Genomic DNA, 65,084 nt, shown 5'->3' on the forward strand with positions numbered 1-65,084 from the left:
TTTTTCTAACCCTGATGATTTCTAACTGCTCCACAGAACGCTCTTTTTCTCAGCTGAAAAGAATAAAAAACCCTCAGAGAACAACAGTGTGTCAGGACAGACTTGATTCACTTTCCCTATTGTGTATGGAAGCAGACATCCTTCGTCGAGTCAGCTTCGATGAACTTATCCAGAATTTTGCAATCAGAAAATCTAGAAAGAAGCTATTTTAATTTCAGCATACATGTAAGTTTTGTGTCATTTCAAAAAATAAAATTGTATTTTACTGTATAGTATTGTTTTTATTTTGAATTACATATGGGGGGGCACCATAATCTTTTCAGTGCTTAGGGCCTCTAAAGGTCTTAATCAGGCCCTGGCTGGTGGACCCTAGCTCACCAAGAGAACCACTCCAAAACTCCTCTTTGGAGGAAACATCTGGTGCCACTGACTGTCCCAGACTCATTATTTAAGCCAGAAGGAGGCAGGAAGTTGTCCGAGCAACCAGGTGAGTCCCTGGGTGACTGCTACATTGGACCCTGCCATCTTGCCTGACTCTGATTCCTGCCTTGTTCCTGCCCTCCTGCCTTGTTCCAGATCCCTGCTTCTGTACCCCACCCCTGGCTTCTGATTCCAGCTCTGACTCTTGGCTTGATTCTGGCTCCAGCTCTGAGCCCTGCTTCAGTTCCTGCTCCAGACTCCTGCTCTGACCACTAGGTCTGAGTGTGTATGTCCCGGCCCAAGACAATTTGTTCAGATCACAACCCCTATGAGTAGGCCCAGCCTGGTATGGGCCCAGCCGACCTCTCCCTACCCCAAGGAGCACCAGCGCTGCATGAGTAGGTTTCCCACCTCCAAATGGACAACTAAGTTGTATGGCCTTGGATCACGTAGCTGATTGTGAGAATTAGGCACTGCAGAAGCAAATCCATCAACTTTGTGTGGAGAACAATGTGCTCTGAGCCTGACCTGCTCCATCACGTCCCTGAGCCAGGACCAGCTATTCCCCTTCCAGAGTACATCAATAGGGATCATTCCAAATTTTGAGGTTTTGTGAACCAGGGCCACCTATAGGTCTTGCTTCACCCTAAAAACTTACTTGTCCAACCAGGCCAAGGATGGGGAAGCTCTGGACTGGGACTCCTGCCTGCTGATGGCCAGCAGTCCAGTGCTGACTAACTGGGATGCTCTCTAGCAGGTAATATCAACCACAGGTGACCTCTGCTGAGGCTGCCTTGTGGAAACTCCAACAGGGTCAGGTGCAGCATGCTTCTTCCATCTCACGTCGGACATGGAGTAGAATGAGACAGCCCAACTGTTCCAGTTCCGATGGGATGGGATCAAACAGGATGAGATTAAGGATGAGTTGGCTAGAGTCGAGACCTGGATGGACCTGAGTGCCTTTATCTATCTTAGATAGCTAAGGTGGGTGAGGTAATATCTTTTATTGGCCTAGCTTCTGTTGGTGAGAGAGACAAGCTTTCGAGCTACACAGAGCTCTTCCTCAGGTCTGGGAAAGGTACTCAGAGTATTACAGCCAAATGCAAGGTCAAACAGATAGTTTAGCATAAGTAATTAGCATGTTCTAAAGGACCATTCAAGGTAAAGTGGCCCATTAACACTCCCATAGACATAGGACAAAAAGGGGGCTTATCAGGTTACAGATTGTTGTAATAAGCCATAAATCCAGTGTCTTTATTAAGACCATGATATTTAGTGTCTAGCAAAGTTATGAATTTAATTTATCTATCTTGTCATCCAGATCAACAATCAGCTGCGTTCGTGGCAGGAACAAAGAAGATGGGGGTGTTGCAGCCATAAACTCCTTTATCAGGTCTCAATCTACCAGTCGAGCCAATGCAGGTCAACGAGGCCCGCCAGCCCCTCACCCCCAAGGAAAGAAAGCACTGGCGACACTGTGCTTCTACTGCAGCAAACTGGATCATGCTACCGCTGGTTGCCCCACACGGAACCCAGCCCGAAGAGACATGAGACAACAAGCCAAACCAGGGCCAGTGAAGAGGACTGGCCTGAGCACCATCACAAGATGTTCCCCTGAGTCTCGAGCCATTGTCCTATCTGGAATGCATGCTGAAAGCCGTTGACCAACACTGCATTTGCAAGCACTGGTTGAGCTATGTGTGCCAGAGCACACTCTTCCAATCTGTTCACAGCAGGCTCGCACTGACTCGGGTGCAGTGATAACTTTATCAGCCTGGATGTGGTCCGGACCTTGCAGATTCCCCTGAGGCCTGAGCTCATTCTGGATCTAGTAGGAACCTCTTGGATGGTGGCCATGGAGACCGTGCCCTGGAGGTTACCACCCAAGGACACCAAGGGCTTGTCTACACCACAGGGGAAATTCAATCTAAGCTACGCAATTTGAGTTACATGAATAGCATAACTCAAATTGACGTAGCTTAGATCTGTCCACACTACACGATGTTGATGGGAGACGCTCTTCCATTGACTCCCCCTACTCTTCTGGATCCGGTGGAGTACAGGAGTCCATGGGAGAGCAATCTGCAGTCAATTTAGCGTGTTTTCACTAGACCCGCTAAATCGCGTGTTGATGCCTCACTCACCACTCATCGATCCCCCAGTAAGTATACACAAGCCCCAAGAGACACTACAATTCAGTGCCATTCACTCCCCACATTTTCTTCTGATCCTGTTTTTTCTTGGCTGACTGAAGTATCTCTAATGACTGGTGGTGGGACACTAGATAGGGAGGCCTCTGAGTTACTACAGAGAATTCTTTGGAAGGGCCTTACCCACATGCTCAGGATCTAACCGATCACCATATTTGGGGTTGAAAAAGAGTTTTGGCAGAGACCCTGGCTTTTTCTGCCTTCCTCTGCAGCATTGGGCGAGGGTCACTTGCTGGCTTGAACTAGAGTAAATGGTGGATTCTCTGTAACTTGCAATCTTTAAATCAAGATTTAAGGACTTCAGTAACTCAGCCAGGAGTGGGTGGGTGAGGTTCTATGGGCTGCAATGTGCAGGAGGTCAGACTAGATGATCATGATGGTTCCTTCTGACCTTAAATTCTATTAGTCTAATCTGGAATCTGTATCCTGAGCTGCCGCCAGTATATGGTCATGTGAGCCGTTTTTATCTGGATGGGTAGAATTGCTAGTATTGGGATTAAGGCACTGGAACAGGATTTAGGAGACTTAGTTTCAATTCCTAGCTTTGCCACTGACTTTCTGTTTGTCCTTGGGCAAACCATGTTAATCTCTCTGTGCCTCGGTTCCTCAGCAGCAAAAGGGAGCTGATAATACTTCTCTACCTCACAGGGGTGTTGTGAGAATACATTCAGCAATGTAAAGGGTGCTCTATAATATAGCAGTGGGGCCATCTGATTACCTAGGAAGATACCTACTCCCCACTAATTACCAGGTAACCCTTTTCTGAAAAAAAAAACACAAACATTTGTCTTTTGGACCCAAAAATTGATCAAGCCTTCCTGTTATCTAAAAACAAAAGAAAGAGAAAGAGACAAAGAGAGAGAGAGAATTCTCCTGCTGACTTGTTGCTAAGCAACCATAGTCTTTGCTTTAGCCATCTTTCACTGGCTCCATGCACAGACGCATGCTTTCTGTTGCTGCTGATTGTCACTCCATCTATAATATGTACCAGGATATTTAGCCTCTTGTAAGTATCCACTGTTTAAAAGTGATAACATACTCTGGCTAACATTATCCAGATGCTAAATGCTTCCTTCATCACCCATGGCATGATTGACAATCCCAGTCTCTAAGGCTCGTCTTATTACATCTTGTTCTGACATAGTGCTTTTGTGTTAAAAGAATCACAGAAGGAGCTTTTAAATACAGTATCCAGCTATTAGACCATAATTACAGTTGAGGCCTCTTCTGTTTACATTCACTTAGTTAATTTCTGGAGAAAGCTATATTGGGCTAGTATTTCTCATACTGTTGCTTTTGAAAGTTAATGCCTAGATATTTTATAGTTATCTGATATGAAGGTAGAAAGCATTTTATAGCTGTGAAGAAGGTACTGACAATCTGCCCAACAGGAATAATTCAACACCTTCCTGTTATATTTTCCTTGCCGTGAAGGCCAAGGGTCTTACTGGCAGGCTGCAGATCAAAGCTCCCCAGCACAATTAGAACCTCAGTGAATTAAATTGACTGAAACTCAACCTGAGAAGACACTGCATTTTCCCCTACCAGCATAGATCCACTGCCACCGACTAAGCAGTAAATTCTTCACAGTGAGCAGTAGTCAATTCTTCTTCCAGGCAAAGGCAGTGCAGATTCATTAGGCTTTGTACCACCTGGAACAGTTCCACTGACTGGTACTTCACAGGCAATGCCCCCTCCAAAGCACACCATTCTAAGCGGGGCAAATTGCAGCTTCCCCCTGAATGCTCAGGTGAGGGGGGATGTCAGCAGGAATTTTCCTCCCGCTTTGTATCCTTCTGACAGGAGCTGGCCACATTTGCACTCTCTGTGCTCTTCTGAGAGTGAGTCCTGCTCACAGCAGTTTCCATGCCAAAGGGGACAGGGAGAGCTGAGGAGGCGATAGCCCCATTTCATCCTTTCTACACCAGCCAGAGGCTACAAGATCTTTAAGGCATACAGCTGCAGACATGCTCCCCCTGCCAACGAGGAGGTCCAAAAAGAGGCACAAGGCCTCCCAAGTGCTGCTACTCAGGCTGTTTCATTCCCATCCACCCCTACTCGGGACTCTGGTCATAAGCCATAATAGAGCCCATTCTAACCAACCTTTTACATTTGTTTACAATATTGTCACTCCCATTTGATTCTCCATTCTTACAGTTTAAAGTCAAGAGTGAGCACAGCAATATTTCAGCCTCTTCAGTCCTTCATCAGTGACTCCTTAATGAGCAGTAAGACTTTGGCTGTGACATGCTGTTCAGACATGCCGTATGTGATTAATATTGCAAAACAGCCTTCTGAATCTTGAACTATGTATTTCTTCTTTTCAGCATCATATACTTTTACACACAGTTCATTATTTTCCATTTTTTCTGCCTTTGGCAATAGTCCTCTTAATTAATTGGGCTAAGATCTGCTCTTATTTACACTCAGGAAGCTAAAATGAAGTCGATAAGGTTGCATGGTATAAACAAAACAAGAATTTTATCCGCTCTGTGTAAAAATAAAATGTTCCACTGCCTTAATGATTAATGAATAAATTAAAACAAGATACAATATTAAACAATAAACTAAATGTCTCATTAACTGATTGGGAGATATTCATTTTAAGTAGCTTTTAGATGCACAGTTAAAATATGACTTGCTGGTATCAGTTTAATATCTGGTACAATACTACCTGGTAATGAATGTAATTCTGGAGGAAATAAGACCTTGGGTGAAATCCTGGTTCTACGGAATTCAATGGGAGTTTTGCCATTGACTTCAGTGAGTTCAGGATGTCACCTCTTGCTTTTTTTGGTTACAGAAAGAAGAGGTGTAAATTACCTGCTTAAATCAATTGCATCCTTTTCCCATGTTCTCACTCCCTTTTCGAAACTAATTTTCTCTCTTTTACTCACCCCTCCCCCAGCACAAATCAAGGTACTGTTGAGAATTAGGCCCAAATTCAGCAAGCAGATTAAGCACATACACTGCCAATGGGACTACTCAGATGCTTAATGTTGTGCTTAAGTACCTTGTTGAATCAGGGCCCTAACGATGAAAGAATAGTTTTGCTTGCATGCTGGTGGGATGGGGTACTGACACCTGTACTGGCATGCTGAATCTGTGGCTACGCATAGGATTTCAATCTCACCTGAAACCTTTCCCCAGGCCTAATTTATTAAATGTTTCCAAAAACAGAAATGGGGATCTTTGAGAGGGGAGGCAGCAGTGCCAGAATGCATTACAGCTGGCATATCTCTATCTGTCCATGTATCTATATTATGCCCATCACAATGGAGTCTGAGTGCCCAACTGTTCAAGATGCTTTGGATTCTCACCAAGCGCAGTGCTTCTTTCTCTCTCAAAAGTATCCTTGACAATAGGCTATGAGGAAAGAGCCATTTAGTTCAGTATTCTGCCATATCATATAGAAATGAAAAGGAGTACTTGTGGCACCTTAGAGACTAACAAATTGTTAGAGACTAACAAATTTATTTGAGCATTTCCACTGAATGCATCTGATGAAGTGAGCTGTAGCTCACGAAAGCTTATGCTCAAATAAATTTGTTAGTCTCTAAGGTGCCACAAGTCCTCCTTTTCTTTTTGCGGATACAGACTAACACAGCTGCTACTCTGAAACGTGTCGTATAGAAATGAGTTTCCTTTACTTTCTTTTTGGCAAGGCGATGTGTGGTTGCCTGGAGAATTTCTTTCTCTGCATTTTGATAACTGCTTAGCATATTTGTTTTCTTCGGCATCCCTGTTTTCCCTACTGTCACATTCTTGCTTTGGGATCATATTCTGAAAAGACCAGGGATGCAGCATTCTCAAACTTGTTTTTCTTTTCCCCTTCCAGAAGCTTCTCTGTCACACACAGCTGAAGCACTCAAATAAACTACATCAGCAGCACAAAGGAGTGAGGAGAGACAGAGATGAGCCTAATTCCTTAGTTTTGGAAGAGCTTGTTTACTAGCTATTTGAACCTCTCTGGCCAACAGCTTACTGCAGCTCTGCTTCCAAACTGATCTCATCCCCAGAGATTAATTTTTACACAATCATCGTAGAGTCTGTGATAATCACTCCATAAAAAAATGAGGAGATTTGTTTCTTGAATGCAAAGGATTAGGCTTAAATACAAGTAATCTGTGGGAAGCCCTGCTGCATACATGCTACTAATCTCTCCTTTACTGTTTCCTTCTTTAGCCCTTTCATCAATATTTGCCACAACAGAAATGTCTGTCCCCAGCAATGGGACAGTCTGAAACATGGAGATACATTTTCCAAGTGCTCAATTGGTGTGTTTGGATAAATGTGGCCTATTGAAAGATTTGCACTTGGAGGTCTAGGGAAGGTTGTCTGCTGTAGTGGCCTAGGTGAGTGGGAGCTTCTTCAATTAGTGCCCTAGGAGTTGGTATGTTAGGGCTCAACTGTGGCTTTTAGGCACAGGCCCATATCGAGGGTAGTGCTGCTCCACATGGCCCTGGGGGGATTCCCAGTGTGCAGGGGAAATGTACATGCTGCACCATCCTAAAGGAGTGGGTAGAGTACACCCATCTCTGTACCTAGCGAGGTCTGCTGACCAGTGCACGGTGTGAGCACTCTTCCCCCTACTCTCACCCTTTGGGATGGTTTATATTTCCAGGCTCACTAGGTGGGAGCAGTTCTGCTCTTGGACTTCTTGAATGCTCACTGTAAGTAGCCCCTGGGGTAAGGAACACACTCATTCTGGATATTCAGCTCATCCCATCATAAGTGGTCCTTTTACTTCCTTTTCAGATGTCTCTTCTTTATTAATCACTGGCAGTCCCACTGTTCCACACTTCTCCCTCCTTCTTTTAATGGGGTCACTTTGGCTTTATGGTATTAGAGTCCATTTTTATCACATGACGCAAGATGCTGTTTACCTTAGGGTTTTATACTGCTGCCCATCACCATAATATCTGAGAACCTTCCACATCAAATCCATAACAATAGCAAAGTCCCTAGTGGACTTCATAGAGCCTCTGGCTCTTCTCCCTTTTCAGAGTCAAAACTCTGCTTGGAGTAAGGTTTATGTTTTGGATTTTTAGACATTATTAATTTACTGGGGGGTTGGCTGGGGTTTTTTGGCTTGTAAAGGAATGGTAATGGCATCTTCCAATGTTGAGCACTGAAAGTTTCTCATACAATGCCCCACGTGCTTTGGTGGGATCTTTATTTAAAAATAAATAAATGTCAATAAAATAATTGACTTAAATCCTGAAATCTTTACTTAGATTTTTTTTAACTCGTCTTTACCCAGACTGAATAAAAGCGTAGGACACAACTAGTTCTCCAGACTAATGAGCAGATGGTCCTGTGCCTCTAGTGGATCACATGAGGTCCTCAGAGCTCTCAGTGGATCCATGGAGTTGGATTCCTAAGTCCGCTGTGAGGACAAACTAACCCCCTGGCAGAAGAATTCAGAGGAAACTTTATGAGAGGAACCTCATGGAACTAACCCACCCAGAAGTTGTCCTATGAGTTTTTCCATTGTAGGCAGCAATCCCCTGCCCCAAACTGAGGGCTTCAGGATTTGTGTGATGAGAAGCAGTGGAAGTAAACTACAACATATCCAACCCTTTGACACAGTTAGTTAACTTAGATAACAATGGGGGAAAATGATGTGACCTGATACTTATATGCATTATTATTATTTTATTACAGTAATGTCTGCAAGTTCCATCCAAGATTGGGACCCCATTATGCTAGTCACTGTAAAAACAGAATAACACAGAGTTCTGCTGCTAGACTGTCCATAATACATGACCAAGACCTCCCACTTTGGTGGATTTAGCTCAGCATTCATTTTACCATGAATTATACAGCAGTACTTGAGGAAACCCCTGTTTTTTTGTTGCTCAGGTTTCCCATTGCTACCTAGTATGGTGACACATGTCATTCAGTCCATATAAGGTAAGCAGGAAGGTTGGGCTCACTCAGAAATGAGTAGAAAGAGAATGTTAAAAAAAATGGGGAAAAGAAATTGCAAATAAAGAGGGATGCCAAGGCTCAGTCCAGTGTCTGGCAGAGAAGTGTCCATGTCACAGAAAACAACACAGGTAAGTCTCAGCAGATGGGCTCAGGATTGAAAGGTCATGAAGGCCGAGCTCCTCTCTCATCCCTTGAAAGCAAGCTGTCCAGAAAGGGACTGAGGTGAATTGCTGAGGCAAGGTGGGCTGCCTACAATGTACCTAAATAATGAGGAGTCCGGTGGCACCTTAAAGACTAACAGATTTATTTGGGCATAAGCTTTTGTGGGTAAAAAACTTGAAAGAGGGGTATTTTACCCATGAAAGCTTCTGCCCAAATAAATCTGTTAGTCTTTAAGGTGCCACCAGACTCCTTGTTGTTTTTCCAGATACAGACTAACATGGCTACCCCTCTGATACTTGGTACAATGCACCTGTCCATCAAGTGGGAAATGGATCTTCTTCTGATACCTCTTTAATAGCTGCAATAGAGAGAGCCCCAATATTTCCTTTAACTAATGTCAGGCCTATATCAAAACCATAGATCCAAATATTCACGCACTGGTGAAGTTCCCATCCGGATTTAGATGTGGATGCAAACTGCCTGGCTGGATTCTATCTCTAGAATGGGTTAAACCAAAATGCCATATGCAAACACTCGCAACTGTTGAAAGTGCTGGGCTTTACTACCTGTCCAGGGCCTAGGAGAGGCTTGCGCAGCTTGTCCCAAGGCCCACAGTTCAGTTTCCCTGTCTGTGATTAAATGACTAGAAAACCAGTACCACTGGGGTTCATTAATCTACCGGACCCAGAGGCTGTGGCTAAAAAGAGGAAGAGGAAAGGAGTGGTAAGAGGGGAAAAAAGAATGGGAAAGCTGGTCCCAGTCTCAGGGGACAGTGGTCACACTGCCTGAGCTGTAGAAGGGGAAGAGTTTTGATTTGGAAAAGTTTGTGGTTTGTGTGTGTTTGTCTGTCTTTCTATCTGTCTGTCTGTCTCCACTCTCACTGCTGGGTCTGTTCTGCCACAGACACACTAGGGTGTTAAAATATGTCCAGTGTGGACCCAGAGTAAATTACACAGGAAACTATCCTTAGTGCATTTGTTTGGTAGTTCTGAAATAGGCAGTGTACAAGGTAACAGCAGAACAGGATACACACACCTCGAATACAAGGCTGGAGCTCTAAAATCTCTGCTGTCCTGTAGGAAAAGAAAGATCTTTTACAAGGAGCTCAGTTTTCAGAGTAGCAGCTGTGTTAGTCTGTATCCGCAAAAAGAAAAGGAGGACTTGTGGCACCTTAGAGACTAACAAATTTATTTGAGCATAAGCTTTCGTGAGCTACAGCTCACTTCATCGGATGCATTCAGTGGAAAATACAGTGGGGAGATTTATATACATAGAGAACATGAAACAATCGGTGTTACCATACACACTGTAACCAGAGTGATCTCAGTACAATTCACCCTGCAGGAGAGATGTAATATTAAGGAACCAGGTCCATATGCAGAGCAAGGTAAAAGCCATAATATGGGCTAGGAGCACAACTGTCCTGGATATTCATCTACCATCTATGGCTGTGATTTTCATTTACTTGGACCAAAAGAGTCAGAGAAGCCTTCCTCTGCAGTAGGCTTCCCCATCCCAAGAGGACTCTGTCTGACAGCACTGCAGCTCCAGGGTTTTTGCTGCCCCAGGCAAACTAGGAAATGTCTGTCCTTCACACTATTCAGTCACTCACACAATAAACACCCACTAAACGTTTTGCTTCCGTAGGCAGTTGTCTACAGAGTAAAGCCATTCTTGCTGCCTGGTACCTAGCTGATCAATCCCACAGTAGTTCAAAATAAACATGAGAAGTTGGGTGTTAAGATACTGAGGTGGAGAGCACCAGCTTGGTGTTAATTTGTCTAAAAGTGCCACTAGCAATTTGGTAATGTCCCCTTGAGCATTTTTTTTCTCTCCCTGTTACAATGATTTTACTTCTCTGTTTCAGAGTAGCAGCCGTGTTAGTCTGTATTCACAAAAAGAAAAGGAGTACTTGTGGCATCCGATGAAGTGAGCTGTAGCTCACGAAAGCTTATGCTCAGATAAATTTGTTAGTCTCTAAGGTGCCACAAGTACTCCTTTTCTTTTTACTTCTCTGTATAATTCTCACCTACCAAATCTTCAGATCCTTTGTAAAGTCCTATTTAACTAACCTTTATCTTGCATTCATATAAAATGTGAATTGAACAGATAATTGCATACACAGTGCTCTTTGTTACTGGCACATCAGAATTGTTTTTTTTTTTTTTCACGTCCTGCTAAGACCATAGGTTGCATCCACTCTGTCTGTGGAATGGCAAACATTAACAATTTGTGGGACTGCCCTTAACTGGGATGCTTGTGTGGAGCTTAATGATTATTGGACTATTATGAACTGTTAGAAGAGTAAAAATAAGAAGGGCAGTAGAAATTATTATACATAATAAAGTCACAAAAAGGTAAATGTCCTTCATTTCACTGAAATACATTTTGAAATGTACCTTTCCTAATAAATGTATTATTCTGTAGGGATGTTCTGAGCCTGGTGCTAGGGATACAGGAGACAGCAAGGATGCACTTAAGAACAAATTCTGTATTCTGTTCTCTAGTCCCAAGCAACACCTGAAGTAAAGCACTTCCATTATGCTGGGGCAGGCAGGTTGCCAGGAGCCCACAAAGAAGGTGACCAGCTCAGTAGAGCCTCTTTCCACATTGCTGTAGAGATGGGGTTGAGGGTGGGACCAGGCTGGGCTAGGGAAAGAGAGAAAGTGGATCTGACGAGTCTGGGACAATGTGGATCACTCAATTATTCTCCCCCATGGAGAGTGGAGTGGAGATTTCTGCTGCCTTGAGGCGCCAGAGTTCTCCCACTTCTGCTTCATGATTTCCACCCAGGCCTTACGGAGTTTTTCAGTACCAAGACCCTTTGCTTGGGCTTCACAAGGCTGTCAGAGGTGTCAGTGCTATAGATAGGCTGGGCAGAATTTGATTTTTATTTGTTTGTAAGTCTGACAAATAACATAGATGTTTATTTTTAAGCTTTTTATTTTTATCTATGTAAATTTTCACAGTTGCAGGAAAATATGGAGGGTCAGACAATAGGGAGGGTCCGCAGACCATAGAGGGAAAGAGACAATAATTATTTAATTACAGTAGGTGTTGAAATTCAAACAATTAAAGCTTTATAAAATATTTTACTATGGCCCAATTTTCCAGGGAAGATAAAAGCCCTATAGAGAACTTAACTTTTTCTCTACATGATATGGGGTAGAATTTTCCAAAGCACCTAAGAGAGTGAGGAACTGTAAATACATACACCTGCTTTGCAATGCCTCCTACTGGTCCTGGGAAGCTCAGCAGCATCTGTTCTCTGTTTCCCTTCCCTTTAAAATGTGAATTGTCAGCATCACATATCAAAATATGCAAAGTAAATATCCTTACATCAAACTCTAAGTTCTCAAGCAGCATTCTTTTTACTTTGCCTATCTGCAAATTTCCATTATTATTGATGGAAATATTTTTATCAGTGTGTGTGTATGGTGAAATTTATCAGTAAATTTATCAGTAAAAATCTAATCCTTCCAAGCCTATTGACAGGCCTTCTTTTAGAAGCATTTCAGTGTCTAGACAGCAAAATGAGTGTCGCTTTTCTAGTCAAGTTATCTATCTTCTCTCACAGCAGCTGGCTCATTTGGAGCACTGCACACCCAAGTTCCTTGAGATACCAGCCAAATTCCACATGGCAGAATAGTCACGTAGGGCCATAAGCGGGGTCTCTTTGAAATCTCTCAGTGATTTCAGTGGAGACAGGGTTTGGCCTTTCAGATAACATTTCATTATTCTTATTTTTTTTATTTATATCAGGCCAGATCTAGGTTCTAACTCAGTTTTTACCCAGCTCTTATCCATGTAAGGCTCACATTGGCTTTCACAAGGCTGAAGGACTTCAAGATTTGGTCCATTATTAATAGAAGACAATTATTAGAGCAGCAGGTGCTTCTTTATTTACCTCTTCCCCAAGGGATGTGCTTTCAGTGAACATGGAGAAGTTGCAAACTGGTGGTCAAAGCAAAATAAGGCAGGAGAATGAATGCTTTTGATAATAAATTCATAAAGCTTCACATCCCAGTAGACACACAAGTGTTGGCTTTTAAAGAGATTTAAAAACTATTTTCAGTGCAGTCAATCAGATCAAGACCCCCCCTTACAGTTTGGGGGTCCTAAGCATAAGCTTCAAAGGAGAGGGGAAACAGGGAATCTAGCACTGAAAAGGTTCATTTTAGTAGGGCAGATCTTCAAAGCACAACTTTCCTATCGGGTTAAAAAGACTATGTCCCATTTTTATGAATAGGTCAAAAAGTGGGGACCTTTCTTAAGTGCACACTCAACCCAGTGAGTGTTTCTTCTGTGTAACTTCAAAGTAAATCAATGATCCTGTTTTCTTTTATGTAGCACACCTTCCTTTTCTTCTTTGTTGATACATTGTTGCTTCTCCTTCTATTGGATGGTTTGAAACCTTGCCCCGTCTCCAGTTATATTTGAAGCCCTATTATTCAACTAGCTTTTCTAGCATCAGTAAAAGGGAACGTAAATAGTCTCTATCTATCTATCTAAATATCTATAAAGATTTTTTGGGTGCTGTTTTCTTATTGCCAGCTAGACTGCCAGGAATGTGTATGGTAAGATTGCGTAGGGCTGTGGCTTGCACATTTATTAGAAATAGTATATAATCAGCTGCTGCATGATTCTCATGTAGGTCCACAGCTTTGATTATCTGTATTTATTTGTATTACTGTAGCCCCTAGAAGCCCTAGTCATGGACCAGGATCCCATTGTGCTAGGCACTGTTTTATTTGCCTAGGATACTGTAGGTCCTATAGTCTCTGGCTTTCACTGAAGATATGTTTTTTGTATCCAGTTTTATAGCTGGGTTCATGGAGATCCAAAGAGATCAAGTGATTTTTCCCAAGGGCACAAAAGGAGAGCTCCTTCAACAGGTGTACCCTTTGCTGTGACCTCTGAACCAGATGTCTTGTCTGTATGTGGTAAGTCTTCACTCCTATGCGATACACTTGTAAGTTCTTGCTGGCAGCACTCTAGCATTCCAGGACACTTTAAGCAGGTACTAACTTTGGCTCTGGATGGAGAAGGCCTTTGTCCATGTACTCCCCCCCCCCCGCCCCATCTCACAGCTGTTTAATGCATTTAAAATGTCCTTGCCCCTTGAGATAACCTCCCACCTCGGGGAGGGTCTGAAGTCCCAGGAAAATATGTGTACTATTCTATGTGACTGCTGATTCAGGAGTCAAGCTAATGATAATAATGTAGCTCCTCTGGGATCTGCTACCACTCATTTCCCCAGCACCCATCATTCCAGCTCAGTTACTTCACACTGGATACGCTGCTAATGCATCTTAACAATTATAACAGGGGCAGATCCCTTTCCCACTAAAGGCAATAGCAAAACTCCTACTGACTTCAGCAGTGCAGGACTGCGCTCTTAGTGATACCTCTGTCTTAACTCCATTTTTCATTAAAATGAACTGCACTGGCAGCTTAGTGACTGCATAGGTCATGTCAGATCTAAGTGCTAAGGAAGGCTGCAGGTGGCCAAAATATTGTCAGCCTCTGGTTGCTCTGCTGCCTAGTTAATCAACAATGAAGTAAGCCATGTCAGGATTTTGTTTTTCTGGAGTGATTTTGAATTTTTCATTATTTAAAATTGTTTTGGAGGGATATTCTACACAATCTTTTTAGGGCCCTCACCTTACAGACTGTTCAAATACAATTTGGAACTCATATTTCAGTGTTAAATAATATAGATTGTGTTGGTTTGAAAGGTCTTCTAGACAGAAAGCAAATGCATGTAAAATTCTTTTTCTGCATTTGACACTGATCTTGTAAATAAATCTACAAAACAATCCAGCCCATCAGCTGATCCTGCTTTCAGCCTAAAGAGAATCGTTGTTATTTATATAGAAGTATCTGTTTATCTGATGCTGTACAACAGGGGTAAATCCAGTCCTCAACATACGGCTTGAGAAGTCAGAGCATGCACTGGGGAGATGCATGGAGGATTGGGCCACGCAATGCTCCTTCCAGGCTTCTCTGTGGCTACTGTTGCAACTTCAGGACTGGAGTCTCAAGGCAGGTGCCTCCTGTCTGCCAAAGGAAGACCATCTGGTGAATACATCATGGATCCATCAGCTCTAGATCTGGGTCCTTCACTGGCCTGCCCCAACCCCAAGTGTGTATAAGGAGCCTCGTGGAGCACAGAGGGAATACAGATCCCATTCACAGGCCTCTGAAAGGCCAGTCCTCTTCCCATATATCCGAGGTATTCCATGCCTATAGTGGGAAAGGACAGGATTTGGTGTGCCAGACACGGAGGTGAAAGTAAGGCGGAACAGGCTGGTATGGCGTACCAGTAAAAAGTAGCCGCCAGTACCGGCCCGTACCCCTGACGTTAAAGCACTGCCACGGCAGCACTTTAATATCACTGCCCCTTCTGCTGGGTCCCTACCAGCTGGGCCGCTGATGGGGGGTGGGGCGGTGCAAAAGGGGCAGTGACGACCTGGCAGGGCCGCCGATGGGGAGCGCAAAAGGGGCAGTGACGTTAAAGCACTGCAGCAGCAAAGGACCCTGCTTAAAGTGCTGCCATGGCAGCGCTTTAATGTCGTCCCCCACCCCTCCGGCCACCGACGGGGGGTGGGCAAAAGAAGTAGCTGCCCCGGGACTGCGATTTAAAAGGGCCCTTTTAATCGCTGCTGGAGCCCTGGGCAGTGCGGGCCAGTCAGCGCAGATGGGATGGCTGGGGGATGCTGACCCCCCAGCCCTGCTCGTTCTGGGGGGGGCCAGAGTGGTCCTGTACCAGTAAGAGGTCAATTTTACTTTCACCCCTCGCCAGACATAAAGAGAGCCCTGCTCTGACAAGCTCACATACTAAGGGTGCTGTAGGTACAAAGAACAAAGGAAATTGAGTGCTGGTGGGAGGACAAGTTCAGTCTCCAAGAATGTAACAGCTCAGTTCTCCACCCAACCGACATAGCAAAACAAGTCAAAGTCAAGGTCTCAGATCTAATCTTTAAGGCCCTCCATGGCATTGTCCTAACCAATCTACCAGAATGCCTCTGTTTCCAAGATCACATTCCCCCTTGACAGCTGTGTTCCACAGGTACCATGACACTGTCAGCCTCAAGGGGTAAACTGATAGGACTGGGAGACAGCAGTTTACTGGGCAGCTGGGAATGGCAACAGGCCTCACTACTCTCAGAGAAAGCAATTCTCCTTTAAATCAGCTTTTCCACAACACTGAGTTAAAAAATAGAAGAAAGAGGAGGGGAGCATCATGGGGGGAAGAGGAGGGGGCAATTTGTCTGTTGAGGGGGGAGGAACCAAATGAAGCAAAACTATCTGAGTGACTTTTATGCTCTGCTCTGACTGGCGTGTGTAAGGGAATCAGATACTATGGTGAAGGGCAAAGTCAAATTGTTTAGAAAAGTAGGTAAGTTAGATGCCATCTGGATTGCTTCATAGGATAGGAGGCTTTATGAATCATTATCACAAGTACTATGCTCCATAAAAACATGCTTGGTGGGTTTTTTAAGAAGTGTTGAATTAGCTTTGGCAGGTTAACATATCAGTGAACATTGCACAAAAGGGATTCTTCACATTACAGAGTATTCTGCCTTTCATTGGGTTAATGTGTGTAATTTTCTTTCTACCATATAGTGTAAAATAAAATACCATTCATCGTCATAAGAAAGAATATCCTACAACAGAAAAAAAGGTGTTCTGTTCCATTGGCAGATGGTATGTTGGTTGATGTTCCAGTCATTTTAGAAAGCATAGTAGCTAACATAGAACCATAAAAATGTAGGTCTGATAGGAACCTCCTGAGGTCATCAAGTCCGGCACTCTGCTGAGGCACAGCCAAGTAAAACTAGACCATCCTGGACACATGTTTTTCTAACCTGTTCTTTAAAATTTCCAATGTTGGGGGTTCCACAACTTCCCTTGGAAGTCTATTCCAGAACTTGACTACCCTCATATTTGGGAAGTTTTTCCTAATAGCTAACCTAAATCTCCCTGGCTGCAGAGTGAACCCATTACTTCTTATCCTACCTTCAATGGACATGGAGAACAACTGGTCAGCATCCTCTTTATAGCAACCTTTAACATTTTATTACTGTTATCGGGTCCAGCTGCAGTCTTCTTTTCGCAAGACTAAACATGCTCCGGTTTTTTAACCTTTCCTCACAGGTCAGGTTTTCTAAACCTTGTGTAACATTTTTTGTTGCTTTCCTCTGGACTCCCTCCAATTTATCCACATCTTTCCTAAAGTGTGGGGCACCCAGAATTGGACACAGTACTCCAGTTTAGGCACCAACCATGCCAAGTAGACCAGGACAATTACTTCCCATGTTTTACGTACAACAGTCTTGTTAATACTCCCTAGAATGATATTAGCTTTTTTCCAACTGCAGCACATTGTTGACTCACGTTCAATTTGTGATCCACTGTAAATCACCAAACCTTTTTTGGCAGTACTACCACCTAACCAGTTAATCCCCATTTTGTAGCGTGAATTTAATTTTTCCTTCCTAAGTATACCTTGTATTTGTCTCTATTGAATTTCATCTTGTTGAATTCAGACCCATTCTCTAATTTGTCTAAATCATCCTGAATTCTAATCCTGCCTTCCAAAGTGCTTGCAGCCCTCCCCAGCTTGGTGTCAACCACAGATTTTATAAGCATACTATCCACTCCATTATCCAAGTCATTAATGAAAATATTGAATAGTGCTGGATCAGGACCAACCCCTGCAGGACCCCCCTAGATACGCCCTCCCATTTTGACAGCAAACTATTGATAATTACTCTATGAGTAGTCTTTCAACCAGTTGTGCACGCACCTTATAGTAATTTCCTCTAGATAACATTTCCCTAGTTTGCTTATCAGAATGTCATGTGGGACTGTGTCAAAAGCCTTACTAAAATCAAGAATAATCACATCTACTGCTTTCTCCCTATCTATTAGGCCAGCAAGCCTGTCAAAGAAGGAAATTAAGTTGGTTTGGCATGATTTGTTCTTGACAAATCCATGCTGGCTATTCCTTATAACCCTATTATCCTCTAGGTGCTTACAAATTGATTGTTTAATCATTTGTTTCAGTATCTTTCCAGGTTTGAAATTAGGCTGACTGGTATATAATTCTCTGGGTCCTCTTTTTTCCTCTTTTTAAGGACAGGTACTATGTTTGCCCTTCTCCAGTCCTCTGGGACCTCAACTGTCCTTCATGTGTTCTCACCTCTCGTCTTACAGGATCCCAGAGCCTACCCTGCAATTTTATAGCCCCACAGCCCAAGCCCTCTGAGCCCAAGTCAGCTGACATGGGCCAGCACTGGGTGTTTTATTGCAGTATAGACACATTTCTAGTTTCAGATACAAGAATGATACATTTATACAAATAGGATGAACACACTCAGTAGATTATAAACTTTGTACCGATACCTTACAAGAGACCTTTTGCATGAAGCATTTTCCGGTTACATTATACATGTTTGTAGCAGGCTAGTATGTCTGGCTCAGCAAGTCAGGGTTCTGAAGTCCCAAGCTGCTAGGGAAAACGGGCTCAGAGGTAGTCTCAGCACATCAAATGGCAGTCCCAAGTGGGTTTCTGTGACCCAACCCATCACACCTAGATTCTGAGTCTATGGAGCATCTCTTCAGCTGGTGTATGCCAGCCTTATTCCAGTGACCTCCAAGGAATAAAGCTGGTTTACATCAGATGAAAATCTGGCCTTTGTTTTAGACTCATAGACTTTAAGGTCAGAAGGGACCATCATGATCATCTAGTCTGACTGCCAGTACATTGCAGGCCACAGAACTCACCCATCCACTCCTGTAATAGACCCCTAACCTCTGGCTGAGTTACTGAAGTCCTCAAATCATGGTTTAAAGACTTCAAGTTACAGAGAATTCACCATTTACATTAGTTTAAACCTGCAAGTGACCTGTGTACCATGCTGCAGACAAAGACAAAAAATCCCCAGGGTCTCTGCCAATCTGACCCCAGGGGGAAATTCCTTCCTGGCCCTAAATATGGCGATCAGTTAGACCCTGAGCACATAGGCAAGACCCACCAGGCAGATACCTGGGAAGGAATTCTCTGTAGTAACTCAGAACCCTCCCCATCTAGTGTCCTGTCTCCAGCCATTGGGGATTTTTGCTACCGATGGGACACATCATTGTAGGCAGTGCCACCATATGATCCCCTCCATAAATTTATCAAGTTCAGTCTTGAAGCCAGTTAAGTTTTTTGCCCCCACTTTCCTCTTGGAAGGCTGTTCCAGAACTTCACTCCTCTGCTGGTTAGAAACCTTCACCTAATTTTGAGCCTAAACTTGTTGATAGCCAGTTTATATCCATTTGTTCTTGTGTCCACACTGGCACTTAAATAACTCCTCTCCCTCCCTGGTATTTATCCCTCTGATGTATTTAAAGAGAGCAATCATATCTCCCCTCTGCCTTCTTTTGGTTAGGCTAAACAAGACAAGCACTTTGAGTCTCCTCTCAGAAGGTAGGTTTTTCATTTCACGGATCATGCTTGTAGCCCTTCCCTGCACCTGTTCCAGTTGAATTCATATTTCTTGAACATGGGAGACAGGAATTGCACACAGTATTCCAGATGAGGTCTCACCAATGCCTTTTATAATGGTATTAATACTTCCCTAGCTTGACTGGAAATACCCCACCTGATGCATTAGCTTTTCTCGTGGCTACATCATATTGACGGCTCATAGTTATCCTGTGATTAATCAATCCACCCAGGTCTTTCTCCTCCTCTGTCACTTCAAACTGATAAGTCCCTAGATTATAGCAAAAATTCTTATTATTAGTCCCTAAATGCATGACCTTGCACTTTGCACTATTAAATTTCATCCCATTTCTATTACTCCAGTTTACAAGGTCACCCAGATCTTCTTGTATGATATTCCAGTCCTCCCAACTTTGTGTCATCCAAAAATTTTATTAGCACACTCTGACTTTTTGTGCCAAAGTCAGTAATAAAAATGTTAAATAAGTTTGGTCCCAAGACCGATATCTGAGGAACTCCTCTAGTAACCTTCTTCCAGCCTGACAATTAACCTTTCAGCATGACCCGTTGTAGTAGCCCCTTTAACCAGTTCCTTATCCACCTTTCAATTCTCATATTAATCCCCATTTTCTCCAATTTAACTAACAATTTCTCATGTGGAACTGTATCAAATGCCTTATTGAAATTCATGTAGATTAGATTTACTGCATTTCCTTTGTCTAAAAACTCAGTTATCTTCATGAAGAAGGAAATCAGGTTGGTCTGGCATGATTTACCTTTTCTAAGCCCATGTTGAATTTAGCCCAATTATCATTCACCTCTATGTCCTTAACTACATTCTCTTTCAAAATTTGTTCCAGGACTTTGCATACAATTGAGGTCAAACTAACCGGCCTGTAATTTCCTGGATCACTTTTTTCCCTTTCTTAAAAATAGGAACTATTTTAGCAATTCTCCAGTCATAGGTTACAATCCCCAAGTTTACAGATTCATTAAAAATGTTTGCTGTTGGGCTTGCAGTTTCATATGCCAGTTCCTTTAATATTCTTGGATGGATATTATCCAGGCCCCCTGATTTGGTCCCATTAAGCTGTTTGAGTTTGACTTCCACCTTGGATGTGGTCATTTCTACTTCCATATCCTCATTGCCATTAGCCACCCTGACACTATCCCTAAGATGTTCATTAGCCTCATTAAAAACTGAGGTAAAGTATTTGTTTAGGTGTTGGTCCATGCCTCGATAATCTTTAATCTTCACCCCATCTTCAGTGCTTAGCGGTCCCACTTCTTCTTTCCTTCTTTAGATAGCTTTACAAAATCAAAATACAAAGAGTTGCAACGGGGTCATTTCTAACAGCTGGATTTGGAAGTTGGTGTTATTTTCAGGATGACTTCTTTGCTCTGGCCATTCTACCCACTTTCCAATAACTCTGTGGAATTTACATCTAAAATTTGTCTCATTTTAAAAAACTGCCCTGTATGTAGTGTGACAAAGTTCCTGCTCTACCTTGGTGGGTCTTGCACTTCTTGGCAGATTTGCTCGCCTTGGAGTTTCACGGCAGCCCTCAGCTTGGCCGTTTTTCTGAACCCACAGTCCAGGTCGACTCCTCTTGTGTCTGACCAGGAGTTGGCAGGATTTGGGGGAACCCGGGCCCACCCTCTACTCCGGGTTCCCACCCAGGGCCCTGTGGAATGCAGCTGTCTAGAGTGCCTCCTGGAACAGCTGTGCAACAGCTACAACTCCCTGGGCTACTTCCCCATGGCCTCCTCCCAACACCTGCTTTATCCTCACCATAGGACCTTCCTCCTGGTGTCTGATAATGCTTGTACTCCTCAGTCCTCCAACAGTCCGTGTTCTCACTCTCAGCTCCTAATGCCTCTTGCTCCAAGCTCCTCACACGCACACCACAAACTGAAGTGAGCTTCTTTTTAAAACGCAGGTGCCCTGATTAGCCTGCCTTCATTGATTCTAGCAGCTTCTTGATTGGCTACAGGTGTTCTAATCAGCCTGTCTTAATTGCCTCCAGAAGGTTCCTGATTGTTCTGGAACCTTCCCTGCTCCCTTACCCAGGGACAAGGGACCTCCTTCGCTTGCTGCTACGCTATCTGCTTTCTATTCTCTCCTAAAGCCCCCTGGCCTGGATTTTTCTTACTTTTGACCCTGCTTTAGTTCCCCCCCTGCGACCGGGCCAGACGCTTTTCCTTCGTTTAGTTTTTTTTTTGCTTTTTTTTTTGCTGCTGTTTGAGTGCTGGTCGGTTGCCAGCTTGCTGCCAGCCCCCCCCCCCACACACGCCTGCTCTCGGACGCCGCTTTTGTTCCAACTGAAACCCCCGGAGGAGGGGGGGAGGACTGCCGACCCGCTACCCGGAGGAGGGGAGTGGAAGCCCCCAGACCCAGCCATTTTGCTGTTATTTCTAAACCCATACCGAGCTAGGAAGATTCTTCTTATCTCTGCAACATTCTTGGCCTGCTGAAAGCCTCATTACAAAGCCGGAAGAGAAGATAACCGACAGAAAAAATCACCCAGGGAAGCTATGAACCATCGTGGAGGGGGCCGTAAGACTGAGTAACTTTTGAATTGTACTCTCGTGTGGGGGGAGTTTGACTGTGTTTTAATTGCGTTCGTAGGGGCACGGGGGTGTGGCACGGAGCTTCCCCCCGATCCATCGCTGGCCCCCCCCAACACTACTACGACCATCACGGCCCCCCCCGCCGTCCGTCCCTGCTGGCAACTTGCCATCTGCCTTTGGATTCAGCTGTTTGCTTTGAATTTTGCCGTTTCGGACCAGACACAACAGCCGACCAAACGAGACTCTTTGGACAAACGTGCGTGGGTCCACGTCCCCGTCCCCCCGGACTGTTTACCCCACAGTTTGCCCCTCTTACCGGACCCCAATTCCTGTTTTCCTCCCCTGGCCAGTCCGACCCATTTGGCACCCCCCCACCCCGGCCTGCAGCCCAGCAGGGAGGAGTGGTTAATCTGCTTCCCCCTCCCCCCTCCTCCTTCTGGTGTCTCCCCGTCTCTCCCTGCTCACAATGGCGGGGAATGAGAGGGGTGAGGCCCCGCTAACAACCTCAGTTGCCTCTCCCTCACCTCCCCCCCTGCCCAACCCCCAAGCCCTTCCCCCCACCATTGCTGTCAAAACACCTGCCACCGCCCCCGCTGGGGCATCGGCAGTAGGAGACACCGGGGCGACTACTGCCGCTGCTACGTCCACCGCCCTCCCAGATTCTAGGAAACCCCCCCCCCCCAGTTGGCCAGAAAGGCCAGGGGGTGAAGAAAGGAAAGGGCCCCGCTAAAACCACTAGGCCCTCCATGGCAGGGGCTGCCCCCACCGCTGTGGCCTCGTCATCGATCATGGCATCCCTCCCCACTGTTCCCTCCACCAGCTCTGTGAGCGTCCCTCCCCCGGCCCCCAGGACGTATGCCCGGGTGGTGGCAGCCCCGCCCCTGCCTGCCGCCTCATCATCTTGCCCATTCACTGCCTCCGCTACCATCAATAGCGGCCGGGGCCCCTTTCCCACCATGACCAGGAAGCACGGTGTCCGTTGCCTCCTGTTCCCCGCCTCGCCCCACGTGGAGACATACGCGCAGGCATTGGCAAAGGTGGTAGGACCCATAGCTATCGTGGCGGCCTCCAAAATGTACGGGAAGGTCATCTTTTTCTTAGCATCGGAGGCTGCCGCCCAGGAGGCGGTGGAGAAGGGCCTGGCAGTGGGGGAGGTGTTTGTCCCCCGGAGCCGCTAGAGGACCCGGGCGTTCGCCTAGTCCTCACCTCCGTCCCTCCCTTTCTACCCAATGCCGCCCTGTTACCCGCTCTCTCCACCCTGGGGAAACTTGTTTCTGTCATCAGCCCTCTCCCGTTGGGCTGCAAGGACCCCACCCTCCATCACATCCTTTCGTTCAACCAGCAAGTGCAGCTTCTACCGCCGCCGCCGGCGCGTAATGGAGAGGCGCTCAAGGGGTCCTTCCTAGTCCCCTACCAGGGAGCCCGCTATCGGGTCTTTTACTCCACGGGAGAAGCCCGGTGCTACCTCTGCCGCTCAGCGGGGCATGTCCGAAGAGACTGCCCTTTGACCCAGCGGGGAGGGGCACCCAAGACCCCCGAGACCCGGCAGGATGTCGGCTCCGTCATTGCTGACGCCCCTGGCCGCCCGGCACCTGAAACCACCTCTCCTCCTGCTCGATCCACCGCTGCTCCCATCTGGGCCCAAGAGACACCTCCCCTACAACGCCCAGACTAGCAAGGGAGTCCCACCCTTGCTATCAACAATCCAGCAGAGCCTATGGAGAAGGGTGCAGCAAAGCTATTACCGGGTATAGGAGAGGGACCACCCCAAGGAGAACCCCCCGCCCCTCATGCTGCCTCACTGTTACCCCCCCCGAACCCCTGAACCATCGCCTCTGCCCCCCAACACGACCCCTGCTAACCAACCCCCAGACGACACTGTGGAGGGCTGGACCCTAGTCCAGGGGAAACGAGGCAAGCGGAAGGCTCGAGCTCCACTGCACCCATCCGATGCGGAGGCCCCCCGGAAGACCAGGAAGGGAGGCACTGACACTGAGCCTTCCGCTATGCCCACGAGTGAGATCCCTCCGCTGGTGTCGGGAGGGGAAGACAAAATAGCACTGGAAGGTAGAATCTCCCCTCCACAGGAGACCCTCCCCTCCGAGACCCCTGAGGAAGCCCCTTCTGCCCGAATATCACCCGAACCCCCCGCGAACCCCGAAGCGACTGTCGTAACGGGCGCCAGAGGGGAGACCCCCGGGATGGCAGAAGACGACCTCTCCTCCATGTATGAGGAGATCGAGGCCCTAGGTTTGACCCCGGTCACCCAGGGAGAGAATGACCCACTGCCGGCTGGCCTCGATCTGGGCAACCTTACCCCAGTCCCCCTTTCCCCATGCTCCCTCCCACTAACCACCTTCCCGGGCGGCCATCCTACAGAAGGTGGTCCACCACCTGATGCCATGGCTGCCAAATCCACCACAGAGCCTGCGCCTAGCATCACTGGGAGCCCCCTCCCCACCCCCTTAACCCTCAAATCTGTTCGGGAGGCACCACCTCGCAGCTGCTTGCCTCCCGAAGCCCAGAGCCTCGCCTCTGACCCCGCCCCCACCCCTGTCCCTACCCAATCCACCTCTTCCTGCAATGCTATTGCCGCCCCTGGGGTTATTTCTTTCTCGTTTTTTGCGGATTCTCCCCAAGGAGCAGCCTTTGCACTTTCCTGCCGCGACCCATTAGGAGCTGCAATTTTCCCTCCGCCATCCCCTTCTACCCCAAGGCTTGAGACGGACCTAATAACTTTAGCCTGTCAGACGCGCCGTCGGTGGTCCGCACCCTGCCTGCCTGCCTCAGCGGACCACGAGGCTGCACCAAGAGCCCCACTAGGGAATAAGCGGGAAATCGCAACCCCACCCCCCCATGAGCTGCGAAAAGCACTGCGGGAGTTTTTAGAAGACATCCGTGGCTCCCACAACAGGGTACAGCTGGCTCTCCAGCTATGCGGGGACTTTGATCAACTCCTCCAGACCACAAGGGCCCTTATAAAGGAGGGTAGAGGGAAAGGAAGGCAAGGTGCCGTGGCCTACGGGCGGGCCCGCAGCTTCCGTGATGATTTACTCACTTACGGGATGGGTCACGGATTGTTGCGCAACCCGCCGGGGGCCGCAAACACCCCCGCCAACAAGGAACCGCCGCCCCCACAGCCCTCTGCATGATGCCTCTCATTATTGCAACTTTGAACACCAGGGGCTGCAGGATGGCTCTCCGCAGGTCCCAGGTGCTCTCTTACCTTCGGGAAAGGGGGTACTCTGTGGTTTTCCTGCAGAAGACCCATACAGATCCGACCGCCGAGGACAGCTGGCGGCTGGAGTGGGGGGAAGGGGTCTACTTTAGCCACTTCACGCTTCGACAAGCTGGAGTGGCGACCCTGTTCTCCCCCAACCTACAGCACGAGGTGCTAGGGGTCACTGAGGCCGTGCCGGGCCACCTGCTGCATCTCCGAGTCCGTATGGAGGGGCTCGTGGTCAACCTCGTTAACATCTATGCCCCAACAATGAGCCCGAAGCGGCCGCAATTCTATCAGCGGGTGTCCGACTTCCTTGGCACCCTAGATTCTCACGAGTGCCTAGTCCTGGGAGGGGACTTTAACACCACCCTCGAGGAACAGGACCGCTCAGGGGCCGAGCTGAGCCGGGCCACCACGAACACTCTCCGAGGAATAGTTGAACATCACTCCCTAGTGCACGTCTGGCGTGACCATCACCCAGATGACACTTCCACATTCACCTTTGTCCGGGTGGAGGCCCATCGGTCACACCACTCTCGGTTGGACCGTATTTATTTATCCCGTTTCCATCTTTCACAGGCCCACTCCTCCAACATTCGGCCGGCCCCATTTTCCGACCATCATCTAGCCACCATAACAGCCTCCCTCCGCGCAGAGAGGCCGGGGCCAGCCTATTGGCATTTTAACAACAGCCTGTTGGAGGATGAGGGCTTCGTGACGTCCTTCCGGGAGTTTTGGCTGGCCTGGCGAGAGCAGCGGCGTGCCTTTCCCTCGGTGTGACGATGGTGGGATCTAGGGAAGGTGCACGCCAAGCTCTTCTGCCGTGACTACACTCGAGGCACCAGCGGACGGAGAAATGCAGTGATAGAGCAGTTGGAACGGGAGGTCTTCGAGATGGAGAGGCGTCTGGCCACCAGGCCCGAGGACCCGTTCCTCTGCGGAGCGTGCCGGGAGAAGCGGGAGGAGCTCTGGGCCCTCGAGGACCATCGGGCCCGAGGTCCCTTTGTTCGATCCCGCATCCACCTCCTTCGGGAGATGGATCGCGGCTCCCGTTTCTTCTACGCCCTGGAGAAAACGAGGGGGGCCAAGAAACACATCACCTGCCTTCTAGCAGAAGATGGCGCCCCCCTCATGGATCCGGTGGAGATGTGTGGGAGGGCCCATGACTTCTACACAAGCCTTTTCTCCCGGATCCGACCGATCCTGGCGCTTGCAGGGTGCTCTGGGAGGAACTCCCCACGGTCAGCGTGGGCGACTGAGACCGACTAGAGCTGCCTCTCACCCTGGCCGAGTTCTCGGAAGCCCTCCATCACATGCCCACCAATAAATCTCCGAGCATGGACGGGCTGACCATGGAGTTCTACCGTGCGTTCTGGGACATACTTGGTCCAGACCTAGCCACTGTCTGGGCTGAGTCTTTGCAGGGCGGGGTCCTCCCTCTTTCGTGCAGGCGAGCAGTGCTCGCCTTGTTGCCGAAGAAGGGGGACCTCCGCGATTTACGAAACTGGCGTCCCGTCTCGCTCCTTAGCATGGACTACAAAATCGTAGCAAAAGCAATCTCACTGCGGCTACGGTCCGTGATGGTGGACGTGATCCACCCAGAACAGACCTATACAGTCCCGTGTCACAGCATTTTTGACAACCTATTTCTAGTCCGAGATCTTTTGGAACTCGGGCGTAGAGACGGTCTGTCGTTCGCCCTCCTGTCTCTTGATCAGGAGAAGGCGTTCGATAGAGTGGACCATGAGTACCTCCTGGGCACTCTGCAGGCGTTTGGATTCGGACCTCAGTTTGTGAGTTTTCTCCAGGTGCTGTATGCTTCCGTGGAGTGTCTGGTTAGGCTCAACTGGACCTTGACAGAACCGGTCAGCTTCGGGCGAGGAGTACGGCAGGGGTGCCCCCTCTCGGGCCAGCTGTACGTTCTGGCGATCAAGCCCTTCCTCTGTCTCCTCCGCAGGAGGTTGACAGGGTTGGTGCTGCGGGAGCCGGAGCTGCGGCTGGTCCTGTCGGCGTACGCCGATGACGTGCTCCTCGTGGTCCAGGACCCGGGGGACTTGGCGTGGGTGGAGGCTTGCCAGGCCATCTATTCGGCAGCCTCCTCCGCCCGAGTCAACTGGGTCAAGAGCTCTGGCTTGGCGGTGGGGGACTGGTGGCAGGTGAGCTCCCTCCCACCCGCACTTCAGACCACCCGGTGGAGCGCGGGTCCACTGCTCTACCTAGGCATTTACCTTTCTGCCACGCCCCTTCTCTGCTGGAGAACTGGCAAAATTTAGAAGGCGGGGTGATAGAGCGGCTCCGTAAATGGACGAGGCTACTCTAATGTCTCTCCCTCCGAGGGAGAGCACTGGTGCTTAACCAATTAGTCCTGTCCATGCTCTGGTACTGGCTCAACACCCTGGTCCCGGCCCCGGGTTTCCTGACCAACCTCCGGACATCAATTCTAGAGTTCTTTTGGTCAGGAATGCACTGGGCCCCTGTTGGGGTTCTTCATCTACCCCTGAAGGAAGGAGGGCAGGGCCTGAAGTGTCTGCACACTCAGGTCCATGTCTTCCGCCTCCAGGCCCTTCAGAGGCTCCTTTATAGTGCAGGTAGTTCAACGTGGAGCATATTGGCGCATACCTTCCTGTGCCGCTTCCAAGGGCTCCGATACGACCGGCAGCTCTTTTATCTTTGTCCGAGAGGTTTTCCGCGAGACCTCTCCGGGCTGCCGGTCTTCTACCAGGACCTCCTCTGGACCTGGAAATTGTTTTCAATGACCAGGTCCATGGCGGTCACCGTGGGAGCAGATCTCCTTGCGGAGCCCCTGCTACACAACCCCCAGCTCCGTGTCCAGGCGGCGGAGTCCCACTCGGTGCACCAGAGTTTGGTCCTGGCGGAAGTCACGAGAGTCGGAGACCTCCTGGACTACGACCGGGGAGACTGGCTGGATCCCTGACGCTCGCTCGGTGCATGGGGCTCTCCAGACCTCGTACCCCCCGGCGCGTACTTCAGGAGGTGAAGGCCGCCTTGACGCTCGCCGGTTGGGCTTATCTCAACCGAGCCCTGCGCGAGGGTGCACCCTGCCCACCCTCTACCCCAGGCCCACCGGACCTTTCAATTGGGCCTCTACCCCATAGATCCTAACAAACCCCTCACTCTTTCACTGCGAGCCGGCTGCATGAACTGCCGGTCAGCTTCCAAATCGCGCCACGGAAATATCTATACACACTCACGCTTCACACCCTTCACACCCACACCCTGGTGTCCCGCCCCGATACAAAGTGGCGGGACCTCCTGCCACCTTTGGAGGGTGAGCAGCCCCAGTGGGCCAGCCTGTATTCCACCTTGGTCCCGAGGCCCGTCGGGGACATTAGTTGGCGGCTCCTTTACGGAGCTGTGAGCACAGGTGTGTTTTTGACGCGGTTCACCCCCATCCCAGATACTTGCCCTTTTTGCAACATGAGGGAAACCCTGGCGCACGTATATTTAGAGTGTGCCAGGCTGCAGCCCCTTTTCCGGCTCCTCACGAATATTTTATTATGCTTTTGGCTACACTTTTCCCCTCACCTTTTTATTTACACACTCCCCATCCGTGGCCCCACAAAATCGTGAGATCTCCTGGTTAACCTCCTCTTAGCCCTAGCTAAAACAGCCATTTATAAAACCAGAGAGGGGAGGCTGGCTAATGAAGCATCCTGCGATTGTAGGGCCATTTTTCGATCCTCAGTACATTCACATATCCGGGCGGAGTTCCTCTGGGCGGCGTCCACCGACTCACTTGACGCCTTCAAGGAGCGGTGGGCGCTGTCCGAGGTTCTCTGCTCGGTGACCCCGTCCGGTTCCCTCCGTCTGACCCTTTGATTGAGGGGAAGAGCGAGAGACCCCAGCCCCAGCCGTTGCCGCTGTGGATACCATCATCACTGTCACCTAGGAGGGGTCCTATCACACGTGGTGTATGTCCCCCTCACCCCCAAACCGCCCACCCCGCAGCCGTGCCCATCTTGTTGGGCACTCTCAGGAAAGGAATAATCGGTGACACTGGGCGTGGCACTAAGTCCTACTTCTTGTTCCACCAATTGCTAAGACAAACAAGTTTGTTTACATTTACTGGAGAAAATGCTACTCGCTTCTTATTTACAATGTTACCTGAAAGTGAGAACAGGTGTTTGCATGGCACTTTTGTAGCCAGCATTGCAAGATATGCCAGATATGCTAAACATTCATACACCTCTTCATGCTTCGCCCACCACTCCAGAGGGCATGCTTCCATACTGATGACGCTTCTTTAAAAAAATAATGCTTTAATTTAATTTGGGACTGAACTCCTGGGGAGAATTGTATGGCTCTGTGGTTTCTGTGGTTCTCCTGCTCTGTGGTTTCACTCACATTCTGCCATATATTTTGTGTTATGGCAGTCTCGCACGTGTTGTTCGATTTAAGAACAATTTCACTTCAGATTTTACAAAACGCAAAGAAGGTACCAATATGAGATTTTTAAAGATAGTTACAGCACTCAACCAAAGTTTAAGAATCTGAAATGCCTTCCAAAATCTGAGAGGGATGAGGTGTGGAGCATATTTTCAGAAGTCTTCAGAGAGTAGCACGCTGATGCAGAAACTGCAGAACCCAAATCACCAAAAAAGAAAATCAGCTCTCTGTTGGTGGCTTCTGACACAGACAATGAAAATGAACATGTGTCAGTCCCTACTGCTTTGGATCGTTATTGAGCAGAACCTGTCATCAGCATGGCAGAATATGGGTAAAACCACAGAGCAGGAGACATTCAATTCTACCCCAAGGAGTTCAGTCACAAATTTTAAAATACTGGTTTTTTGTTTATCTTTTTTACAGTGCAAATATTTACAATAAAAAGTAATAATCTAAAGCACTGTACCCTTTGTATTCTATGTTGAAATTGAAATCAATATATTTGAAAATGTAGAAAAACATCCAAAAATATTTATAATAAATTGAAATTGGTATTCTATTATTGTTTAACAGTAATAAACAATATAACAAAGTGTGATTAAAACTGTGATTAATAGTGATTTTTTAATCTCGTGACTAATTGTGATTAATTTTTTCAATTGTTTGACAGCCCTAATAAATATGCAGGTTGTACCACTTCCAAATTTATTATTTCAAGGCCAGATTAAGGAAATCCAGGGTTTTAGGTATACCACAACACAGAGATATGTATCATGCTCTCTGCAGACTCTGATCACTGCATCAGCTACACTCAAGTGACATTTTCAAGCTTTTCTTCACAACAATGAGGACTCAAGACTTAAATGAAAATTGCGATTCTGATGTAGTCAGCTGACTCCAGGACTTGGGAGCCCTAGGCGAAGACCTAAAGTGCTTATGCCTTAAACCCAGCCTGTATTCTGTCATTATTCTAACGTCCTTGCTTTATTCAAACTGAATTCAATAAGGAGCAGCATTCCCTCTTTTCATATCTACATTTCCCAAAGAAATTATGTATTCCGAGGGTCTGTCCAGGAGCTTTGACTAACAAGAGCTAGGAATCCACTCAGAAATATTCCCTTAAATGATGGCTGTAGAATTATGGATGGAATAGATTTCATAGGGAAGACAGGCTCCTCCTGGGAGAGTTTCAAATGTAGTCAAGACAATAGTTCCTACTAAATTCCTATAGGGTATTACTACCATATTTCTACATAGCATAGGCAAATTAGAGCAGATGTTTATCAGTGCATATCATCAACAACAAAGAATTTTTAGGCATCATAGACACCAAGGTTTTCCTGGCTACTATAAAGGGTGAAGGGATTCCCTGTAATGTTAAATCACGAATATCTTTTTTTTTTTAATGCACTTTGCAGAACACTCAGCGAATTATGAAATTTCCAAGTTTATCACCCCAGCACCTTATTTGAAGCTGCATGGAATAAAAAGACAAATAATTTAGGAGAAATTTTCACAGATTTTAGCAAAGGAAGCTTCTTGTACCTGGGCCTCCCCACTTCTTCCATTTAGAAGCCCTAAGGCAAACCAAGATTCTCTGTCAATTACAGAAAAATCAATGAAGATACTGTTCAGGACTCCCTTTCACCATTCAGTGCAGATGACATCCTTCACTTTCTAGCACTGATTCATTTACTTTCAACCTCTCTGGGGGCTACTGACATATTGCTATCTTTGAAGCATCTGAAGGAAAAACTGCCTTTGTTTCCTACTGCAACTTGTTCGAATGCACAATGCAGTATCCTGAAACTAGTCTGTGACTTTGTAAAGGCTGGGGGTGTATAATACAAGTGAAATAAAAATTAAAGTGGTGTTTGGTATAATTCAATATCCAACCTTTTAAATATTTTTAGCCAAGAACCTTTAAACTGTCATCTCCTTAAATCTCACATGCTAAACAGGATTGAACCTGGTTAGGATTTCAATGGGAGACTTCCAGTGATAATCAAAGTGGTTTCAAGAACTTGTACTGGTGCTTCAGAAACTGATTCTTTTCCCTGCATGTCAATGGGACCCTCACTTTCTCAATACACAAAGTTCAAGGGTAAGGGTAGTGATGCTGAAGTTGCTGCTTTTAAGATGAAACAAAACCAAGCTTCTTCTGGAGATGGTCAAAGTTCATATAGCTCTTTTTGCAAAACTAGTTGTGTTAGCCCCATTGTCCTGATCAAATCCCAGTTAAAGTGATTGAATTCTGCCTATGTACAATTCCCCCCATAGGTGCAATTGGATTCAGTCCCATGGTTCATGTAGTAAAGCCTTATACTATACAGAAATATTGTGTTGATAGTTGTAAACTGTATTATCTTCCTTACCTTAGTCCTTGAAAAGAATGGTCTTTGGTGTTTCAACAGTCCTTCAATCGCCAGATATTTTGGCATCAGTGTGATGTCAGTCTGGATGTACTGACTATACAGTTTGGCATTCAGATAACATCACAAGTCACTTACAGTAAATCCTACTCTGTATCTTGGTTTACCAATTGTTACGAAATCTTCTTTGCCTATGTACCACAGACCAATCAGAATGCACTGACATTGATTTCACTGCTGCTGCTAACACCTTGAATTAATACATGCTTCCTTCCTGAACTATTGTTTGTACATAAATTGGAAATGTCCAACATATTTGCTTTATTTCATCATTTGTAGTGGCATCATGTTGTTCACATACATAGAAGATGATGATTAAAACAACTGATGAAAAAACTATGCTTTCCATGAGCCAACATGAGGCAGTGTATGCAGAAGGAACTATAGATACAGCAGCATACATGTGCATAATTCAATAAAAGCCTCTTTGGTTGAACCACAAATACTGTGTAAAGACTTTTCATGTTTTCTGTTTGACTTGTGATAAACCACATCTGATTCACTCATACTTTTCAGTGGAACTCCAAGAATTAAATATTTAAAATGCATTGTAATATCATGTTAAAACTCTTTTCAGGGGTCATTTGTGGAAGGGATAGGCGCTACTTGGGCACATCTACACAAACACTTTGTGGCAAGCTGGGGTGTCAGTCTACCACACACTAGCCTGCCATGCTCCGAGTGTCCTTGTGGACCCTGCTACCACACATCAAATGTTCCCTAGTTTGCTTTGAGCTACCCTGCTTTTAAACGTGGGATAGATTTACGCTATCCGCAAATTAAATGTTTGAGTAGACAAGACTATGAGCAATATTCTATTCTCGCTCTTTAACTTCTATTAATGAGAGTGGGAGTTCTGTATAAAAATCGAGAGATGGTCCTATATTTTCTGTATGAGGCCCAAAAGTAGTGCTAGAGATGTGCTAAGACAGATATATACTGTTACTTTTATGGAGTCCTAAGGCCCAGGAGATACTTGGCCTTGTGGGGGCGCAAAAGTCCCAGAAGACTTCATCTGTTTGTCAAGATATTTATATGGCCCTCATTACCGTAATATCTGAAGATGTAAGCTTGCTTTATACTGGGATCGCCTAGTCTTGGAAGACTGATATGGCATGCAAAGGGTGAGGGACATTACCTTTTCCATGGCAAGGAATAGGAGAGTTGACCAGAGGACAAAGAAATCATATAAATAAGTCTATCCCTTACTTCCTAAGCAGCCCTACTTCCTAATTTTATTAGCCTTTCTTGACTCCACTAAAGCCACATAGGTAGTCAGGAGTTACTATATCCTGCAGGGCTCAGGTCTTTACACTGAAGCCTGAAGGATCAGTCTCTTTCTGTGCCATAGGGCCAGCCCCAGCCACTTGCTGGGCTCTGGCAGGAGCCAAACTGTCTCTAGCTTGGGAGAGAGGATGCAGCGTGGGTGGGGCCAGGGCTTGGCTAAGGGGAGGCTTAACCTCCCTTGGCCTACTTAATTTAATTGGATGAGAATAACTTTATAAACGTGACATTGGATGATCCACTGGAAGGGTTGCCTTAGAGATCTTGGAGCTCAGCAGAGCCATGCTGAGCATAAGATCAGCAGAGCATAAGATCAGCCTGCTCTTCTGGTATTGTGCAAGCACCTGGCACATACAAAAATCTGTGTTGAAATCACACTGAGCCAACCCCAGTCAACAGATTTTCCCTTAGATCAGGTGGGATGTTCCTCTTTAACTCATTCTCCTGGTAGGTGATTTTTCATATTGCAGCACTGAGACACAAAGAGGTGGTTTAGGAGGGCGTTTCCATAAGAACATAAGAATGGCCCTACTGGGTCAGACAAAGGGTCCATCTAACCCAGTATTCTGTCTTCCAACGGTGGCCAATGCCAGGTGCCCCAGAGGGAATGAACAGAACAGGTAATCATCAAATGATCCATCCCCTGTCGCTCATTCCCAGTTTCTGGCAAACAGAGGCTAGGGACACCATTCTTGCCCATTCTGGCTAATAGCCATTGATGGACCTATCCTCCATGAATTTATCTAGTTCTTTTTTGAACCCTGTTATGGGCTTGGCCTTCACAACATCCTCTGGCAAGGAGTTCCACAGGCTGACTGTGATTGTGTGAAGAAATACTTCCTTTTATTTTTTTTAAACCTGGTGCCTATTAATTTCATTGGGTGACCCCTAGTTCTTGTGTTATGAGAAGTAGTAAACAACACTTCCTTATCTACTTTCTCTACACCAGTCATGATTTTACAGACCTCAATCATATCTCCCCTTAGTCATCTCTTTTCCAAGCTGAAAAATCCTAGTCTTATTAATCTCTCCTCATACGGAAGCCGTTCCATACCCCTAATTATTTTTGTTGCCCTTTTCTGAACCTTTTCCAATTCCAATATATCTTTTTTGAGATGGGGCAACCACATCTGCACACAATATTCAAGATGTGGGTGTACCATGGATTTATATACAGGCATCATGATATCGTCTGTCCTACTATCTATCACTTTCTTAATTATTCCAAGCATTCTGTTCACTTTTTTTGACTGCCGCTGCACATTGAGTGGATGTTTTCAGAGAACTATCCACAATGACTCCAAGATCTCTTTCTTGAGCGGTAACAGCTAATTTAGACCCCATCATTTTATATGTATAGTTGGGATTATGCTTTCCAATGTGCATTACTTTGCATTTATCAACATTAAATTTCATCTGCCATTTTGTTGCCCAGTCACCCAGTTTTGTAAGATCCTTTTGTAGCTCTTCACAGTCTGCCTGAGTCTTAACTATCTTTAGTAATTTTGTATCATCTGCAAATTTTGCCACCTGTATGTTGAATAGGTCTGGTCCCAGAACAGACGCCTGGGGAACACCACTACTTACCTTTCTCCACTCTGAAAACTAACCATTTATACCTACCTTTTGTTTCCTATCTTTTAACCAGTTACCAATCCATGAGAGAACCTTCCCTCTTATCCCGTGGCAGCTTACTTTGCGTAAGAGCCTTTGGTGAGGGACCTTGTCAAAGGCTTTCTGAAAATCTAAGTACACTATATCCACTGGATCCCCTTGGTCCACATGCTTGTTTACCCCCTCAGAGAATTCTAGTAGATTGGTGAGGCGTGATTTCCCTTTACTAAAACCATGTTGACTCTTCCTCAACAAAGTATGTTCATCGGTGTCTGACAATATTGTTCTTTATTCTTCACTTCTTGCTTCCCCCCCCCTTTTTTTTAAGCAGTTAAACTGGGCTAGCAACCACCGCCAGCAAATGAGCTCTTCAAAGGATCTCCCTAATACTGCATTTGTATAATCTGTGTAAGTATCTGTAGACTCATTGTTTAAAGGCCAGCCTCTAATAAGGCACATTAATTCTGCTGGTATTTTGGGGCTCTATTCTGCCCCATCCCCAATATTCATGGAAGTTCTAGTGGTCCTAATTCACACACATAGGCCCTTGACTTCAATGTGACTACCTGTTAAAGGATCTGCAGAATTGGACCCTTGCATGATTGCTTAAAACAGTTTTAATGCATTTTTGTGTGTGCAAATCTTTTTATTTAAAGGTTACTCGTGAAAAATGTATATCTTGTGTGTTTATGAGACTTTACTTGCTCTTTGGATGACTGAGTCTGTAATGTATGTAGTACAGGATTTAGACACACTGTTTGTAGATGGGCAAGCAGTTTACAGAGACCCTTTAGAGGTACTGGGCAATTTAAAAACAGATGTTGACTTCAAAGTCTATTTCAAAATGTAGCATTTGGCTACTTTTTCTTTAAAACTTACCACAAGTCCTAATTTTTTAAACAAATAAATAAATGTAATTAAACTGTTTCATCGACAAATCACTGAGCAAATTTCACCTGAAACCTAAGAACATCTGAGTTTTGTAAGTGGAGGAATATTTGATGTTGATTCCTGCGCTTCCTTTTGCTCCACCAGCCTTCCTTATACCGCTCACCCGGCGGTGCCGCCCTGGCGGAGCTCCTAGCACCACATTCTACTTTTTAAAAACTAGTCGTGGGAGCACCAGCATCATCCAGAGCTGAACCCCGCAAACCCTTCTTGCGGGGGGACTCTCAGTGGAAGTTCTGAACGCGGGAGGCCGGTGGGCGGCCCGGGGCGTCTCCGGCCCGGACGGAGGGAGGCCTAGGGCATGGGGGGGTGGGGGGTTCGGATGGTGGGGGGGGGGCCGAAGGCGTGGGGAGCTGTGAGGGGGGTTCAGGCAGTGGGGGGGAGCTCGGGTGTGGGGAACGGAGAGGGGGCAGCGGCAGGAGGGGTGCCACAGCCATGGGGAGCAGTGGGGGGGTTCCGGAGGTGGGGGCACTCGGGCGTGGGGAGCAGTGGGGGGGCTTCAGGCGGTGGGAGGGGACGCTCGGGCGTGGGGAAGGGGGCCGCGGGGGTGGGGAGGGGTGGGGGGGGTTCGGGCGGTGGGAGGGGGGTCGCGGGCGTGGGGAGCTGTGGGGGGGTTCGGGCAGTGGGAGGGGGGTCACAGGCGTAGGGAGCAGTGGGGGGGTTCGGGCGGTGGGAGGGGACGCTTGGGCGTGGGGAGCGGTGGGGGGGGTTCGGGCGGTGGGAGGGGGTCGCGGGCGTGGGGGGCACTGAGGGGGGGGTTCGGGCGGTGGGAGGGGACGCTTGGGCGTGGGGATCAGTGGGGGGTTCGGGCGCTGGGAGGGGGTCGCGGGCGTGGGGAGCGGTGGGGGGGGTTCGGGCGGTGGGAGGGGACGCTCGGGCGTGGGGAGCGGTGTGGGGGGTTCGGGCGGTGGGAGGGGGGTCGCGGGCGTGGGGAGCGGTGAGGGGGGGTTCGGGCGGTGGGAGGGGGTCGCGGGCGTGGGAGGCACTGAGGGGGGGTTCGGGCGGCGGGAGGGGGGGGGCTATGCCTCTGGCGATCTGCATCCCTCCCCACCCATCTGAATGCAGCCCCGCCAGGCAGCGTGTGGCCACCGTGGCTCCTACGTTCATTAGCGCCGCTCCCCCCCGGGCTGTTTGGGAGGCGAAGGTTTCGTTCATTACGGCCCGGCACGCTCCGCCCCCGCCCCTGCCGGCGGGAACGGGCCTGGCCTGAGGGGCAGCCGCCTCGCCTCGCCCGCGCGCTCCCCGCGCAGCCGGCTGCCATCTCAGCGCTGCCCGCCGCTCCGGCCCCTCCATTTTATCCGTAATTCCGGCTCGTGCCCGCCCGCAGCTGCCGTGGCTCCGGATTGTCTCTCGGAGTTGCCTCCCCCGCCCTCGGCCCCCCCCAGCGCACACACAGCGCCATCGCAGCTCGCTCGCTGTAACGCCAATGGGCCGGTTTCTCTAGCTTCCACCCCACACACACACCCCACCCCTTGCAACTCCATTGCTTTCCCAGGCATGAGAAATTGCAAAATGGTCCGGGTGGCGAGTGTGCTGGGGCTGGTGATGCTCAGCGTGGCTCTGCTGATCTTATCCCTCATCAGCTACGTGTCCCTGAAAAAGGACAATATCTTCACCACTCCCAGATATGCCAGCTCGGGGGTGCCCAGAATGTACATGTTCCATGCTGGATTCAGGTAAGTGCCTGCTGGTTCTCGCTCCGTTTTAAGGCGGATGGGTGCACACGGGGGGGGGGGGTCTTGCCTCTGGGCTCTCCCCGCTCGCCCAGGCATCCTTTGAGCGTTGCTTTTAAACTAAAACAACCCCCTCCGAGTCAATCGATGTGCCCGCTCTGCTCTGGGCTTTCACATCAGTGGCCACAACCACAGGGCCCCTTGGTCTGCCTGTGTGGTGGGGAGGATGCTGCTGACTGACCTGGGGGAAAGGCTCATATTAGTTGATGATCATGGTGGCTCCACGCCCGGTTCACATATATTCCAGGGGGCGAGCTAATGGCGCAGGCGCCCTGGTCCCCTGGATTGAGGTGGGGAAAGGCTGGGAGTGTCCCCCAGACGTCTTCCCTTGCAACCTCCCCCCCCCCTTTGCAATTCCCTCCACCAGGGAGATTCCAGCCCGGGGCCCAGTGCAAAGCCACTCCCGGCAGAGGGCTCCAGGCTCGGGGCACAAGGTGCGCTCTGGACCCCAGCACCCAAAGCGGTTCCCAGATCTGCTTCCTCCCCAGCCTGCTGTTCTTCCTGCTGGAGGGAGAGAGAGAGAAAAGTGGCTCAGATCCCCATCTTGCGTGGCGCTTTGGATTCTGCTTTGCACTTCATGGGGGAGCCGAGGGGACAACACTGCAGCATCCCCCGGAAATCCGAGGGGCGAACGGGTCTGGGTCACAGCGGTGGGGCTGGAACTCCTTGCAAAAGCGCTCTGTGCTGGCTGATGCCGTCCGTGTGCAAAGCCCGTTGCATCTCTAGGGGACACATGAAGAGAGCTTCCCTTCCCTTCCTCGCCCTACAGTGCTGAGCTTTCTGAACAAGGGCAGACTACAAGCCAGATCCCTCCGAGAAGTGCGGGACACTCTGGTGGAGGGGAAGGAGAGTTGTTAAACTGCTGGAGTGTCTGAGGCTGGAGGAGTGGGGGGTGGGGGAGAGAGAGAAAGGAAAGCAGGATGAAATGAACAGGCAGAACCCTCTTATCATAATAACCCAGGCCCAGGGAGCGGGGCTGGCGGCTGGAGACTGCCTGCTGGTCGATCGCTGTCCGTGGTGCTGATTTGCTCTCTGAACCTGCCCATCTATTTGACTTCAATTCCAGCACGGTAATATTTTTGACGGCCATTTTATGAATTCTGCAGTGCACAGAAATGTGTAAAGTCTCTCTTTCCCTTCGTTCAGATTGATTTAAACAGGGAGACCAGACTATGACGGGGGAAATGGAGGTTTTGTTCAGTTAGTTCCCTGCCCATTAAGTCATCCGCACTGAAACAGACAGAATCTTTAAACTCAGCCCTGAGCAATTTGTTAATTCCGTGTGTGTACGTGCGTGCGTCCTCATTTTTCAGGTCCCAGTTTGCACTGAAGTTTCTGGACCCTTCATTTGTACCAATTACAAATTCTTTGACACACGAGCTGCAGGAAAAGCCTTCCAAATGGACGTTTAATAGAACAGCATTCTTACATCAAAGGTGAGAGAGAATCAAACCCAGGGACTGTTTTGTTAGGCCTGGGGCTCTACTGTAGCCCCATGTAGTGCAATTATCACTCTCCCTATGTACCTGTGGTTGGTGTATATTTAGAAAATAAAATCAGACAGTTATAAATACCGAACTCTGAGTAACTTGTCAGAACTCTTGAGACAAAGAGTGAGTCTGAACATTTCCCAACAAGGTGAAGTGTTTAAAAAAATATACAAAATAAAATACATCACTGTCTTAGGGTAATTTATTATTTCATTAAAGAACAGAAGTTGTTTTACAGCAATGGAATACTAATGGGATGTGACCAGGTTTATCAAAATGATAATTAATTTGCTATTATTTCAAGATAATTTTTTTAAAAACCTTTAAGAGTCAATATATAAAAATATCAAATATTATATTCATTAAAATACAAAAAATTGTTTTAGTGAAACTTCTCAGCCAATTTGCAACCAGTAATTCTGTAAAAATGCAGACTAGCTCTGTCTTTATAACCATAGTTGTTTCTGGTTGTCTAAAACATGGGGAACATGATGGAAACATTTCTGATCCAATTAAAATTAATTCTTTCCATAACGATTTTCATCTCAACTTCACCAAATTCCATTTAACAAGATGACAACATGGCAATTGAAATTATTCCTCAGTTCCCTTCATTTCCTCAAAACTCAACATTTGCAAGAATTTAATATTAGGTGAAATGCTTTTTAGTTGGTCATTGATGCTCTTCTTCAACTTGTGATACTAATGCTGGTAAATGCTGGGCCAGACTTCTTGCTTTCTTTACTTATATATGTGTTTAGCCATTGATCTTCAGTCAGTGGAGATTTCTGCCTAGAGATTGATGTCACAATCTAGGCCAATAACATTATCAGAATACAAATTTTGCCTGAAAATTGCCCACTGTTTTTAAAGGCTAGATTGTGTCTTGGATTACACAACCAGGTAAAGGAGTAAGAACTTTCTTAACACCCCTATGCAGCCCACCCGGTCTTGGGTTTTGGAACAAAGGAGAGAGCTGAGCAATGTGTCTACTAACTGTTTCCTTGGAATGGGTAGGAGAGGTGGTGAACTTTAGCTCTGCTCCCTCTACTCTTTGATCACTAGTCAACACAGCAGATGAGGCAGTGTGAGGCTGTGGGAAATAATTTCTGGCTGGTATAGCCCAACACTAAATTACAACCCTTCAGGGGCCAGAAAGGAGTAGAGAGGAAATTGTGGTTCTTTCCTGGGGTGTTCCTGGAATGACATCACATTGTGCCACCACTATGGCCTGTGTTCTTGCAGTACAGTCTACCCTTAAAGAAATAGCTTAGCAGCACCTCTATGTTGATGTTAGTTAATGCCTCAAGATCTGCCTTGCATTTGTCTGTTAGCAATAGACCATAATTAGGGTACCCACTGGGATTCCATTAATGCTTAGACATTTGAGGATGATGAGCTGGAAGAGAGGTTGTTTGTTTTTCATAAACATGAGCAAATAAAGCAGTAATGGTTCATTTTCTAGTTTTATCCACTGCAGGCGAAATTCCAGAGTGTTTTTAGGATTCATAATAGCCCTTTTAAAAATTCCAGTTTGCTTGTCCAAATGAGATATTATGGTATTATGTTTACGTAAGGGAAGACAGTTGAATATCATTTGTTTTCTGACTCAAAGCTTCTTAATGAGGTACAAGAAGCACTTGTATTAAAAATTTAGCTACATTACTGTTAATACAATTGAATATTCTTGACTGCTTCATTTTGTTTTAAGTACATCTTGGCATATGAGAGCTATCCAGTCTCACCAAAGCACATCAGTTCACTACCACGGGTGAAATTTACCCCTATCCAGAGGATCAGCACAAGGCCAATGCATTGCCCTCAAGTTAGGGTTTAAATAGGATTTAGTCTTTTTGCTGAGGCTCTGTACAGCAGTGAATTTCATCCTGTGTAAACAGTACGCAGTTACAATCATATACCTCAAACTCAAATCAGCATCCTCCATTAAAGTCAGTGAAGTTATGAAGGTTTGAGGATCTGGTCTCACAACTCTTGTCAGTTCATATCGATTTGAAAGCTGTTGCATTGCAACCCTCAGCTGGAATAACTTTACTCCAGTTGTTTTTTAAATAAAACCAATCATGACATAAGAAATAAAACCTCTATTTTATATAAAGGAGAGAAATATAATGAAATGTTTTATTTTGTTCTTTTGTATTTTATTTTAGGCAAGGAATTCTCCAGCATGTTGATGTAATAAAAAATTTTTCTTTGACCAAGAATAGTGTTCGGATTGGACAGCTGATGCATTATGATTATTCCAGCCATAAGTATGTTTTCTCTATTAGCAATAACTTCAGATCACTGCTTCCAGATGTCTCACCTGTCTTGAATAAGCATTATAACATTTGTGCTGTTGTTGGAAATAGTGGAATCCTTACAGGGAGTCAGTGTGGACAAGAAATAGATAAGTCTGATTTTGTTTTTCGTTGCAACTTTGCTCCAACTGAGGCTTTCCAAAAAGATGTTGGAAGGAAAACCAACCTTACAACCTTCAATCCCAGCATCCTGGAAAAGTATTACAACAATCTTTTGACCATTCAGGATCGCAATAACTTTTTTCTAAGTTTAAAAAAGCTTGATGGGGCCATTCTTTGGATCCCAGCTTTTTTCTTCCACACTTCAGCAACTGTTACAAGAACATTGGTTGACTTCTTTGTTGAGCATAGAGGGCAATTAAAGGTCCAGCTGGCTTGGCCAGGAAATATAATGCAGCATGTTAACAGGTTTGTATTTTCCATGTATTTCACTCATTGAAACATATATCACTAATCAACTACTTTATTGATTTTTCATTCACAATTTGCCTTGATGTGCAATGTCTAAAGGTTAGGACCTAATCCTGCTCCCATTGAAGGTAATTGAAGTTTTGCCATTGACTTCAATGAGAAGCACAATTGGTCCCTTAAGGTGAAGTCCGTCCCCCCCGCCCCGCCACCGTGCAAAAGAGTAGCACAAGGTCGATATGGCATGTAATTCAGCATAAGTGGGATGTAAGTGGTTGCATGGGTTTTGTGCTGTCCCACTGCACACGGGTGAATCACACAATGAATATAGCACTAGAGCACCATCAACCTTGGCTGTAAGTATTATAAGCCAGCCTATAGCCAAAGTGATCATATAAACAAGGTGACTTGACTTAAGCAGGGTTGCAGTTCAGACTAGTTTAAATTCTAGGCACTCTTATTCAGGTTGAAGACTGTAAATGCAATGCAATAATATTGGCATAAGTAGTGCATAGCCTTGTAATGGCTGTCTGCACAAGGGTTAATTTAACCCTAAAACTATGATCCTGCAGTTGCCTCCACATAGGCATACGGAAGCCCATGTGTAGCCCAGATGGTGTCAGTGGGGTTCTGCAAAAGTGAAGGGATCTCTCTGGAGACAGGGAATACTTTGCAGGATTGGGGGACTAACAAACAGATGTCCTAATGGGCACCATTGCAGAGAGGCACAAAAAAAGTCTGTGATAAACTTGTGCAAGGATAGTGTTTTCAGTAACAGTATTTTATATTCATGCTATTTTAATAAGGCCTAACCTGAATAGTAACCCTAATATTATTCATATGATCACTTATGAATATTGACATTCTCCACCCGCTGTCCTGTTTTCTTATAAATCCTTATATACAGAATTGGTACATGAATCAGCCTCTGCTTATTATTTCACAGGTACTGGAAAAATAAACATTTGTCACCCAAGCGACTGAGCACAGGTATTCTTATGTATACCCTGGCTTCTGCAATATGTGAAGAGATCCACCTGTATGGGTTTTGGCCATTTGGATTTGATCCTAACACCAGGGAAGACCTCCCATACCATTACTATGATAAAAAAGGAACAAAGTTCACTACCAAGTGGCAGGAGTCCCACCAGCTGCCTGCAGAATTCCAGCTGCTCTACAAAATGCATGGTGAAGGACTAACTAAACTGACTTTGTCACATTGTGCCTAAGAACTTAAAACTTGAAGTGCCAAATGATTGTTTAAAAAGTGCCCAAAACTGAATTAAACATTCTTTAAAATATAATCCTAAAAAAAAAGAAAAAAACCTAAAATATTTTCCATAATATAAAGATGCTTTTTAATCGCCCTTTTCACAGCTCATCAAAAGGTTTCAGCATATTTAGCAATGCAGAAGTGTTTATCAAAATGTACTGACACTATTCTTGGACCAGGAAAGTTTAAACTCTTTAAGATAGATATTTTGCATTTATAGATATGCTACTAAATACATGTTTTAAAATATTTTCATATGTATATTTTAACATTACACTAAATGCCTCTAACCTCCAAATTTTAATGTTCCATGCAGATTAGAATTAGAACCGTTAGTTTAAAATATTTTGCTTATCTTACAGCTATTACTATTAGTAGTGACACATACACATGTTGCCATGGCTAATTGGAGAAAGCTAATTAACCTTTCCATTTACTATCAAGTTCTAGTTCTTTAGAACAGACTCTGATTTTCACAGCTTGCATATGATCTGTGGTATTGTATTTTACATATTCCTAGGAATAGTATTAAAGTGATGGGCCTTGTCATAGCTAGATACATAAATTGTTCTTAGGTTACTTCAGTGTTTTAATTCAGTTTGAGACAAATCCTAGAGACGGACCCATTTAAATCAATGGGAATGTTGTCATTAACATCAGTGTAACAGAATTTGGCTGTTTGATTTTAAAATTAATGTATCAAGATTAATAATATAATTTTTTTTTAAAAAAAATTCTTTTCTGCGATGAGGAGACCCCTGGAGACATCCAAGGAAGGACCCTTTCTAATCCTATCCAAACATCCCCAAAGGGGGCTGGCAGTGATTTTAGGAATATAGATCCTTTGGAAGAGGAGCACAGTTTATAATAGTCTCTTTGACCTAGGCTCTTCTATTCCTAAACTCCCCTTCATCAGTGTTCTTGCTGCACTCCCAGTCTTCACAAGCCTAACCCACATATTCTAAAGCCATTGCAAGAAATGGGTTTTCCACTTCATAGCCCATTCCACGACCAGCCAAAGCCCTGGTCCTGCAATGCGTTCTGCGCGGCCTCTGGAGTCCACCCATGCAGGTCTCATTATAGGATCAGGGCTCAAGATAGAAATTAGATTTTCACATACATTGTTTCTTTTTCCTTTTAGTGCTACTGTACCTCAAGCACAGTTATTCTATGTGTTTGGGTGATACACTGTGTTATGTTCTAAAAGTCGCATCCATATTGGAACTACTGTACCCCATCCTGTTGCTCCTTCTCCATGTCCTCCTAAAAAAGATGTGCAGAAACTAGGGTAACCATTACATTGCTCCTGAACCAGTGCATATAGTTATGTCTAAAAAAAAAAGTGTAATGATGAAACATAATTCAACAAAAATCTTTGATCTTTTTTTTTTTTTTAATTTGGGAGCAGTGAGGATAAGCTCAATGCCAACAATGGGAACAGATTAAAATTACTGGCTAAAATTTTCAAACTTAGGTGCCAAAAGTTATTCACCTAATTCCATATTTAGGTAAATAAAAATTCACTGAAGTCCATGGGAGATACAGGTTTCTAAACCACTTTGAAAATCAGGCAACTTATCTATGGACCTAACTTTTGGGGACTAAGTTTGAAAATGTTGGCCATTGTGTCTCAGGCCAATTGATTCTAATACTTTTAAATTAAAACCATTATACTTTAAAATATTCTAACAATTGTATATTATTTTATATGGCTTTAAGTGAAGAATAACTAATAATGATGTAAAACATCACACATGCTGCTATCTTAATTTTTCCAAGATTCTTTATCTACAAAGTAGAAATAGAATTTAAGAAAGGAAAACTCCAGGGTAATATAAAGAATGTTCTAATCAGTGAGGAATGGTCTCCCTCTTCCGTGAAATCCACTGAAACCTCTGCACCTTGGCTTGAGATGGCCATGCCGGGACTGGTGAAGGATGGAAATGGGGACCACTGCTTTATTTAGCATACTCCCCTAAGCATCCATGGTGAAATGCTGACCCTAATGAACTCAGTGGGAGTTTTGCCTTTGATTTCAATAGGAATTTCTCTCTCAGTTCTTTTCTGAGTGAAAATCTGCCTGAAAGTTAGGGTGAAATTCTGGCCCTGATCAGGTTAATGGGAGTATTAGCTCCCTTTCTAAGCTTTCATCTCCCTCAGGATTCCCATGTGAGGGGAGCACAGAGCCACCTTGCAACAACTTTAAAAAACTCTGAATCCCAATGCCTTTTGGTGGAAAAGCAAATTCTGTCCAGCTGACTTTGCATTATCAGACTCAGCCTGTGCTATGTAGTGTTCTTAAAGTGGTATTTCCACCAGTGAAGGACACCAGGCCCATTCACTGAATGGAAATCCTGAAACAGCAAGAGTTTTAAAACCATTTTCAAAATTCTTCTTTGATTGATGGAGAGGACATAAATCACCAAAAATTTGCTGGTTTTGTTTTGTAAATAGAAACTTAAAACTGAAAGTGTTCAGGAGGAGGTTAGCCTGTATCCAAACACACAGAGTATAGAATATGCCATCATAATGTTAATGGATGACTTCAGACTTTTCTGAAGTCTGAACATAGTATTGCTAAAGTTTCTTGCCCAGTTGTGTAAGCCTGCATCTGCTTTTCTGGTATCTTTTTCTGTCCTGCTCGGTATTCTTAAGAATTCATACACTAGAATATTACTTATTACAGGTATTATTATTAAGTGGCCTCATAATGGTGAGGTACCAATGTATCATGGCTCCATATGATTAATTATTGCTATTTTACTTATTATTTGCATTGCAGTAACATGTGGGATGCCCAATCGGGGATTAGTTCTCCATTGTGCTAGCCACTGTTCCAACACAAGACAAAAAGACAGTCCCTGCCCCCAAAGAGCTTACAAACTAAGATATACTCAGGTTAAGGAGCTAGGGCCCAGCCCTGCAAACCTCTACCTTCTGACTAGTCCTACTGAAGTCAGATGAGTAAAGGTCTACAGGATTGGACCCATCCCTTGTAACTCCTAATCTGCCATGTTACACTGTGAGTGTGATTGCTATGGTACTCCTGAAGTCCAGTGGGATTCACAGACCACTTCCTTCTAGCCATGGAGTGGCATTGCTGTGTCCTTTGGGAGAAACTGCTTTTGATGCCTTGCAAAGTGACGTGTTATTGTGACTGAGGAAAGAGTGTGGGGAGTGTTCTATTAATGTAGATGGAATAGATGGGCTAAATGTGTTAGCATAACCCAGGCACTGTCCAATATTAAACAGTGTTAAACAAGGTCTGGGGTTTGGTATGCAGAAACCTCAGCCTACTTAGTACCATGGCAACCACACTATTAACTATCCCTTTTAACCTTTTATTAAAGATATAGCAAGGAAAGAAAAACAGTTAAAGGATGCAAAATACAAAGTATTATGTAAGGCTTTCATGTTAACAACATCCCTTGTTCCCTTTCCCTTTAGCTGAAGAGAATTTTAGACGGAAGAAGAATCTTTGTTTGACAGTCATTAGATGGTACCAAATATGATGATAACTGTCCTTTTGGGAAAAATTGATGAAGATAGTTGAGATGGGCTGGAGCTGTTGTTCCTGATACTAGTGTTAAAGTTTGATCCTATTTCATCCCAGGTGGTGTTTGGGATTCAGCTGGAGCCAAGTAGAGGTTGTGATGTCTTCTGGGTCTCTCTCTCTCTCTCTGTCCTGATCTGGTCAGGACATCTCTCAAGATCAGGATGATGAAGGCCCAGGGGTCCCAGGAGATGGTGGGGTGGCAGCCATGATGGTGAAGCTTGCTCCGGTAGCAATTTTTCTCCCCAAAGTCTTTTTCTTTTAAGGACCCCAAAAGGGAATAGTGGGTGGAATAGCACATCCCCTCATTATTTTGTCCACCAATTAGGCCTACTTCTGGCATACCAATTTGGGTTCCTAATTTCTGGTTCCACATTTTTCTTGCTTACAAGCAGGATCAAAACACAGTCCTTGAATTATATCAGTAGGCCTTTTTGTATGGACTAATTCCGTCTTTCTCCCTTTCGTACCTTTTCCCATCAGCATTTGTTGCTATTATGATATCTTATGAACTTACACTGACTTTTTACAATGGAACTCACAATTCAGGTAAATTTGTAGGCCCAGTTATTGCAGCTGGGGGTGCAGAGTGGGTAAGAGAGGAGCAACAGCCCCAGAATTAAGTTCTGAGCAATTGTGTTTTTCTGGGTGCCTGTGTTTAAGGAAGGTGAAAACATTATTTACATATTTTTCAAAAGGGAAGAATGAGAGTTATGTAGGGTAGGGTTCTGCACTAATTATTAACTAGGTACGTCAATTAATCTTTTCCAGTGTACATTACTATTGGATTGTACAGTATGTGTGTGTTCACTATGGAATCTAAATCCATTCTTGATTCACTGCTATGTATAATAGAATATTCTTAGTCTAATTTAATATACACACACAGTCACCAATACACACCTAATTCTGTAAACATTGTATCATATTTTGTACTGTGTGGAACTCAATCACCGGAGAACAGAAAATATTATAGGAGGGTTCATAGTTGGTAGCTGGCATTTTAATTAAGTGATGGATTATTAATTTCAACAGTGGGAAACTATAATTTTAATCTAATTAAGTAAATATGAACAATTAGCATCATATTTGTTTTAATGCTGAGGCCAATATGTTGTATATATTTTTCAGTTGCGGGCTCTCAACAATAAGAAATTATATTGGCCAACAATGTCAATGTTTGGCTACTGTACATTGTTTACATAACATAGTTATGTGCAAGTTAGGTACATAGTTATGTACAAGTTTAGATTACTAATGAATTTAATTAGATGTAATCACAAGCAAATATGCACTCGTCTAAATGAATGTTCTTTCCACCCAGTCCCATAGAGCATCTGTAAGAGACATTTTCACAAAGGGGAACAATCTACTTAGGGCCAGATTCCAACACCTTTATTCTAGTTTAATATCACCTTACTGCATGGGTTATTCCACTGTCTTCTTTCCATTGACTTCAATGGAAATTCTCATGGAGTAAGGTATTAATGAATCTGAATAAGAGTATCAGAAACTTTTAAAATGCAGTGGACCTTCTTATGATGAAGTCATCATTTTTTCACAGTGCAGCATCACTCCAAGCAGAAATTCTCTAGATCCAAAACTTCGTCTGGTACATTTCAGTGAATTGAAACCATTTTGGATCTAAATCCACTTCACTATGGAGTCCCATGCTATCTGAGTTCACTGTAAATGCCACTGTTTAGCACAGCGGCAGCATTTGGATCTGAATCTGTATTTTGGGTTGGTGTCCTGATCTGGAGTTTTGTTCTGCACTGCTCTACCATTCCCTGTTCAGAAAGTGGATTTATTTCTCCAGTAGAGCTAGTCAGAAGAACTTCAATGGAACCATTTTCCATTGGAAAAAGAGGTTCCACTGAAATCAAAATGCTTCATGAAATTGTGTTTGAAAAAAAAAAGGAAAAAAGTTTCAAAAATGTTAAAATATCCCATTTTGATATTTTCAGAACAAAACGTTTCAGTTTTTCCTTTTGAAATGGTGTTTGTTTCAATTTTATATTTTGTATTCTATATTACATATATATTATAATATAATATCAAGTAAAAAGCCAAAATTTAAATGAAACATTTCATTCAGCCCCAATTCTTTGTTTTCTGAAATTTTCTTTTGCAAAGAATTCTGAACTGTTCAGGTTTCTTTCTTTATCAGAACAAAAACAAATTTTGAAAACTCAAAATCCTATTCAAAATGGAAATTCCAATCTCCACACAGATGTAATCTCCAGCTTTCTTTTCTCATAATTTTGCTTGCTATTATTTTAATCTGCGGGCTGGATTCTGTTTCTGTGCCTGCTCTTTTGCACCCACAAAATGAATTGCAAGTGAAAAATTATGGGGACAAACGGCTCTGTAAAAGGAAGGTCACTCTTCTAAAACTATATCCCTAATTGTTGAAGGAAGTAGACTATGAAGTTTTGCCACCTATACCAGGGCTGAATGTGTTTAGTTTAAACAAATGTTGCCTCCTTTATAGCCTGTTTCTCTCCCCCCCTTCCCCGCTATCCCTTGCAGTGAAGTTATGGTGCTGTAGGGCAAAAGTCTCCTCTCAAAGGCACACAGTAGAACTAGACTCCAAGTTCTGCTCTCTCCACGGGAACAGAACTCCCAAGAGAAGAATATCAGGGGTGGGATCCACTCTGGGCACTTGAGAGGAGAATTTTGCCCTTGAAAACAGACTACAGTGATGCTATAGCAGGGAGAAAGAGGCACTAGGTGCTAAGTGAGAAACGTAAATATCTTTAAATATCAGAAACGGGAATTCAGAAAATTATTGACAAAGGGCCATATCATACCATTGATTTTTATGCATAACTCCCCATTGTTTTTTCAGAACCCCATTGAATGTTTCAGAGCCATCGATTTCAGCTGGGAGTTCTGCTTCAAAATCAATGACACAATAAGGCCCAAAGAAAATTGCTTTTTGGTATCAATATTCTTTGTTCAAGTTTGCTGCAATGTGGAAACCATGCTTTAAAACAACGTATTACTTGTATCCTTCTGTTTTTCTAGATGGTCTTTCAAATCTGCTTTTGTTTAGAGACAAAAGTGATTGGATTCATTATGCAAATTAAAGGAACCCTATTTTGGGGGCCAATACTCTTCTCATTGGAGTAAATGGAAAGACTCCCATATGATTCATTCAGAGCAGGATCAAGCCCCTCTTCTTGTCCTAAATCTCCATTTTCAAATCAGTTTGTTTGGAGAAACTCACATTAAGAGCCTGATCCAGAAGTATCTGTGCTGGTAAACTCCCTTTGACGTCAGCAGGTGTTTTGCCTGTCAGAACTGCAGGATTGAGATCAGTGTCTTTTTCCTATTGTGTCTCGCTCATGGCCCATGTAACCCTTTTCAGGGGGGTGAACCTGAAAAGAGTCAAAGGTCCTGTTTGACACCTCAGTGTTCACAAGCCGAAGTCATTGAAGGTCCAGATTCTGCCACTTTTACAGCGAGTAGTTAGCACCTAACTCCATGACTACTCCCTCCATGACTCTGGTTGTGTTTTATGGAGAGATCAAAGCAAAGTGGTGCAGACAAGCAAATGAATGGGGTTGAACAGGGAAGGTGCAGGGCCAGGAGCACCCAATAGGTGTCCTGACTCAGCACATCTCCCAAGCAGACTGACAGGGAGACCCCACATAAGTTAAAGCAACTCGTCCAGCTGCTTTCCTCCAGCCAATCAGATTCTTTGAGTGTCAAGTGGCAAAAATTGCACCTCACCCCAGGTATTGAAGAGGGTAAATCATGCCTACATTTGTTATCTTGTTGGCTACACTCTTCCTGCCTTTCTCTTGCAATCTGAATTCGTTCTTGTCTATATCAATCTAAATGGATTCCTGATGGTGAAGGGTAAATATGCACTAATACAAGTGAATGTTTCAATAGATAGGCATAGATGTATGACACTGTATGCACATATGTGTCATTTCAAAACATTTTTGTTTAAAATATTGAATCATGGTTACTGGTTCCAAGGAGAAGGGCATGAACTGTTCAAAACCAATGCAGCCCTGTCTCGTGAGGATAGAATGCCTACCATGGGACAGGTAGCAAATGGAGATGAGGTAGGATAGGGTTATAAGGTTCCTGGGTGAGCACAATGTTAGGTTGGATGCTGTTCTGCAGCAGTTGACTGTGGTGCCATGGAGGGCTTTCAATCACGATATCCATTAGGGTGAATTTTATCTATAAATAGTGGCCCTAAGCTCTTTCAAGCTAAAGTTTTAAGAACTTAGCTCTGATCACCTCAGGACTTGTTGATGTTCATGATACCGTTGCACACTCCATGAAGGCCTAGCCTGCTTCCAATAAACTCAGTGACTGAATTTATGTGAGCAACTGCATGCCTATTTCCTTTCTCAGTGGGTATAAGCCACCTATAAAGAAGACCTGTGACGGAATGAGGATATGCATGTGTAAACTCACAAAGAAATGTGAGAGTGTAACACAGGAGTTGTGCTGATCTAGATGTTAGCTTGTATATTGGGGATTGGGCAGGAGAGCAGTAAAACAAAAAAACAAAAAGTGTAAATAAAAATTGGAGATGTATGTGTACTACTTCTGTTACTTTATATATCTTTATTTAACATTTTAGTATTTAGCATTTTTTCAGTGAATATTACATGTATGTAGGGCACACACAAAAAGTCATTCTGGCTATCACTTTGTTTATTTAACAGTTGAGTATACCAAAAAGTGAGGATTGTGAAATATAACTAACTGTGAATAGAGGCTGCAAAAAGAAATGATTTAGAAAGCAGGTTTTCTGTAAATGAATGTGTCTTTATTCTAATGACCATGCAGTTCAATGCTTGATGGAGTTGTTTTAACTAAAAAACATAAAAATAATAAAAAAAAAAAACTGATCTGCCATAATTGTAATAAAGCATTTATTAGTTAATGGCCATATTAGAAGTATTATTTATTTTTAAAATAGTATTAATGTCCATTATGGGCCAGGATATAATCTCAGGTGAATGGCGTGCAAAGCTGCACATGTTGCAAAATGTGTTGCATGCAAAAGCTGGTATTTGATCTTGCTCCCACTGAAGTCACTATTGGCTTCAGTGGGATCAGGATCAGGCCCCAGGGCATTACTTAATATGTACTTGATGTGGCCACACATCTGAGATTTGAATGTGGCCTGCACAGTGTAATGTACATGTAAATATGTTGTCATATTTGTGAACAAGGAACCTGTTTCCTTTTGTAGAGGAATCCTGCATATTTATTGTGACTGTAGTTTGTGTGGGGGGAAACACAATGATTCATTTTGAATCTTTTCACAATGTTATTGTTCGGTGTGAATGTGCCTGCAACATTGACTCATGTGCCAAAACACAATATTGAATGCATTGTTTTTAAATAAAATATTTTATTGTGCATTGGAAATCTGTAAAACTCAGCAGTGTTTATTTCTTCCTTCCTATATTTTTTAACTGTTTGTAGTTTGTATCCTGCGCTTGACTGCTTGAGCTGTGTCAGATGCCAACACTGTATTGAATTCCTTAACATCATTTTAATCAAAAAGCATTTTATATTTTGCAGGATAAAAATAGGCACAGAAGTATCTGAGAACATATTATACAATAGTATGTCTTCTTGGGGTCTGATTTTAACATCTGAAAGCTACACACACTAAAATTAATTTCATTGTTACTGGGCGAATCAAGAGACTGATAATGGCATACGTAGCCTTTCATTTCAAGGTCATTTATATGGATTTCTCTCAAGAGGAAAGTGACCGAACACCTATACATGTTCAGAGGCCTAAGCACAATAGGGCTGATTTCCTCAGTCAAGGACATAATAGACAGGTGTCCACAAGACTGTATTAAATGGTATCTTTTTAAACAGTTTTATCTGCGAGACCAAGGACTGAGCTGCTAAGCACCCCTAAGTACCATTGGTTTCAACAGGACTTGACGATGCTCAGCAGTTTTCAGGGTGGTTGCTGTCATTTGTATTCCAGTAGCACCTACAGGCTCAACTGAGATCAGACCCACATTGTGCTCGGGCTCATCAAACACACTGGAAAGGACAGGTGCCATCCCAAAGAGTTTATAGTCTAACTGAACACATATTATGGCTTGTCCGAGGGCACAATGGGAAATCTGTGGCAAGAGAGACAAGAATTGAACTCTGCTTTCATGAATCCCAGTTCGCCTTATCTCCAAGACCATCCTTCTTTTGAGGGCTTGAGCTCCTATGACAATAGTGGATGAACTAATCTCTCAGCCCTGGACGTTGCCTCTCCCAAGTCAGAAGTTGAGGTACATTGTTGGGCTAATGTGGAACACTTGCTGCACCTACTCTGTTTGATAAACAGTCTTCAGGCTTGTCAGGTCTATTCTTCTATGTTATTCTAGCTGGAGCTTTATGCCATGCCCAAGACTGTTATATCCAAGTGCATCATCACACCAATATACTTCCCAAGAACTAAATTCACGCAGAAATAATGATTTAAAAAATTACCACCAGTAGTTCTGATCACTGCAAACTACTGTAAAATGACACAGTGATCTTTTTCACACACTTACTGCCTCAAGTTGATTAGCACAAATTAAATTTCATGATAATGACCCTGATCAGCTAATACACTATCCCAATATCAGTTATTATTTTCTAATTGAAATAAAAATATATTCAGATTATTTGCATGAATAAAGCTAAACTGTTTTTCCCAGTTTACAATATTCTGATAGAAATATTTCTCTAAATTACAGAGCACAACAGAGATTACAAAAACCAACATTTTCAAAAGTGCCCACTAATTTTGGAAGTCTCCATTTGTGGGCACCCAACTTGAAATGTGTTTATTTGCAAAGATGCTGAATGCTCCCATAGACTTCACCTGGAGTTGCAGGTTTTGAATCTCAGATTGTCTCAAATTGGGCACCTATAATTAGTGAAGACTTTAGTAATTTGGGGCAAATTTTTTATTCAAATGTCAGGAGATGGAATTTTATTTATTTTTTTCCATTTATGCAGTGTAGTTATCAATCCACCACAAAGTCTACATACAACAGCATTTTAAACACTTTACATCAGCTAAATCAATGTTAACCAACACCAAAAATTCCCCCACTGCACTCAGAACTAATTAACTCTCTAAAATATTTGGTTGGATTAATGCCTGTGTGAACTAAATAATTCAGAATTTATAAAGTGGCTGTGATCAGATTGGCTCAGAAAGATCCCAGCCCAAACAATTGACTTCTAATGAATGCACATGTTCTAACTGTATTGTTTTTCTGTATACAAAGAGCAAAATATACTATTTCAATCTAAGGAAAGTCTCTGAGAAACAGCGGAGTGTGTGTCTTCTCTGCAGCTTAAAACAAAATGGCTTCTCAGCTCATAGGGTCTGACCCACGAGTAGCCTGTGACAGCAGTCCACTGGTTCACAACCCACAGGTTGAGTGGAAAAACAGCATTCAAAGACCCTTGAACACTGAGACCTGGTGGCAGCGAGTAAATTAAGAGGAGGGAAGGAATACCTCTTCTCCTTATTGCTGTGTTCCTGCCTTGTTCTCAGTCCACCTCCAATCCACTCCCACTGGAGCTCCACAGCTTTATGTGGTGCTGCCCCCAGAACTGAGTGCTGTGTTGGCAGCACAGTGAGAAGGGGAGAAGTGACTCCTCTTTCCAACACCAGCACCCCTCCGCAACAGCCCCACCTGCCTCTACCATACACAACCCCAATCTCTACACTCAGCACAGACACCCAGCACCATTCCCATAACCAGCAGCCCTGAACTCACCCATAATTCCAATGGCCTCCTCATTGTCCACTCCAAACATAGAATAGAATCATAGACTATCAGGGTCCAACCCCCTGCTCAAAGCAGGACCAACACCAACTCAATCATCCCAGCCAGGGCTTTGTCAAGCCTGAAGTTAAAAACCTCTAGGGAAGGAGATTCCACCACCTTCCTAGGTAAACCATTCCAGTGCTTCACCACCCTCCTAGTGAAAAAGATTTTCCTAATATCCAACCTAAACCTCCCCCACTGCAACTTGAGTCCATTACTCTTTGTTCTGTCATCTGCTACCTCTGAGAACAGTCTAGCGCCATCCTCTTTGAAACCCCCTTTCAGGTAGTTGAAAGCCGCTCTCAAATCCCCCCTCATTCTTCTCTTCTGCAGACTAAATAATCCCAGTTCCTTCAGCCTCTCCTCATGTGCTCCAGCCCCCTAATTATTTTTGTTGCCCTCCACTGGACTCTTTCCAATTTTTCCACCTCCTTCTTGTAGTGTGGGGCCCAAAACTGGACACACTACTCCAGATGAGGCCTCACCAATGCCGAATCTAGGGGAATGATCACATCCCTCGATCTGCTGGCAATGCTCCTACTTATACAGCCCAAAATGCCATTAGTCTTCTTGGCAACAAGGGCACACTGTTGACTCATATCCAGCTTCTCGTCCACGGTAACCCGTAGGTCCTTTTCAGCAGAACTGCTGCCGAGCCATTCAGTCCCTAGTCTGTAGCGGTGCATGGGATTCTTCCGTCCTAAGTGCAGGACTCTGAACTTGTCCTTGTTGAACCTCATCAGATTTCTTTTGGCCCAATCCTCTAATTTATCTAGGTCCCTCTGTATCCTATCCCTGCCCTCCAGCGTATCTACCACTCCGCCGAAACATCACCAGAATCTCCACCCAAAGCCATTGTCATTACCATACTCAGTGCTTAAAGTGATCTAAAAAAGGTCAGTCATGCAGACAAAGAGTTTAGGCAGAGCAGTTTTGCTGAGAGCATGCTTAAAGTGTTCAATTACCATGATGACTTTAATTTTTAACTAGGGCTGTACCCTTTATGGACCTCCTCCTGCCCGACCTCCCCCACACACACACACACACACATACTTTAAGCACTGACAAAGTCCCATGATCTTTTGTACCTGCAAAGGATTGTGGGATTTGTATGTATTTCTGCAAACAGGTGTGGGAGGATTTTAGATCCCAAATGAAAAAAGCTTGGGACTGGGAATAAGAAGCTTCTGATTTTTAGTTTGACATCAGATTCTCATATGGCCATGGGCAAATCACTTCAACAAACAGTTAGACAAGAAATCTCAACAACAGTCATCACTATTGCTCTCAGTATAATACTTTATACATTTCATTATATATTGCAATAGACTTAAATATGATGGGCTAAATTCTGCTCTACTGTGGAATGACAGGAGTTATATGGGTGTAAATCAGCACAGAAATTGACTTAGCAGATTTGTTCGTAAAAGTGAATTATATTCTTAAGAGCATGTCATCATCCACTTCCATTACCTACAATATACTGGTGAAAAATATTGATTGGCTTCCACTAGTATGTGAGTTTTATATCTCTTTGCTTATTTATATTATAGAGTAATACACCTTAAAATCAAACTAGGGACACTTTGTGTCTAGTTTGAATAACTCTTTCACTTAGGCTGTCCTGTAGAGAATCAGAATTCCAGATCTCTATTCCCAGCTCAACCACTGACTTCTTGTGTGATCTTGGGCAGCTCGCATACTGCAGTCACATAGAAACTACAATGGTAGACCAGGTCAGGGGTCCATCTAGTCCAACATCACATCTCTGAGCGAAACCAGTACCAGTTGCTTCAGAGGACTAGCCCCTTCATGGACAATTATTGAATAAATTTCCATGGGGAAGTCTGCTAACCCTGGCAGTCAGCGGTTGGTTGAATCATGAGGGTTTTTTCATATCCCTTATTTTTTTATTCTACCTGATGTAACTGTGGATATTCTCATTATCTAAATAAATGTTTCATCCCTTTCTGAATCCTATTAAGCTCTTAGCCTAACTGATACCCAGTGCCAGTGAGTCCACAGGCTAATTATGCAATTTTTAAAAAATAATTTCCTTTTTTAGCCTTTTTCTAATTATTGTCTTGCATTCCATTGGCTGTCCACTTGTTCTTGTGTTCTGAAAAATAGGACTGTCCAATTTACCTTCTCTATATCATTTATTATTTTACATATTTCTCTCATCTACCTTCTAATTAATTTCTTTAATAAACTAAGCAGTCCCTCACTTATCAGTCTCTCTTTATATGAATCCTTAATCTAATCATTTTTGTTGCCCCTCTCTGAACTCCTTCTGTTTCTCTAGCTCTGTTTTGAGGTGAGCTGACCAGAAATGAACGTAGTGCTCCAGGTGATGGCCTACCATCTTTTTATCTAATGACATTCTTGTATTCTCTGTACAATGTCTTGTCCCAGAGGCGGGCAACCTGCTGCCCATGGGCCGAATGCAGCCCATCAGGGTAATCTGATTGCAGGCCGTGAAACATTTTGCTGACATTGACCATCCGCAGGCATGGCCCCCCGCAGCTCCCAGTGGCCATGGTTCGCTGTTCCCAACCAATAGGAGCTGTGGAAAGTGGAAGCCAGCATGTCCCTCACCCACCTTGTCTCTCTTGCATTTGTCAGAACTGAATTGAATGTGTCATTGTGTTAGTCATTCATACAGCCTTTGAAGTTCCCCATTCTTCTGTAACCTTGACTATCCTAAATAATTAATGTTATCTGCAGATTTTACCACATTATTGTGCCTTCTTCCAGATCATTGCTGAACATTAAAACACTACCAGTCCTAGAAGTGAACTTTGGGCACTGAACTGTTATAGTTTTGCCAGGTCAAAATTGATAATTTATTCTTACTCTTAAGTTTTCTGCCTCATAGCCAGTTTCTAATCTGAGAAAAAACATACTTCTTTACTCATAACTACTTAGTTTCCTTACTAGCCTCTTGAGAGGGACTTTAACAAAGGTTTTGAAACTCCAAATAAATTAATAGTTTCGTAGTTTTTAAGGCCAGAAGAAACATTTATGTTCATCTAGCCAGATCTCCTGTATAACACAGGCCAAAGAATCTCATTCACTAATTCTTGCATTAACCCCATATCTTGTAGCTGAGCTATAACATATCTTGTAGAAAGACATCTAGTCTGGATTTAAAATCAACTACATCCCTTGATGAGTTGTCCCAATGGTTAATTACACTTACAGTTAAAAAATCCGTAGCTTATCTCTAGCCTGAATTTATCTAGCTTCAGCTTTCAGTCATTGGATCTTGTTATGCCATTGGTTGCTAGATTAAAGAGCTATCTACTATCAGAAATCTTCTCCTCATATCTACCAGGTCTTCTTTACCCACCATTTTTATACCAGGTATAAGAATACTTAATTCCCTCACATGGATGTTATAAAATATAAGGGGGCTCTTGGCCCCTTACTGAAACTTAATGGGGGGTTTTGGTTGGCTTTCTCCAAAAATCAAAAGAAAGGGGAAGAGAAATAATCAGGATCCTGAGACTGACAGTCCCTGGGGCCAATGGGGAGAGACTAATTCTCCAGATCAACCTGACTGACAGGGCAGGCAGACCAATGAGGGATTCAGGAGCCCGGGGGCCCAACCTCTGTGTGAACTGAAGCTGCCTGAACCAGAATGGGGCAGAGCTAAGGAGAGAGCCGCAGCAACCAGAACCAGAGGGGCCAGAGAAGCAGCCCAGAAGGCAGAGCTGGGCTGGATCCAGAGCAGCAGTACTGAGGCAAAGGAGCCAGAACTGGGGAGCTGGAGCAGCACCGGTATTGGGTTTACAATGGTGCCAGTGGTGCTGGGCCCACACTCAGAAGGGACCCTGGGGCCTGCAATGTGGCCCCACCCCCGCATCCACCCAAGGTCATGCCCCCCACTCGACCTCTTTCCCTCGAGGCCCCACCCGCCAATCACTCCTCTCCACCCCTCCTCCCTACCCATCCGCAGCTTGCTCCTCTCCACCTCCTGCCCTCCATGTGAGCAAGGCCTCAGGAGGAAAAGGCCGAGCGGGGACGGGGCCTTAGGGCTAAGCATGGGTGGAGCGGGGAAAGGCTGACAGTCATAGAATCATAGAATATCAGGGTTGGAAGGGACCTCAGGAGGTCATCTAGTCCAACCCCCTGCTCAAAGCAGGGCCAATCCCCAATTTTTGCCCCAGATCCCTAAATGGCCCCCTCAAGGATTGAACTCACAACCCTGGGTTTAGCAGGCCAATGCTCAAACCACTGAGCTATCCCTCCCCCCAGGGGACAGGAGCCACAAAAGGTTAATCAAGCCCTGGGCTGCACAGACTACCCGCGCCGACGGTGAGCCAGGGCTGCACAACAGCAAGGAGCTGCAGGGCCAGAGCCGGGATAGTGGACACTTGCTGCCCCACAACTAACACTGCAGCCGAGCACAGTGAGCAGCTGGGGAGAATGAGGAGGGGACCCTGGCAGAGGGGGCGCAGTGCAGAGAGACGTCACCAGACAAGAAGACCTTGAAGGCTGGATTTGGAGGGGACACATGAACCCAACTGGAGGGCCAATACAGTGCATCCAGGGCCTGAGAGGAAGGCCTGGGATGTGTGAGGAATAGATTGTGAACTTTTCTTATGTCCCAGACACTGCTGTTTGTGGTGTTCCTTATGCCCAGAGAGTGGGGTCCCTTGTTCCTTTAACCTTCTCCATTTTTTCTTTATTTTTTTCACTGTTGTTGTTTAATAAATTGTATTTTGTTTGAACTATAGCTATAGGTAATGGCCAGTGGGTCTGGGAAGCCTCCAGTGTGGCAAGAGTACCCCAGAGTGGGGACCCCTAGCCCCTATCCTAAGTGACCATGACCATGGGGGTTCAGCCTCCCATAATTCTTAGGCCCAGCCTAGTAGGGGTTGCAAGGACTCTGCCGGACAGGAGAGTGGAAGGGGAGTCCTTGTGATCAGGCAGACCACCAGGTAAAGGGAGTTGGAGCAAGGACTCAGGTCCCTGCGCTATCAGATTCCATCAGGTAGTGCAGAAGCCAGGAAAGTTTGCCACAATAGCAGGACCATTCCCCAACTTACAAAAGATTAATATAATATCCTCTGAATTTAGATTCTGTGAATGAAATACTGTCCCTGTTGAGGTCCATGGAAAAACTCACATTGCCTTCAGGGGGACCAGGATTTCATCCCTCAGTTGTTGGCTCCCCAGAGTAAGCAGCCAAAAAAGAGGATTTCCAGACTGGTAGGTACCTTTGAAAATGTAGGCCTAAATAGTTGTAAAGGATATTTAGATACTCATATGAAAACTTCCATATGAGTACAAACATTATAATTTATTACTAACATTATTTATTGTTTTATTTTATTTATTTATTGAGCCACTAGCCATCACTGAAGCCTAATCTACTGGCAAAGCAATTTACATGTTTAGGATTTTTTTACGTGTATATATTTGCACAGAAAAATAACAAAAATAAAAATGACATGAAGTAGTAGTTTGGGGACCCATCAGTATCTGTGGTTTTAGTAAGAAGCTGTCTGGACTAGATGGTTTATTAGAGAAATGGGCTGTTAGATAATCTAGTTCATCCCCTTCCAGTTCCAGGTTTGTTGTACTATATATTTTCTACCATTTTATTCAGTCTGGTTAATAAAAATATGTTTTATTACATCAGAAAAATGAACCTTGAAAATGAATTTATGCATAATGAAAATTAATGTCAGCTTATAAGGTTCTAACATACCATGATACACATGCATATTTCTATTTTGTTATATATATGGTGTAAAACCAAAATATAGAGGACCATATTTTCAAGACACTGGAATCCATTTTTGCAGGAGCAAATATTGGACCAAATTTTGACCTGACACATATTTGCCCATGTAATTTAAGTCAAGTAGATACCTAAGCCCCTGAATTGTCTGTGCAGTCGTGTGGCTTGCCTAGCAAGTAAAAATAATTGCATCTGTAGCTTTGCTTTCTCAGAAGTGGAGTCATAGGCCAGATTGAGAACAAAACATTCATTGCTCATAAAAGATCTGAGACATGCTGTGATGTTCTAAGTCTCTACCACTGTATATATCAACATCTGAAATAGCCAGTTTGGTTTGGTGCACAAAAAATGATATGTACTACTCACTTCTTAGCGTATGACCAGATAAATACATTATTATGGTTGGAATGCTTTAGTGCATTCACCTTTATTCTACAGAGAGTTGAGTTTAAATCCTGGTTCTGGTCACAGCTAGTTGTAGTCTTCTGAATGCTACTCTGACTTTTTTTTTTAAAGACAGTGAGTAAATACGCAGTTTCCTGGGCTTGCGTGCATGTTTTTCATTTTACTTGCATAATCTTCTTACCCAGAATTTGCTGGGTAAGGCTAAAAAGAACATTTCTTGGCCCTGAGGACATTTTGAAATATAAAGAGCATCCTCAGTTGCTGAAAATTGTCAAAGCTCTATTGAAGCCAATGGAGAATCTGCCCACAGGGTCCCTTGCACTCGTACACACATGTTTGTTTACTGCTACATGCTCCCTAATTATCCTGGGCTCCTTGTCTCCCATTCCCACCCGAGCATCCTTGATCCGCAGACAAAATTTTCATTGCTGCTTGGTTTGGACCAGTGTTATTTGGCAAGAGGCTGAAGTCAATGGAGTGTCAAACAGGTGTAAGTGAGGACAGACTCAGGCCCTCTGACCTTGTTTGCTGAAGTTCTATTACATTGAAGATTATTGTTCTCTGAATACCTGCCAGAATTCAAACCCATCTGAAAGACATACTTGTCTGAGCTGGCTTTTTCTTGATTTGTTCTGATGTGTAAATTGCCTTTGAGATGCTTGCATGAAATACACTGTATCAATGCAAGTGAGTTACTGAATGATTAGACGTGTATTTTATGTCTGTGTGCATTAGGGACTCTGCTATCAATATTTTTTTTAACCCCACATGTCCCAATAAAACTAACAGCATGTGGTCCCAACAGATGTCCATGTTGATATCCAGAGTACAGCTGATAGCTTGTGTAATCAGTTTGAAAAGTGGTTTAGGATCCATCAGGATGTACTGTGGTATAAATAAATGTGAGAACTATTATCTAGCTAAGGTACTTATAGGCCCCCCATTACTGTAGCATCAAAGCCCATTGCAGTCTTTAATGTATTTATCCTCACAACACCCCTATGAGGCAGGGGGGCATGATTGTCCCTATTCTACAAATGAGGCAGAGAGATGAAGTGATTTGACCAAGGTGCCACAGGAAAGCTGTGACAAGGCAGAGTATTGAACTCACATCTTTCAAGCTTCAGGGCAGTACCCAAACCATTTGGCCAACATCCCTCTTTATCATACTGTTACTTTCCCAATTCGAGTATAGGTTCAATTTTCTAAATCCTATTCCGCCTCACAGCCAAATTCTGGAACAAATAATTTACTTGTTGCCCAGTACTGTTTTGCCAGTTGTTCTTATTACAAAATTGACTGTCCTGTGTGACCATAAAAAGGTTGGGAGAATCATTGCTGCTCCCTCCTCCTGAGTGAAACTCACCCCAGTGCATGGCACCCACACAAGGTCAAATGTTTGACTAATGCCTCCATTATGGCCCAGTTCAGATCTCACCTAACCAGTGAAAAGACTCCCATTGATTTCAATAGACGCTGAATCAGGTCCTGATGCCTTGACACAGAAGGGAAAGAAATTGCAAATGTTATGTAAACGTATTAAAAGAAAAGACTCAGAAAAGTCTGTTTAAAGGAGGCAAAAAAGACCTGTCTGTGTCTGTCACCTGCCAGTTTGTTGTTGCTGTTTTGGAGACAATATTCCCCTTAGTGCCTGTGCAAAATCTCACATTTATGCTAACAGGACATGGCCATGTGTTGCATGGAGATCATGTGTTCCCTGGATAAAAGGAGAATCCAGGGATCTATAGAGCTTTTCTTCCTCTAGAGTTTGGGGAAGAGAGTAGATTTTGCCGTGCTGAAGGGCTGGTCCCATATTCCTTGGACATCAAAAGCTTCCACTGAAGGCAATGTGAGCTTCGGGCGTACAAGGGAATGGCAGGCCTGAGCTCTTGATGTACAAAAGGGAAGCAAATTAAACACGAAAAAACCCAGTGGAGAAGTAGCTGAAATGGTAATGAAGGGAGAATATATAGGTGTAATAGAGTCAGATCAGGTCAGACCCCAATGGTACATCAAATCCTGTAGGCTGCCTCAGGCACTGTCCAGTAGCTGATGTTTCAGAGGAAGAAGAGAAAAAGAAATGATATTGTATGGAGCAATTGGGCATGTGGGAAAGGGGAATCCTTCTCACACAGAGAGGACGGGGGAAGGGATGAAGAGAGAAATAGGAAACAAAGAAATACAACACACACACATGCTCAAGAGAAAGAAGAAAAGCCCCTGGCAAATGCAGCCATGTGTCAAGGAAAACATCTCTTCCCACTAGACAGTGAAAGCTTGTTACAGTCTAAGCCCTAAGCTAGTTGCCCTGGGTTTCCAGCATCATCTCCTTCCAGTCAGCCCCTGTGCTCACTGTCAGTGACACCAAAGACACCACCAATTTGTTCAGTGATTTTATTGAATAGAGACTGAGGAGTTACTGTTGTTCACTGTCAGAAATTTATAATGATGAAACAAAGCCTTGGTCAGTCAGAACCCAGACTTGGTACAGAAGCAGATGGCACTTTTTTGAATGAAACTGTGCGCCAGATTTCACAAATGTGCGCTTATCACCCCTGAGAGGGGTACGCATAAAAACCTGGTCCTGTAGTCTGATGGATCAACTGGTCCTTGATGGGTTGCCTGCACTGGGAAATGTAACACATGTTAACTAATGCAAAGTAAAGCACTATTTAGCACTCAGCAGAGACAAGGACTATCATGTTTAAAACCATTGCACCTGGTCAAGCCAGCTTCTGCTGCCACACAGGGCTTGTGCATCCTTTACTGTCACTTAAGCAGATCCCAGTATTCAGACTTCCAGGAACCACTCTTGCACCAACAGTCATTAGGGTAAAATAATTAAATCAATGCTCAGCCAACCTGTGGAACTCATTGCCAGGCCAAAAGCATAACTGGGCTCAAGAAAGAATTAGACAACTTCATAGAGGATAGGTCCATCATTAGCCAAGATGGTCAGGGATGCAACCCGATGCTCTAGATGTCCCTATGCCTCTGATTGCAAGAAGCTGGGACTGAACAATAGGCAATGGATTACTCAGTAATTTCCCTGGTCTGTTCATTCCCTCTGAAACATCTGGCACTGGCCACTGTCGGAAGACAGGATACTGGGCTAGATGAACCATTGGTCTGACCCAGTATGACCATTCTTATATTTTACATTAGTCCTTTGAAGAGAGTATAATGTCCTCTTCTCTTTGTACCCAGCCAGATCTGCTGGCCAGTGAGGGGGAGGTCGAAGGAGGAAGGGCCATGAAGAGGCTCTTTGATGGTCTCTTATTGAGAGGCTTGCAACTATCTTTCGAGAGGTAAGTACGGCTGGTGGTGCTGGCTCTGTGGTGTCCTGGGGTCCCTTAATAAAAAGATTACTGTTGTTCCTGGCACTTGCACTGTGGGGGCCACAAGATAGAAGGAAACTTTTTCTGCTCTCTCTGTTCCCTTTGTGCTCCCATGCGGAGGCTGAACACAATCTTGCCTTTAATACTTCAGTACAATACTTTGAGGATATAGGCCCAGATGCTTAAGTGTGCCAGAACCTTATTCCGCATAGCTGCATGGAGTAATCAAAGGTGGAGTTAAGTCATTTTTGCACTCCCTTGAGTCCTGGGAACTGATTGATTCCTCAGTGCAAGTTAGAGCAGCCTCAGCCATCTTGTAACGGCCCTGGAGGCTACTATGCCTGCACAAATTGTCAGAGTACATCATGTGCCATTTCCACATACGAAACAAATCTTACACCAGGGACAGTGAATCCTCAGATGCCCTGCTAAGGCAGCTTCCTCAGGCGCAAAGGGGCCAGAGCACAGGCTGAGGATCTGTCCCATAAAGAGCTATATACCAATTTTGTTGTTCGGTATTTTATTAATTATAATTTTATTTTCTGTACATTATTATTTTATTTGTATATTTTAAACTTTTATTACCAGCCACATTTGATGTAAATTTGGCGAGTTGCCTGTATTAGACATCAACTTAGACCACATGATGTAATTGCAAAATGCAATAATCGTAATAGCTGACAGCTAAAAAAAAAATCAAAAAATCAAATTCAATGTTTATAGCCTGAATTTTGAAAATATCATTTTGTCAACAAGCTCATTTTCTCCTTTTTCCTAGTGTTAATCTGAAGAGAGTATAATTGATCTAAACAAAAGGCTCAGTCTGCTCCCATTGAAGGCAATACAAAAGCCGCTTGAAATTCAGTAGAAGCAGGACCAGACCCTAAAATCTTCAGATCACTTGGTATTTTCAGCAATATATATTTGAGACTGTTGCATTTGCTATTCTCCTAATGAAACTGTAACAGTTCGAAATGGTGTTTGTCTAGTGCATATTGCACAAATCAAGAATACATTTTTGGGGCCCTTTATTAAGCCTTTAAAGGAAAATAAAGGTGTAAGTAATGTAGCCAGCAGTCACTGAACAGAATACTTGTTATCATCGTGATTACATTTGAAGCCCCCAATCCTGCAATAACATTTGATTGGACTATAGTGCTAGGGCTCCATGTGGGCTGCAGCAGCCCAGCCCTGCTCTGTAAATGGCAGGATTGTGGTCTTATTATACAATGCTCTTTGTAAAGAAAACCTTACAGCCTTAAAAGAAACAGGAATGCAG

The 65,084-nt window shown here is 44.6% G+C and overlaps 1 protein-coding gene across 1 annotated transcript; it reads left to right on the forward strand.

Moving 5' to 3' along the window:
* Positions 1-36,999: 36,999 nt before the first annotated feature.
* Positions 37,000-51,843, forward strand: ST8SIA3 (ST8 alpha-N-acetyl-neuraminide alpha-2,8-sialyltransferase 3). The gene is made up of 4 exons (XM_074952397.1): positions 37,000-37,379; positions 38,750-38,872; positions 41,095-41,652; positions 42,599-51,843. Exons 1-4 carry the CDS (start codon positions 37,201-37,203, stop codon positions 42,879-42,881), a joined length of 1,143 nt encoding a protein of 380 aa, XP_074808498.1. The 5' UTR covers positions 37,000-37,200; the 3' UTR covers positions 42,882-51,843.
* The last annotated feature ends 13,241 nt before the right edge of the window (positions 51,844-65,084 follow it).

Source organism: Natator depressus, chromosome 5 (assembly GCF_965152275.1).
Source record: "Natator depressus isolate rNatDep1 chromosome 5, rNatDep2.hap1, whole genome shotgun sequence".
Lineage (NCBI taxonomy): Eukaryota > Metazoa > Chordata > Testudines > Cheloniidae > Natator > Natator depressus.

Excerpts from the sequence above, each read along its gene's own strand:
- ST8SIA3 (XM_074952397.1), top strand. The coding sequence starts at position 37,201 with ATGAGAAATTGCAAAATGGTCCGGGTGGCGAGTGTGCTGGGGCTGGTG. Across the intron at positions 37,380-38,749 it reads ATGTTCCATGCTGGATTCAG|GTCCCAGTTTGCACTGAAGT; the intron begins GTAAGTGCCTGC and ends CTCATTTTTCAG. Across the intron at positions 38,873-41,094 it reads ACAGCATTCTTACATCAAAG|GCAAGGAATTCTCCAGCATG; the intron begins GTGAGAGAGAAT and ends ATTTTATTTTAG.